Source organism: Lolium rigidum, chromosome 1 (genome assembly GCF_022539505.1).
Source record: "Lolium rigidum isolate FL_2022 chromosome 1, APGP_CSIRO_Lrig_0.1, whole genome shotgun sequence".
Lineage (NCBI taxonomy): Eukaryota > Viridiplantae > Streptophyta > Magnoliopsida > Poales > Poaceae > Lolium > Lolium rigidum.
In genome coordinates this window covers 250,169,000-250,239,989 of record NC_061508.1, presented here as the reverse complement: position 1 = coordinate 250,239,989, position 70,990 = coordinate 250,169,000, and the positions used below count along the sequence as shown (strand labels likewise).

The following is a 70,990-nucleotide window of genomic DNA, read 5'->3' as shown; positions in this document are numbered from 1 at the left end:
ACAAATCTAACACACCATTGGTTTGAAGAACCATTCATTCGCTCTACGATACAAGGGGATCCTGATACAACTCACACCTACTTAAGTGCTGGGGTGATAATACTCTTCCGGGTGGATTCTTCGTCTTCACGGGTGATATGCTTGGCGAGAGGCGAGGGCGTTGTCCAAATCCCTGCGGGTTTTGTACATCCTGAAGTCCTGGTGTGTTACATAGTGGTTCCTCTCCTTGTGCGGGGGCATGGTCATCGGTCTTCCCATGGAGTCATGTCTTGGGTAGTAGATGAAACGAGTGTTCTTGATCTTGTTCTCATTTTGTCCACACAGACGGGAAATTGCTTCTTGCATAGCTCGACTAGTCCTTCCTCCCAAGTGTTTCCCGTTACGAGAAAACCGAGATGGTTTCCCATACCGGGGCTCCAAGCTTTCTTCGTAGATCAGTAGAAACTTCCCACCGAGGTGGTTCTCCGGAGTGGTTGTTGAGGGGTATTCCGAAGAACTCGGGATACGGGTGTCCTAGATATTCCACTAGTTGCTTCAAATCCTTTTCGAACTTTAGGTCGCCTTCGGGACCAAGCTGATAGATCTCCCATTGGTACTTCATCTGTGAGCAATTAGGATAAGTAAGTTAAAGAAGTAGTCAAGTGTGCAAAATTTTATGTAGGCTTGCAAAGAAAGTAGAGTATAGATTTCTCTTTTTTGAAAAAGATCTCAAGGATAAGAGTAAGAACAAGTTTGCACAAATATTCACTTCATTGGTTTTTGAAACTAAGTTTTTCAGACGTCCAATCTAACTAGGGTCTCCTAAGGTCAAACAATGGCTACGATACCAACTTGTCAACACCCGGATTTTTAAGTCCGGATGCCTGTTATGCCATACATCGCAATCCCGGGAATATTGTTGTTGCGAGACATAACAGTTGAATATCATAAGTCATCATTCATTACATATCATAGTCGTCTTACAAATAGATCACATGATCCAATATTACAATAATAGTTGAACTATTGTTTCAACACACATCACAAATACATAGCGGAAGCGTAAAGATAAGGGACTCTCTAGTCCACAGGCCAACGTCTGACGTCAGAAGATTCCCTAGTTGTCGTAGGTGTCCTGCTGGTCGTCCTCTTCATACTGCTGTTCTGCTTCATAGTACGGCCATTTGAATAGCCAGGGACAAAGCCGTGAGTACTTTAAAGTACTCGCAAACTAATACTAATGTAAGTACTAGCAATTCTAGTAAGGGGAATGCTAAGTTCTAGTTTCTTTTGCATAAAGCCAATTTTAGTTCGCAAGTATTTGAAATAAAAACTCTTCATGTGCTAACTAACTCAAGTGGGAACATTAGTGTCATTCCCACAACTCAATTGTATTTCAAAGTCACCAATTCAATTTCAAATCACATGTCACCCTTCACATGTCACACTTTTGAAAAGTTCTGATGACGGAACAGTATGGCCTTTCCAACCGTCCATAACCGTGGACGCGGCTATTCGAATAGTTCTACACTCTGCGAGAGGTCGTACACTTGTGCCACAACATTTGCAATAATCCGTCGGGGTTAAGCGGCCCTGATTTACCACACTCCGTGTGCGGACTACCAACCATAACCTTTCACTTACATACCCTAGTATAGGCATCTCTCCCCATGAGCTTGGCCTCCCGGTGAAGACAAGCTGTCGGCTGAGGAGCTGCACGAGGCTTGGGCCGGACATTCACCTCATATTCACGTCATATCACATCATTTCATATCTCTTGGGAGGCAGCCCTTGGCATAACCCCGATGACGCTTGTTTAGAGGGAACCCATACTAAGATACATAAACTTCCAGTTAAGCCCTTACCCATAATCAGGTATTGTGGGGGTACTTGCAAAATTGGAATGGTATCGCATCCGAACCCAACCATCAGTTTTGGTAAAATTCACCAAGTCATTCACAAGTCATGTTCACCTTCAAAATCTTTCAATAGAATGACTCATCATTCCAAGGTTTTTCAAAGTCATTTCACACACACAAATTCCCATCTAGAATAGCCAATTTCAATTTAGCACTAGCAGCTAGGTATGAGGGGTGCGAAGTAATTTGCTTTGCTTCTAGGCTAACTTTGATACTCTTGTACTAATCCAATACTAACCCAGTGAATCATGAATCAAAAGGTACTTTGATAAAACAAAAGTAAATAAAGCTTGTAAGGTAAAACTGGGACATAGGATCATAAGCATAAATTAAAGGGAGTAATGCCTTGCTCATGATGAGCTTTGCACTCTGCAAGAGTATTATCTTGCAATAATAGAACTTGCACAGGTGTTAGCTTGCAAGAGTATAGCTTGCCTTGGTGGTTGAGGTGATCAAAGTGGTCTTCTTCTCCTTGAAAGTAGACTTCCTCCTCCTCTTGATACTCCTCGGTACTAGCGTCTAAAATACGAAATACGGGGTACAATCACCAAACAATTCATTGGCTATTCTAAAGATCACATGTATTCACACAAACTATTCTATTCACACAATTAATACAATTTGGTGCATTGGTGGTCTTGCTTGAGGAAAAATAATTTCCTCTCATTTCATATGTAAATGATAGTTTCCATATAGTTCTTGAGGAATAATTTCCTCTCATTGAATCTTCGTTAAGATTTAATTTCTCAAACAATCACTCATGAATTCAGGTTGTCCTAAGTCAACCATTCATCATCATCATTTGAGAAAATGATTTAAATGAGGCAGAGATACCTCATACTATTTAACACTTCTACAAATGATTTAAAATCTCCAAATATTTCATATGAGAGCATTTGACCGAGGGTCCAAACTTCATATGAAAGTACATGGGACAAGATTTAAATGAAGTGAAACACTTCATATGCTTTACACAAATTGAACTAGCATCACACATTACTATTAAGTGGGTAGATGTGTTGTTTTTCTTATTTAAGAAAAAATAATTTCCTCTTATACTAATTAAGGTGTTACTTTTAATTGCTTAGAGAAATAATTTCCTCTCATTATCTTATTAAGATTTAATTTCTCTTATGAATAAGATATGACCTAGATTGACCAAAGTCAACCTCTTCATACTTATCATCCGAGAATATGATTTAAATGAGGTTCCATACCTCATGCAATTTAATACTAACATGGTAGTGATTTAATGTCACCAAATAACTCAATATGAGATTTTATAGACCATGGTCACTACCTCATGTTGAATTACTTGAGACCAAGATTTAAATGGGAGGAATACCTCTCATATGATTTAACACATAGTTGTAACTAAGTTAACAACTACTATTGAGGTGAGTTAATATCATCAACAATTCATATGAGACATATATGACCAGAGTCTCTACCTCATATTGAATTGTTCATGACAAGATTTAAATGAGAGAAAAACTCCCAAGTGATTTATTAATAGTTTTGGACAATATCTTTGACTAGAAATAGCCACATAATCCTTTAATTAAGCTAGGCCATGATCATTCAAAGTAAGCATGGCATATTGTTGCAGAAACAATTAGTGTAAGTCAAAAGTGAGCTATGAGAGTTGGAATTACTTAAATAACTATTTTGGTTGATTTTTAATAATTATTTGAATACTGAAAAGTCTATGACTTGTTATTTTTGTCACATTAATTCTACACAAGAATTTGAAGTGGGACCAGTGGGGTTGGATAGATCTTTTTACAAGCTTTACAGCAATGTTAAATTCATTAAATTTGGTTGGGTAGATTTGAAACTATTCAATTTCTAGCACAGGACCAGTTTGTATTTTACAGATTTGAAAATAAATCCAATTCAAATGTTTGGGCTTGCGCGGGAAAGGAAATGGGCCAAAACGAGGGAAACTAACTGGGCTGGCCCAGGTAACGTTTTCAACACGCCACGGGCCAACTGACAAAGGGGCCCGCACGTCAGTGACTTACTCTTACCGAAACGGTACCGGTGATCGTGAGCGGTTGGATTAGATGGTGATCCGACGGTCGCACGTCGTCGTCATCGTCGGGGAGAAGGGAGGTGCTGGAACGGCGGGGTAGGGGGTCGGCGGCGAGCTGAGGCTCCGGCGAGGATCTGCGTTGACGCGAGGCGAGGTTGTCGTCGACGGCGAGTGCGCTGGTACCAACGGCTTCGCTTGAGGTGGCCTGAATCGACGCCGGCGAGATGAGGTACTGGCGGGCTCCGGCGGCTAAATTGGGGAGCTCCGGTGAGGAATCGAGAAGGGGAAATGGTCGAGGAGGTCGAGGGAAGAGTGGGGATGCTGCTTGGTGTGCTTGGATGGCTGAGGGGAGCTCGTATTTATAGAGGGGCGAATGGCCGTGGGGCGCGGGCGAGGTCAACGGCGAGGTCGTCGTTCCAGGGCGACGAAGGAGCGAGGAAGGTGCGCAGGAGGTAGGCGACGTCACGGCGGTCCTTGGGGCATTAATGGCGCGGTACGGCGAGGTGTACGATGGTCGGGTGATGGCGCGTACTGGCGCGGCCGAGGCGGGATTGCGGCGTCATCTCCGGCGGCGGCGGGCAGGGGTTGCGATCTTGCGCGTGTCTGGCGGGATTGTGCTGTCCTGGCGATGCTCCACGCGTCGAGAGAGGGTCCAGGGCGGGCGCGAGGTGGCCGTGCTGCGCGTGTCCAGTGCGCGTCCTTGGGCGTCCTTGGGCGTACCCGCGCGACGTCATCGGCATGGTCTGGGTGATCTGGGCGCGCGATCTCTGGCAGCTGTCGGCGTTCTCCGTGACCATGGCGTGCATAGGCAGGGGTAGGAAGATGAGGTGGAGCTCAGAGACGTGGTGGCCAGGGTTGAGGGGAAGGAGAAGAGAAGAGGGTGCACCATGGTGGTGACATGGCCGGCATGGCCATGGCCATGATGGTTTTGGCCCCCTTCCTAGGGTTACTATGCATGGGCTAGGGTGAGAGAAGTCAAGGGAGCAATGTGGATGGATTTGGGGCAGGTTAGGGTAGTGTAGATCACTTTTTGACATAGTGTCAAATAGTGCCATAATTGGAATTTGCAAGTTTGCCCAATTTTTGAGTGAGTTCAAAAGGTGGCACAATTTAAATTGTGTGTGTTTGGTTAAGTCCTAAATGACCAGAGAAGATGAGGTGTGGTGCTGGAAATTCCAAATTCAAAGTATTGCAAAAATTGTTAAGTGTGAGATTGTTGAATATGTTAAAATGTTCCAACTTTGGATGAGCATAGCATTTGATCTAAAAAGAATTTGGCATGGTGATCTTTACAAAAAGTGTTCACCTTGATGTTTTCTTGGATGAGGTGCAAAGAATTGAGGAAGTTTAGTTTGAAAATCTTGAGATACAAGGGCTCAAAGTAGTGACCAGATTATAAAAGACAGATTTGACCAATATTGTATGTGAGCCAAATTTTGAGTTTGAAATTCATTTGAATTGTGTTTATTTGATTCCAAAAGTTGTAATAAGTGTTTAGTAACATTATTCAACTCTTGGTGAAGGCCAAATTGGTCTAGTTCAAATATTTGGAAAAATGGCATAAACCATATGTGAGGGTTTTTGTGAGTTTCTAACTATTTATTCTTTTATTTTTCTTTGCTTCACTTTGACAAGAGTGAGCTTTGTTTGGTGTTATATTGAGTTGGGTGAAAGGTTCAAACCATTTTAGGACAATGGAGGTGGCTAGGTCAAGATTTGATAGTTTGGCTAGGTGCCACATATGCCTTTATGCATAAGATGGATTTTATTTTGATTCTCACTTAAATTGGTTGGTAAGTACCTGGTTGAGTGTGTTGAGGTATTTCCAATCATCTACACAAGGTAAGCAAACAAAGTTTTAGTTTTTACAAAAGTAGCCATGGGCTTGCATATGTCCCTTTTTCTTATTTAATATCACCTCTTCTTATTTTGGTTTTTCAAAGATTTGTGACAAGAGATTATGAGGTCTAGGGTTTTGTGGGGTTCACAATGGTTCACCACCATTTAGCAAAAATAATAAAGGTAGGGTTCAAGATTTACCTATTAGAGCTTATATGCCTATATATGTCTTTTTCTTTATTTTGGTTTCTCAAAATAGATCCATTTGTATTTGAGAAGATCAAGGTTTAGGGTTTTTCTTATTTGATTTCTTTCTCTTTTAATTCCATTTGGTTTGTGATCTTCACTTGATCACTTTAGGGTTTTAGGGTTTATCACATAAGCATAATAACACTCATCATGGCAAAAACACAAGTAATAGGTAGGAGCACTAAGCATAGCACCCTATATAAGAAAAGTTTTTGTTGGTTCTCATTTTTGAAAAAGGAAATTCATTTTCTCTTTGTTTTGAAATTTGGGGTGTTACAGCAAACAATTGCATTAAGTATGGTGCATAATGTAATCAACACAAATATCATTAGACAAAGCATTGATGTTTTATACCTAGTGGCAACAGCACATCCACAACCTTAGAACTTTCTGTCACTGTCCCAGATTCAATGGAGGCATGAACCCACTATCGAGCATAAATACTCACTCTTGGAGTCACAAGTATCAACTTGGCCAGAGCCTCTACTGGCAACGGAGAGCATGCAAGAACATAAACAACACATATATGATAGATTGATAATCAACTTGACATAGTATTCAATATTCATCGGATCCCAACAAACACAACATGTAGCATTACAAATAGATGATCTTGATCATGATAGGCAGCTCACAAGATCTAACATGATAGCACAATGAGGAGAAGACAACCATCTAGCTACTGCTATGGACCCATAGTCCAAGGATGAACTACTCACGCATCAATCCGGAGGCGGGCATGGTGATGTAGAGCCCTCCGGTGATGATTCCCCTCTCCGGCAGGGTGCCTTAGGCGATCTCCTGAATCCCCCGAGATGGGATTGGCGGCGGCGGCGTCTCTGAAATTTTTCCGTATCGTGGCTCTCGGTAATAGGGTTTTCGCGATGGAGAGTTTAAGTAGGCGGAAGGGCAGAGTCGGTGGAGGCTCGAGGGGCCCATACCATAGAGCGGCGTGGGCCCCTCCTTGGCCGCTCCGCCTTGTGGTGTCGCCACCTCGTGGCCCCACTTCGTATCCCCTTCGGTCTTCTGGAAGCTCCGTGGAAAAATAATACCCTAGGCGTTAATTTTGTCCAATTCCGAGAATATTTCCTGTGTAGGATTTCTAAAACCAAAAACAGCACAAAACAGGAACTGGCGCTTCGGCATCTCGTTAATAGGTTAGTGCCGGAAAATGCATATAAATGATATAAAGTGTGTATAAAACATGTGAGTATTGTCATAAAACTAGCATGGAACATAAGAAATTATGGATACGTTTGAGACGTATCAAGCATCCCCAAGCTTAGTTCATACTCGCCCTCGAGTAGGTAAACGATAACAAGGATAATTTCTGAAGTGACATGCTATCATAATCTTAATCAATACTATTGTAAAGCATATGAGATGAATGAAGTGATTCGAAGCAATGGTAAAGGCAATGATTAAACATCTGAATCATATAGCAAAGACTATTCATGAATAGTACTTTCAAGACAAGCATCAATAAGACTTGCATAGGAGTTAACTCATAAAGCAATAAATTCTTAGTAGAAAGTTTTGAAGCAACACAAAGGAAGATATAAGTTTCAGCAGTTGCTTTCAACTTCAACATGTATATCTCATGGATAATTGTCAACACAAAGTAATATGATGAATGCAAATAAGCAAGTATGTAGGAATCAATGCACACAGTTTTTCTTCTAAGATAGAAAGAAGTAGGTAAACTGACTCAACATAAAGTAGAAGAATGGGCCCTTCGCAGAGGGAAGCATGGATTACTATTTTTGTGCTAGAGCTTTTATTTTGAAAACATAGAAACAATTTTGTCAACGGTAGTAATAATTCATATGTGTTATGTATAAGACATCTTATAAGTTGCAAGCCTCATGCATAGAATACCAATAGTGCTCGCACCTTGTCCTAATTAGCTTGGATTTACATGGATTATCATTGCATAACATATGTTCCAACCAAGTGTCACAAAGGGGTACCTCTATGCTGCCTGTACAAAGGTCCAAGGAGATAGATCGCATTTGATTTCTCGTTTTTGATAGATCTCAACTAAGGACATCCATACCGGGACAACATAGAAAACAGATAATGGACTCCTCTTTATTGCGTAAGCATTCAACAACAGATAATATTCTCATAAGAGATTGAGGATTAATGTCCAAACTGAAACTTCCACCATGATTCATGGCTTTAGTTAGCGGCCCAATTTTCTTCTCTAACAATATGCATACTCAAACCATTGATCATGATAAATCACCCTTACTTCAGACAAGACGAACATGGATAGCAACTCACATGATATTCAACAAAGGTGTAATAGTTGATGACGTCCCCAGAAACATGGTTACCGCTCAACAAGCAACTTATAAGAAATAAGATACATAGCAACATATTCAATACCACAATAGTTTTTAAGGCTATTTTCCCATGAGCTATGTATTGCAAAGACAAGGAATGAAATTTTAAAGGTAGCACTCAAGTAATTTACTTTGGAATGGCAGAGAAATACCACATAGTAGGTAGGTATGATGGACACAAATGGCATAGGTTTTGGCTCAAGGATTTGGATGCACGAGAAGTATTTCCTCTCAGTACAAGGCTTTGGCTAGCAAGGTTGTTTGAAGCAAACACAAGTATGAACCGGTACAGACAAAACTTACATAAGAACATATTGCAAGCATTATAAGACTCTACACTGTCTTCCTTGTTGTTCAAACACTTCACCGAGAAAATATCTAGACTTTAGAGAGACCAATCATGCAAACCAAATTTCAACAAGCTCTATGGTAGTTCTTCATTAATAGGTGCAAAGTACATGATGCAAGAGCTTAAACATGATCTATTTGAGCACAACAATTGCCAAGTATCAAATTATTCAAGACAATATACCAATTACCACATGAAGCATTTTCTGTTTCCAACCAAATAACAATGAACGAAGCAGTTTCAACATTCGCCATGAACATTAAAAGTAACGCTAAGAACACCAGTGTTCATATGAAACAACGGAGCGTGTCTTTCTCCCACACAAAGAATGCTAGGATCCGAGTTTATTCAAACAAAAACAAAAACAAAAATAAAAATAAACAGACGCTCCAAGTAAAGCACATAAGATGTGACTGAATAAAAATATAGTTTCACTAGAGATGACCTGATAAGTTGTCGATGAAGAAGGGGATGCCTTGGGCATCCCCAAGCTTAGATGCTTGAGTCTTCTTGAAATATGCAGGGATGAACCACGGGGGAATCCCCAAGCTTAGACTTTTCACTCTTCTTGATCATATTGTATCATCCTCCTCTCTTGATCCTTGAAAACTTCCTCCACACCAAACTCGAAACAAACTCATTAGAGGGTTAGTGCATAATCAAAAATTCACATATTCAGAGGTGACATAATCATTCTTAACACTTCTGGACATTGCACAAAGCTACTGAAAGTTAATGGAACAAAGAAATCCATTCAACATAGCAAAAGAGGCAATGTGAAATAAAAGGCAGAATCTGTCAAAACAGAACAGCCCGTAAAGACGAATTTTTCAGAGGCACTTAACAGGGTCAGATGAAAAAGCTCAAAACTAATGAAAGTTGCGTACATATCTGGGGATCACGCATGTAAATTGGCAGATTTTTTTGATTCTTCTACAGAGATATCTACTCAAATTCGTGACAGGTAGAAATCTGTTTCTGCGCAGCAATCCAAATCTAGTATCAACTTTACTACTAGAGACTTTACTTGGCACAACAATGCAATAAAGTAAAGATAAGGAGAGGTTGCTACAGTAGTAACAACTTCCAAGACACAACAAAACAGTAATAAAAACATACATGGGTTATCTCCCAAGAAGTGCTTTTCTTTAACGCCTTTCAGCTAGGCGCAGAAAGTGTGAATCAAGTATTATCGAGAGATGAAGCATCAACATCCTTACCAGGGGAGTTGGGAGTTTTCTCAATAATGCATTGTATCTTGTCTATATAAGTAACTCCTCTTTCGTTGCTCCTAGGCTTACTATCCTTATCAAACAAATTTTCAGGAACAAGCCAAGCATAGTTATTTTCTAGAGCTTCATGCATTCCCATGAGTTTATGAGGTATTGGTACTTTAATCTCCCCCTCACCATTGAAGTTATTAGTGTACTTTAATCTATCCATGTCCATTTTTTCAAGTGTTTTTGCAAAATCGGTATAAAAGCCAAGCCTCTTATGCTTAATAAAAACTTTTCTAGCTTCTTTAGCTATATCACCAAATTCTCTAAGAAGGGTTTCTAAAACAAAAAATTCTTCTCTCTTTCTTCCATATCACCGAGTGTCAGAAACATATGTTGCATTATTGGATTAAGATTAACAAATATAGCTTCCAACATGTGTACTAAAGAGGCAGTAGCAATTTCATAATTAGGAGCAAGTTCTACCAAGGATCTATCTTCAAAATCTTCAACCATACTAACATGAGTGAAAAATTCTTCTATATTATCTCTTCCAATGATAGACCTTTCCCTACCGGTATATCTTTCAAAGTGAACTTAGGAGGAAGCATGATGAAATAAACAAAAGGTAAATAAAGTAAATGCAAGTAACTAATTTTTTTGTGTTTTTGATATAGAGAAAGCAAACAAGACAAATGAAATAAAGTAAAGCAACTAATTTTTTTGTGTTTTTGATATAAAGAAAGCAAACAAAGCAGAAATAAAAAAAAGTAAAGCAAGACAATAACAAAGTAAAGAGATTGGATGTGGGAGACTCCCCTTGCAGCGTGTCTTGATCTCCCCGGCAACGGCGCCAGAAAAAGAGCTTGATAACGCGTGAAGCACACATCCGTTGGGAACCCCAAGAGGAAGGTGTGATGCGTACAGCAGCAAGTTTTCCCTCGGTAAGAAACCAAGGTTATCGAACCAGTAGGAGATGAAGGCCACGTGAAGGTTGTTGGCGGAGGAGTGTAGTGCGGCGCAACACCGGGGATTCCGGCGCCAACGTGGAACCTGCACAACACAATCAAAATACTTTGCCCCAACTTAACAGTGAGGTTGTCAATCTCACCGGCTTGCTGTAAACAAAGGATTAAATGTATGGTGTGGAGAATGATGTTTGCTTGTAGAAAACAACAGAGAATAGAGATTGCAGTAGATTGTATTTCAGATGTAAAAGAATGGACTGGGGTCCACGGTTCACTAGTGGTGTCTCTCCCATAAGATAAATAGCATGTTGGGTGAACAAATTACAGTTGGGCAATTGACAAATAGAGATGCACATACATATCATGATGATTACTATGAGATTTAATCAGGGCATTACGACAAAGTACATAGACCGCTATCCAGCATGCATCTATTCCTAAAAAGTCCACCTTCGGGTTAGCATCCGCACCCCTTCTAGTATTAAGTTGCAAACAACAGACAATTGCATTAGGTATGGTGCGTAATGTAATCAACACAAATATCCTTAGACAAAGCATTGATGTTTTATCCCTAGTGGCAACAGCACATCCACAACCTTAGAACTTTACATCACTTGTCCCAGATTCAATGGAGGCATGAACCCACTATCGAGCATAAATACTCCCTCTTGGAGTCACAAGTATCAACTTGGCCAGAGCCTCTACTAGCAACGGAGAGCATGCAAGAACATAAACAACACATATATGATAGATTGATAATCAACTTGACATAGTATTCAATATTCATCGGATCCCAACAAACACAACATGTAGCATTACAAATAGATGATCTTGATCATGATAGGCAGCTCACAAGATCTAACATGATAGCACAATGAGGAGAAGACAACCATCTAGCTACTGCTATGGACCCATAGTCCAAGGATGAACTACTCACGCATCAATCCGGAGGCGGGCATGGTGATGTAGAGCCCTCCGGTGATGATTCCCCTCTCCGGAAGGGTGCCGGAGGCGATCTCCTGAATCCCCCGAGATGGGATTGGCGGCGGCGGTGTCTCTGGAACTTTTTCCGTATCGTGGCTCTCGGTAATAGGGTTTTCGCGACGGAGAGTTTAAGTAGGCGGAAGGGCAGAGTCGGTGGAGGCTCGAGGGGCCCACACCATAGGGCGGCGCGGGCCCCTCCTTGGCCGCGCTGCCTTGTGGTGTTGCCACCTCGTGGCCCCACTTCGTATCCCCTTCGGTCTTCTGGAAGCTCCGTGGAAAAATAAGACCCTGAGTGTTAATTTCGTCCAATTCCGAGAATATTTCATGTGTAGGATTTCTGAAACCAAAAACAGCACAAAACGAGAGCCGGCGCTTCGGCATCTCGTTAATAGGTTAGTGCCGGAAAATGCATATAAATGATATAAAGTGTGTATAAAACATGTGAGTATTGTCATAAAACTAGCATGGAACATAAGAAATTATGGATACGTTTGAGACGTATCATTCTCCAATCACTGCCACCAAGTTACAAGAACTTCGTGATGAACTACAATATGCAGAACATGAACAAGGAGTTACCTGAACTCTTCTCCATGCTAAAATCTGCTGAGATTGAGATACAGAAAGAGCACCAAGTGTTGATGGTCAACAAGACCCCCAGTTTCAAGAAACAAGGCAAACCTAAGAAGGGCAATGTCAAGAAGGGCGGCAAGAAAGCTGTCGCTCCTCCTGAGAAGCCTAAGGGTGGCCCTAAACCTGATACTGAGTGCTATTACTGCAATGGGAAGGGGCACTGGAAGCGTAATTGCCCCAAGTACTTGGCTGATCTGAAGAGCGGCCTTGTCAAGAAGAAGAAAGGTATATCTGATATACATGTTATAGATGTTTATCTTATTGGTTCTCGTACTAGTGCCTGAGTATTTGATACTGGTTCGGTTGCTCACATTTGTAACTCGAAACAGGAACTACGGAATAAACGAAGCCTATCGAGGGATGAAGTGACGATGCACGTTGGAAATGGATCCAAGGTCGATGTGATCGCTGTCGGCACGCTCCCTCTACATCTACCTTCGGGATTAGTTTTAAACCTCAATAATTGTTATTTAGTGCCTGCGTTGAGCATGAACATTATATCTGGATCTTGTTTAATGCAAGACGGTTATTCATTCAAGTCCGAGAATAATGGTTGTTCTATTTTTATGAATAATATCTTTTATGGTCATGCGCCCGAGAAGAATGGTTTATTTCTATTAAGTCTCGATAGTAGTGATACACATGTTCATAACATTGATGCTAAGCGAATTAAATTGAATGATAATTCTACTTATATGTGGCACTGTCGTCTTGGTCATATTGGAGTGAAACGCATGAAGAAACTCCATTCCGATGGACTACTTGAGTCACTTGACTTTGAGTCACTTGACATATGCGAAGCATGTCTAATGGGAAAATGACTAAGACTCCATTCTCTGGTATTATGGAGCGAGCTACAGACTTATTGGAAATCATACATACCAATGAGTGTAGCCTCGTGCGGTGGTTATCGTTATGTTCTAACCTTCACAGATGATCTGAGTAGGTATGGGTATATCTATTTCATGAAACATAAATCCGAAACTTTCCAGAAGTTTAAGGAATTCCAAAGTGAAGTAGAAAATCAACGTAACAAGAAGATCAAGTTTCTGCGTTCGATCGCGGAGGCGAATATCTGAGTTATGAGTTTGGCATGCATTTAAAGAAATGCGGAATACTTTCACAGTGGACACCGCCGGGAACACCACAGCGCAATGGTGTGTGCGAACATCGTAATCGAACTCTCTTGGATATGGTTCGTTCTATGATGTCTCTTACTGATTTGTCGTTATCGTTTTGGGGTTATGCATTAGAGACAACTGCATTCACTTTAAATAGGACACCATCTAAATCCGTTGCAACGACACCGTATGAATTATGGTTTAATAAGAAACCTAAGCTGTCGTTCCTTAAAGTTTGGGGTTGCGAAGCCTATGTAAAAAAGTTACAACCGGACAAGCTAGAACCCAAAGCGGCGAATGCGTCTTCATAGGATACCCTAAGGAAACTATAGGGTATACTTTCTATCACAAATTCAAAGGCAAAATCTTTATTGCTAAGAACGGAACCTTTCTTGAGAAAGAATTTCTTACTAAAGAAGTGACTGGAAGAAAAGTAGAACTCGACGAGGTTACTGAACCTTCTCTCGTTGATCAGAGTAGCACGGTACCGGAAGATGTTCCTATGCCGCCCGCACCGGTAACAGAGGAAGCTAATGATAATGATCATGAAACTTCGAGCGAGGTAGCTACTGAACCTCGCAGATCGACAAGGGAACGTACCACTCTGCATCGGTATGATCCTTGTCTAAATGTCATGATTGTGGACAACAATGATGAGGACCCTGCGACGTATGAAGAAGCGATGATGAGCCCGGATTCCAACAAATGGCAAGAAGCCATGAAATCCGAAATGGGATCCATGTATGATAACAAAGTGTGGACTTTGGTAGACTTACCCGATAGCCGAAAGGTCTGTCGAAAATAAATGGATCTTCAAGAGAAAAACAGATGCTGATGGTAATGTTACTGTCTATAAAGCTCGACTTGTCGCAAAGGGTTTCCGACAAATTCAAGGTGTTGACTACGATGAGACTTTCTCACCTGTAGCGAAGCTAAAATCTGTGAATATTTTGTTAGCAATAGCTGCATTTTCGATTATGAGATTTGGCAGATGGATGTCAAAATAGCGTTCCTTAATGGTGACATTGAGGAAGAGTTGTATATGGTACAACCTAAAGGTTTTGTCGATCCTAAAAATGCTGACAAGGTATGCAAACTTCAGCGTTCCATTTATGGACTGAAGCAAGCATCCAGGAGTTGGAACCGACGCTTTGATAAGGTGATCAAAGACTTCGGGTTTATACAGTACCATGGAGAGGCCTGTATTTACAAGAAAGTGAGTGGGAGCTCTGTAGCATTCCTGATATTATATGTAGATGGCATATTACTGATTGGGAATGATATAGAACTATTAAGCAGTGTAAAAGGTTATTTGAATAAGTGTTTTTTAATGAAGGACCTTGGTGAAGCAGCGTACATTTTAGGCATCAAGATTTATAGAGATAGATCAAGATGCCTAATAGGGCTTTCACAGAGTACATACTTGGACAAGATTCTAAAGAAGTTTAGAATGGATGAAAGTAAGAAAGGATTCTTACCAATGTTGCCAAGTAAGGTCTTGAGTAAGACTCAAGGTCCGGCTACGGCAGAAGAAAGAGAGAGGATGAATCAGATCCCCTATGCCTCGGCAGTAGGCTCTATCATGTATGCCATGCTCTGTACTAGACCGGATATAGCACATGCTGTTAGTTTGACTAGCAGATATCAAAGTGATCCAGGAATGGAACACTGGACAGCGGTCAAGAATATCCTGAAGTACTTGAAAAGAACTAAGGATATGTTTCTTTGTTATGGAGGTGACCAAGAGCTTGTTGTAACCAATTACACCGATGCAATTTGGAACACTAATCCTGATGACTCTAAGTCTCAGTCTGGGTACGTATTTATATTGAATGGTGCTGCAGCCTGCAGTAAGCTGGTGCAGCTCCAAGCAGTGCACGGTGGCGAAGTCTTCAACAGAATCGGAATACATAGCGGCTTCGGAGGCTTCATCGGAAGCGGTATGGATGAAGAGGTTCATTGTTGAGCTTGGTGTGGTTCCTAGTGCATTGGACCCACTAGTCATTTATTGTGACAACATGGGTGCCATCGCCAATGCACAAGAACCAAGGTCACACAAGAAGCTGAAGCATATCAAGATGCGCTTTCATTCGATTCGCGAGTACATCGAAGATGGAGAAGTAAAGATTTGCAAAGTACACACTGATCTGAATGTAGGAGATCCGTTGACTAAAGCTCTCCCTAGGGAAAAGCATGACCAGCACCAGAATGCCATGGGTGTTAGGTACCTTACAATGTAATCTAGATTATTGACTCTAGTGCAAGTGGGAGAGCTGTTGGAGATATGCCCAAGAGGCAATAATAAATTGGTTATTATATATCTTTGTGTTTATGATAAATGTTTATATACCATGCTATAATTGTATTGACCGAAACATTGATACATGTGTGTTATGTAAACAACAAGGAGTCCCTAGTAAGCCTCTTGTATAACTAGCTTGTTGATTAATAGATGATCATAGTTTCGTGATCATGAACATTGGATGTTATTAATAACAAGGTTATGTCATTATGTGAATGATGTAATGGACACACCCAATTAAGCGTAGCATAATATCACGTCATTAAGTTCATTTGCTATAAGCTTTCAATCCATAGTTACCTAGTCCTTTCGATCATGAGATCATGTAAATCACTTATGCCGGAAGGTTACTTTGATTACATCAAACGCCACTGCGTAAATGGGTGGTTATAAAGATGGGATTAGGTATCCGGAAAGTATGAGTTGAGGCATATGGATCAACAGTGGGATTTGTCCATCCCGATGACGGATAGATATACTCTAGGCCCTCTCGGTGGAATGTCGTCTTATTAGTTTGCAAATATATGAATAGTTCATAAGAGACCACATACCACGGTGCGAGTAAAGAGTACTTGTCATGAGACGAGGTTGAACGAGGTATAGAGATACCGATGATCAAACCTCGGACAAGTAAAATATCGCGTGACAAAGGGAATCGGTATCGTATGTAAATGGTTCATTCGATCACTAAGTCATCGTTGAATATGTGGGAGCCATTATGGATCTCCAGATCCCGCTATTGGTTATTGGTCGGAGAGAAGTCTCTACCATGTCCGCATAGTTCGCGAACCGTAGGGTGACACACTTAAGGTTTGATGTCGTTTGAGTAGATATGGAATATGGAATGGAGTTCGAAGTTTTGTTCGGAGTCTCGGATGGGATCGAGGAGACTGAAAACTGTCAGGAAAATGAGAAACTCCGGAGTTATAGCATTGGATTATATCCATACGTCTAGAAACCTGGTAGACCCCTTCACAAAGGGACTATCACGAAATGTGATAGAAAATGCATCGAGGGAGATGGGTATGAGACCCACACTATGAGCTGCCCACGGTGGTAACCCACTCTATGTGATCGGAGATCCCGTGAATTAGAGCTGGGAGACAAGTCGTTGGTCAGCTGAGAGGAGAGTATATATCCCTATAGCAATTTTACCACTCCGTAAGATGCAATACTCTCCTAATCAGCATGGTAGGTTGATAATTATCTTAATGTGTTCTAAGTGGCTTATTTTAGCAGAGATGTTGTCCTGCAGAACATCTTTTGAAGAACACACCTATATGAGTCTGATTGTTAAACGTCGCAATCTATGAGAGTTGGGTGCTCTCTAGAAACTCATGAAAGGCCCTGGAGTATGACGTATAAGCTCCAAACCGCGAGGAAGCCTCGCGGCAGCCTAGTATCGGTCTAGGCTTTGTATGAAGCTAGTACGCAGAAAACTTGTAGTTCAAGGCATAGTCCACTATCCAAGTTGCAATCTAGTGTAATATGAAGCTTTAAGTGGAAGTTCAACTTAACAGTCTCCACGACATACCGGTATATAAAACAATGTTCTGGAAACTTACTGATGAGATGTGCCAATGAGAGTTTGTGGGGGATTGCTGGAATTTTGGGCATTTGGCCATTGGCCCATGGCCCATCATCAAATTCTGAAACTCACATGGCCCATTCCAATAATCAGTGGCAGCACTAGTGGGGGCTAAAATTTAGTCCCACATTGCTAGTTGGGAGAGAGTTGGAGTGGTATATAAGGTGGGCTGTTCTAGTCCTAGTAAGTGAGTGAGAAGAGATAGAGCCCTCGCGCACTCCTCCTCCTCCGCCGCCCGCCTCGCCACGCCTCGTCACGACACGACGCGCCGCGGGTTACGGGAATCTCGTCGAGCCGAGCTTATCTTTTTGCTGTTTGGGAAATTAATTGTGTAATCAATTTCGAGTCATTAACGGACGCGTTACTCAGCCGTTTTGCCTTCCGGTTTTTCTGGATCGTGGCTGTGCCGACTCGGACGTGGCTGCGCCCCACGACCTTCCCGAGCCGCACTATATAAGCATGAACGCCAACCCTAGTCTGTACCAGACGCACATGCGACTACCTGTTTCCAGTTCATTGCGCCGCCGCCTTCGTCTTTCTCATCCCGTCCGTCGGCGTGCACCGACTGCCGGGACAGTAGGCCTCCGGAACCGTGCCTCTCGTGAACCTGTACGGGTGAGGGGCAATCAGGTTTTTGGGGAGCGCTCCGGCGCGACTACTGGCATCACGACGTCGTTCTCGGACGACGAGTTCCTCCACACCGACAACTTCTTCCCGGACCTCAACGACTTCTTCGACAACCTCAACATGGGCAATAACGACGCTGTTGTGAAGTATGTGATCTTGTCGTTTCTCTTTCAGTTTCTATTAGAGTTCCTTCTTCTAATTTTTGTGGTAGATGCGATCGGTTTATCTTGTTTAGATGTAATCTGTTCATCTATCTTACTAGTATGCACGATTAGTTTATTTATTGTTTTCGTAGTCATGATTTATCAATTACTTGTACGGATTATTTCATATGGATATTTGCTCATATATTCAACATAACTTAGTTGTTATGCCTATGTTATTACATGTCATTCTAAATCAATGCAAAGTTATTTGCAAAAGAAAATCAATGCAAAGTTGCATGATACTACTTTAGTGGAATGATATTATTTCTTACTTATTGTAAACACTATAAAAAGTCGTTTTTTAGGCCTGCACAATGTTGGGTACCTACCAAATTGTTAACACTTAGTTCGAAGATACATGGCACACGGCACTTAGTTGTCAAATTATGATAACTTAGTTGTTATGTTATTACATGTCATTCTAAATCAATGCAAACTGCAAAGCTGCATGATACTATTTTAGTACTCCCTTAGTACTTCCTCCGTCTCATGAAGGTTGTATGAATGTTCTTAAATTTGGATGTATCTAGATGCTATTTAGTGTCGAGATATATCCAAATTTTGACAAATCTCTGATAACCTTCATGGGACGGAAAGAGTAGAATGATAGCATTTCTTAGTTATCGTAAACACTATAAAACTCGTTTTCTGGGCCTCCACAATGTTGAGGATTTTTTTTTGGGTTAGTGTTTGGTTTGTATGACGATTAGGGATTAATAGGATAAATTGGCTGATTAATCAGACACTAAATCATTCAATCGGCTTATTGGTCAACCTACCAAGTAGCGATCAATCGGCCTCGCTGAATCAGCCGACTTTTTTTCATTGCACCAGTTGCTATTTTTCATAGTTGCCAAGATAAAAATAAAAGCGTAGCTTTCATAAAAATCGCTGGATCTCTTTAAAATATATGGCCGGCAGCGTGTACGACAGCTTCGTGGAGCTGCTCCGGACGTGTCCTGCACCAACGGACACGGCCAGGTTCGTCGGTCGACAAGGTATATTTTCAGGAGACGCCGACGATGGCAGCTGCCAGTCACCGTGTAATATGACAGGAGGCAAGCAGATACGAGTATACGACTGACTTTTCCTTAATAAAACTAGTAAACGTGCACGTGCAACGCACGTCTGAACTAACACATTATATTAAAATATATAGCTTTTGAAAATCTGAAATTGAACATGAAGTCCAAATATCACCTTTTTATATATGTTTGCACCAATTATACAATATTTTATCCAAACAGCACACTTTCCCATTGTATAGTGCTCCAAACGATTATAATATTCGGTTCAATTTCATCATATTATGAATGTCCCATATAAACTTCATCCTGACCATCAATCAAATATTGACCGCAGATTGCACTATTGAATTAGTTAAATGTTGCACTTGAACAGAAAAATATGGAAGTTTATACATAGAAAGGTGTATTGTTTAACCAATTATAAATTTCTCATACAATAATGTAAAAAATCAATTAGTACCTCTCGTCCCGCTGCTGCAAAATTTATTCCAAGATAATGTAGCCTGAAGTTTCTGTTTTTTTCACATGTACTACTATAATGAAAACAAAAGGATATAACTAAGACAACTGTTTATATAAGTCTAAAAAAATCCTTACCAGGGTTGTACATAGATTAGTGTATACATGTCATATTAAATTACAACGAGAAAGAAAAGAAAACAAAATAACATTAGGATACAACAAGTATTATGACAAGTTCACCTGCAACCCAGGACCATGTGAGCATTACAGACTGTAAGAACAACAACAGCATGCACATAATAGGTACATAGAGAAAATGTGTAAGTATGCAGTACATTCACCAATTATCCTGGCAAGTGGCAGCAAGAGAGAAGTTACGAAATTGTAGAGGCAGATCAAGCTATCTCTATGACCATTGGGTCTAGTATCTACACAACTAATATCAGCTACAGCGTGAGTTAACCTATTTCTTTGCTCAAACTTTTATGCGGCAATCTAATTATATTTTGAGTTACTATCACTTAAAACTCAGATTAGTCCATGCGTACATAAACATAATATATCAAATAGATTGACTTAATCAAGTACAGACATGGCTCACTTCGGAATTCGGATACAAGATGTAGCTTATTGCCTTCTTTTAATTAAATTACTTCTTCTCTGTTTTACAATCTTTCTTGGTCAGGATTTTTAGACCGATACTCTGTAGGTTCTCTTCCCCGACACTGCGGATCAATTCTTACTAACGCTTACCAGCTTATTATGTAGTTGTGCATGAGATATCTAGCAGATAACCCCTATGCCATCATTGCCTTGAGCTTAACATCAGAAAGTCATGTTGACGTTGACATACTATTACTTCACCTGTGCAAAGAGCTCCGTGTTCAGATACCTCTCTACACCACTTGAAACCATTGTCAGTCATCTTGCCCTTGTCCTTTATTTAGGCAGCAGGAGAGACTCCTACTGCATCTTGCTCTTGTTCGTCTCTCTTGATGCAAGCTAACATGAAGTACACAAATCAGAGGTAACACGATAACCAGATTTATATAACCTTCACTGCACTATTTGAAAATGAACAAAAACTAAATCTCTTGTAAAAGAGACCTTGCCTTTAAGTAGGCACATCTGCATTTGCCCCTGAAGATATGCCGACAAGCAATCCTACTTCAGATGTCCATAACTTCTTGAGAAGTATTTTTTATCTATTTGCGACCTGTACAATATTTCTGGGACAAAATCTGGCCCTATTCCTAGTATGTTCTGAAAGGTTGGCTCGATACCTACAAATCATAGGCAAGCAAGATATTACTCATTTACAACCCAAGAGAAGAAGCAAGGTTACTGATGAGTTATCATGCATGCTTAGTATCATTTATTCAATATGTTCTGTTTTTGAACTTGCCGAATATGTTCAATATGATTGATTGTTAGGCATGTAAATGCGCCACACTCATCAGATTGCAATGTAGATGCGATCGGTTCATAGAGGGAAACATTACTGCAGCCCACAATATACTCACCACCTGAACAAAGCAAACATCGGTATAGATTAGCATATAGAGGAATATATATGTAAAGTAAAAAAAAAAACATGGTGCCACATATTATCATACCCGCTAAATGGTTGAGTGATGGTGAAGTAATTTGAGATGCATAGTTTTGTCGAACAACTGGAGCCACATCTACAAATTCATTGCAGCTTAAAATTAGTATTTCATACATATATTTGTATTTAGAAAGCATGGCACCCATATGATGCGAGTTGAGAACACATGACCTCCTGCAGGTGTTCTGTATTGCAGCTGGGTGACTCCCGGTTGTCTAGTAGCTGGTGTATGACATACTATGTTATTGGCAATTGTAGTAGTCGTTGCCTGTTTTTTAAACTCTCGTTCTTGGCGTCTGCGTTTTGAAATCTCCTCTTTATTTTTTTGCATAACATTCTCGCTTCCTCTGCCTCTAGGCATCTTCCGGATCTGCATATTCATATATGGCACATCTTACTTCATATTCACATGATAAAAAGCGAGTTGAGCGTAGCGACTGCCTTCATCCAATACGTTTTTTTTTTTCTTCCATTGGTTATGTCTTGAAACAGAGAGTGCTTGGAGGATGATATGTCCCGAAAAAGTTACTGTTGATGACATCAATTAATACTTCAGCAAGAATGTGCACATGTAACCAGAATTAAAAAAAACTCAGAGATGAGATGGATTGGAAGCAAAGTAATTTGAGGGCACATGGAGATCAAGCTTGTTCTGTTACAAATGAAACTGGTGCATAATGATGGAATAATAACAAAACAGATTTGTTGATACATAACAACTGGAGAATGGGATCTTGTTTTATTTCTTCCAATTGGCTAGCACCTGCTCATAAATCAGAAAATCCAAGGGCATGCTGATAGTACCTTTAAGCATTATCTTCTACTTATATCAAAGCCACCTCTCTACAGAACCCTTCTTCAGAAAACCACCCTTTTTGCAAGAACACCTTCCTACCTGAGTTGTTGTTTGCATTCTCAAGTCAGCACATGCTTGTTCATGTTGTATCATAACATGGAGTCGACATTTGTAAATCCACAAAATTGACAATTCTTCAATCGTTGTGTATTATAACCTACATAATTATTGCAAGATAACTACAATTAGCATAGAAGTTAATAAAATTGAAGATTAATAGCACCTTGTATGGGTTACCGAATTAGCATAGCAGTTAATGAAGTTAAAGATTAATAATCTTGTCGGGGATGTTTGAGTCATCTGACAATATTGATGTGCAAAACATTTTACAGCAGAGCTAATACATGACTGCAGTAGAGCTAACGCCAAGCAGCACACAGCGTTGAAGAAGCCTATCAATCCACACAAACAAAAGGGCTTAGTCTGATCCTCTAAAATAATTGCATGCTCAAGTCCATATATGCATCTATTTCAGTCTATTTTTATTAGTAGTACAACGAAATTACTAAACCAATGTAGTTCAGATGCCGCAGCAAAACAGCTCATGCTAAGACTAACCCAATTATTGGTGAAAAACATTGTTAGGACTTAGGAGTACCTCTTAGTTAACAATGTTCCTCAAGAAATTAGTTCAAATATTGCACAACTGAAAGGTAGCTGTTTACCTAATACAATATGATGATATACAAGTCTGAAGGAGGGCGTCATCATCATCAAAACTAAAACAGATGACCTTAAATGATGTCCCAGATTAGCAAATTTAATGAAAGACTGAATAATGAAAATACATTAAGAGGCCACCACTCTTAGATACATCTGTCATCTTACTGATCTGAGATCGATGTCAATCATTTTGTAGAAACATTTTTTTTACTGCACAAGTGTATCGGATGCTCACTTTGTATAAACAATAGTACATCAGAAGTTGAAGGCGAGCACTACCTAAAAAAAGGGAATCGGCCATCGGCGACGGCAGGTGCAAGCGAGGGCAACGAATTGCAGTTGCCGCGGCGCCACGGCCTGCGTCGGGGGTGCTGCTGCGATGGCCTGCAGTTTTCGGCCGATGGCTTGCGCGTGGGGTGCTGCTGCGATAGCATGCAGTTTTGCGGCGCGACGGCCTGCGCGGGCGGCTGCTGCGACGACATGGAGTTGCGGCGCGACGGCCTTCGTTGGGGGCGGGGGCTGCGTGCGACAGCCTGAGTGGGCGCCGGCGCGCGATAGCCCGCGTGGAGGGCGCCGGCGTGCGCGGCGGCATGCTCGGGGGAGGTGCGGTGCAGCCGTGCAGGTGCCGGGGAAAGGAATGGCCTATGTGTAGCGGTTCTTTCATTTGATGATTAGCGGTTAGTTGGATTAGACGTGGGAGATGCGGACGTCTAACAATGTTTTAGCGCTAATCTGAGTCGTTGGTTTTAGCGATTAGATGGTCAAGATTCTCTGGATCTGCCGCTCTGGCTCTTTTAATAGTAGTAGAGATATGACAGGAGGCGTCGTGTGTTGGTGGAGAGGGTGTTTTATTCCGAGGATTGCCGGGTGCGTCCCACGGCCACGGTTGACGCCGCCACGATCCATCTGCAGTGTTTTACTACTTTCGTCTAGGCCCTCTATAGGGTATCTGATCAAGGTGCTGGGCCTGCCTGCCACAGGATGATTTTTCCTGTGCCTTCTCCAGGTACCTCGGTATGTAATAAGCTGAATTTTCAGTCTAGGCAGCGAAGCCCATGAATGAAATTCATAAGTAGCAGCATACAAGACCACTGAAGCTCTGTGCATTGAGAAATGCAGGATAATAACTACAGGATTTGGGGCATTTTTCAGATGCATTCAGACCACTGAAATTCTCAGCATTCAAGTTACAAGCAAACACAGAATTCGGCACATTACAAATTTACAATCCTGCTTTCTGAACTTTTCCGTAGAATCATTTCCGTTGAGACTTTACAGCAAATGATCGGAAAGTTCTGCAGACCGCAGCACGCCAGTCGGAGTAAATACTAGTACACACTTAGCCTACTGCAAAATGCACACCAATCCTCACAGTTCTAACAGGTGACCAAGAAGATAATACTGTACAATACATTATTCCGCCGCTTTAAGCCTCCTCCTGGCCAGGAACATCATCATGCGGCGTAGGAACGGAGGCTTCTTTGTTCGGCTAGTCTTCCCGTGCAAAGCAGGACTGTTACTGGCAGACGGATCGGATACCGGATGAACCAGGGCACAGCTATCTTCTTTGCATGTGCCCCTGGTATCCCCGTCGCGTTCAAAGATGACCACAGCCGTGTTTGAAGGTTTAGTTTCAGATCTCGAAGCTTCGCCTGCCTTACGACGCTGAGCGTGCTCCTCCCTCCATGTCCTCAGTTCTTGTTCCATGGCCAGCTTGCCTTTGGCGGCAGTATCAGCCCGCTTTGTGGCAGCGAGCAGTGATTGCTTCCGTTCTTCCAGAACCTTGTAGGCTTCGCCGAGTCTTGATAAGACGAGAGACTCAGACTCCTTGGCCATCTTAACCTGTGCGGTCGCACAGGATGTCTTCTCGTGCGCGCGCTCTTCTGCCTGATGGGCCTTCTCGACAAGAGTTGCGTGCTCATGAAAGTCTAGTGTGATCGTTCGAGGAGAGCCTTGTTCAGCGATGTTTGCTGCAAGCTCGCTCTCCTCCAACTCTCTGAGAGCCTCAAGCGACACCCTCTCAGACTCTTTCGCTGCTTCCATCTCTTTCAGAGCTGATTGGAGCCTGAATTCCATGGTACTCAGGCCAGCTCTCACTTGATCCATTTCCTCCTTGTTCATTCTTAGCATCTCATGTGCTTTCATAGCAACAGATTTCGCCTCATCAGCCTCCTGGGCTGCAGCTTGCAGAATCCTGGGAAACTCGCCCGTTCTATCGCGGGATTCCTTTTCCTTGGCCTGAACCGCTTCCAGTTCCTGTTGTGCCAGCTTAATCTCCGCCTCGAGAGAGCTGATGGTAGTTGATGCCGTTGCTTCAAGCTGCTGCATGGCGACAAGTGCTTCTTTCTCTTTTCTTAACTCTGACTGAAGCGATGCAGCAGCAATTTTCAGGGTGCAGACTTCATCTCTCGCCTTATCAATGCTCTTCATGTGCTCCTCGAGCTCATTTCTTGATAAAATGGTTTCTTCTTGCATGGTCTCATGATTTCTGGTTCCTTTTGCTTGTGCTTCTTCAATTAGCTTCGCCTCCACATATACAGTTAGCTCTTCGTTGCACTTGACCAGCAAGTTGGAATATGTCTCAAGCTCTGATTTCAGGTCCTCAACAGAAGAAAGCTTCTTGTTGAGTTGACTCAGCTCCTCTTCTGCTTGACTTATATCTTTTTCCCATTTAAGACGTTCCTCGTCTAGAGATAAGGACATACACACCTTCTGTTCTTCAGCATCATGGCACGTAGCACGAGCCAAATCCAGTACTTCCTTCAGTTTGTTGAGCTCTACAGTGAGCTCCTCTGCTTGCCTCTCAGTCTCTATGGACACTGTGATGGCTGCCCGAGATATTTTGGTGGAAATGTCATGTTCGATCAGTAAAGAATCATAATCCTCCTGAACCCTTTTTAACTCATCATTAACCAAATTCAGTTTGGACACCAGTACTTTGTGACGTTCTTGGATATTTTTCAAAATCTCCTTGCCTGCAAGACTATCATCACTGCTAACTCCCCCTTCCTCCATCTCTGGTACAATAAATTGAAAGAAATCTAGATCCTCCTTGGCATCTGCCTCTTCATGTTGTGCCCTCTCCAGATCACGTTTCAGAACTTCGCTAAGCTTATTTGTTCTCTCAATCTCATTGAACACAGACAGCTTTGCAGCCTCTGCGGCCTCTGCTTGCTCTTTGCACTTTGAAATTTCGTTCTTCAGCATACCAACCTCGAGTTTGACATGGTCATTCTCCTGGATATACCAAGATTATTAATCACACATAGAGAAATTAAGTTCATCTTATGTCCGCAAGTGTAAGTGGTAAAGTAACGCTCAACAAATCTACTAAAATAAGAATGTTACTGATGCAAATGAAAGATAATTTATTAAGGTTGTAGCTGGCAGAATTAATGTAACAAACAAGAGAGGCTATGCTGCGAGTTAGTTACCTGCACCGGTAGTGCTCTACGTTTTTTCCAGTTCATGCTACCACCAAATTTTGAGGCAGCCATCTTCACTGACTCAATGGGGTTCGTTGTATCGACAAAGGTTTCAGCCCTGTTCAATCTCCTCACAGGTGCAGGAACTTTCTGTCGAGTGTCTCGTAGGCTCATTTGGCGCTCAGACCATCTAGGCATTACCCGCGGTTTGTCTTCTTTCACCTTTGTTAAAATAGCAGGTGCCGCCTCACAAGTAGTCTTCTCAGAATCAGAACAGGAAGCACCATTTTGAACCTTACGCAAGGGTGCACACTGGACGTCTTCTCTTGAGCTAACTGAAGTCTGCGACGTTGCATGTGTGTTTTCTCCTGAAGATTGCATTGCCATGAAGTCATTTATGGCTTCCTTTGATTCATCAACTTCATTAGAAGCAGATGGAAAACTATGAGAATCTTCTTTTACTGAGGGCAACCCACTGTAATCTACTTCCAATGAACCAGTTATGAAAGCACCAATGGGAGCTTTTTGTTCAACCAAAATTTCTTGCAGAATACTCTTGTTGTCATTGATGGCTTCCTTTGATTCATCAACTTCATTAGAGGCAGATGAAAAACTACGAGAATCTTCTTTTATTGAGGGTAACCCACTGTCATCTACTTCCGATGAACCAGTTATGTAAGCACCAATGGGAGCTGTTTGTACAACAAAAATTTCTTGCAGATTTCTCTTGTTGTCATTGCTGGATTCTTTTGGCTCACGAAATTCACTAGAGGCAGATGGAAAACTATGAAAATCTTCTTTTATTGATGGCAGCCCACTGCTATCTACTTCCGATGAACCAGTCAAGGAACCACCAATGGGAGCTTTTTGCTCAACCAAAATTTCTTGAAGATTGCTCTCGTTGTCATTGATGGATTCCTTTGATTCACCAACTTCAATAGAGGCAGATGGAAAACTATGAGAATCTTCCTTCATTGATGGCAACCCACTGTTACCAACTTCTGATGAACCAGTTATGGAGCCACCAATGGGTGCTTTTTGTTCAACCAAAATTTCTTGCAGATTGCTTTTGTTGTCATTGATGGCTTCCTTTGATTCATCAACTTCATCAGAAGCAGATGGAAAACTATGAGAATCTTCTTTTATTAATGGCAACCCACTGTTATCTACTTCCGGTGAACCAGTCATGAAAGCACCAACCAGAGCTTTTTGTTTAACCGAAATTTCTTGCAGACTGCTCTTGTTGTCATTGATGGTTTCTTTTGATTCATCAACTTCATGATAGGCAGATGGAAAACTGCGAGATTCTTCTTCTATTGATGGCAACCCACTGTTATCTACTTCCGATGAACCAGTTGTGGAACCACCAGTGGGCGCTTTTTGTTTAAGCAAAAATTCTTGCAGATTGCTCTTGTTGTCACTGATGGCTTCCTTTGATTCATTAACTTCATTAGTGGCAGATGGAAAACTACGAGAATCTTCTTTTATTGATGGCAACCGACTGTTATCTACTTCTGATGAACCAGTTACGGAACCGCCAATGGGAGCTTTTTGTTCAACCAAAATTTCTTGCAGATTGCTCTTGCTGTCTATCAATGTCAAGCTTGCAGGAAGTTCTTGGTGCACTGGTGTCTTAGAAGTGACACGTACTGTTTTCTCAAGAAAATTGCTGTCATTTTCATTAGTGCCTTCAGTTATCTTAGTCAACACAGAATTTCCCACAGATGTTGGTGAAGACAAAGATGAAACTTGAGACGAGTCACCCCCTTCAAGATTCTTCTCTACCATTCTTCCAGTCACAGTTTAATTATATTAACTGTGGAAGAAAACATTCAAGAAGGAATTAGACTGGAACAGCAAATACCAAAGCTCGAGTAATGGTCTACTTGCCAAATAAAATAATAAATGCATGCCCACCCACAGCCTACAGTAAACTCAGCATCAGCAAGGTCAGTCGATCCTGAAATGTCAGATTGTTGATTGAATCAATACTGTTTTCATCGAAAGAGGGGCCCTCTCATATATGACTTTCTCATCCAAGAACATACAATGATCAGAAGTTGATATGATTTTAACCATGGTAATTCAATGGTAATAAGAGCAAACCAAATATTTTTTCAATCAATTAATCTGATAAGCCACAAACATTGACCTGAACGTTTGTCACCCCAAAGCTCATTCTAACTATTTTGGCTAAATCTTCATGGACATAACAAAATCTGCCGCCTGGAAAAGCAAACAAGTTGCAAGACCTTCTAGATTTTGGTTTACTTTCTGATCCACATAAAAGCAATGTTGTTTTATCTATGTCAAGAAGTGAGGTCTTCATATGTAAGTGGATTCTGTAGTTAAACGCAAATTCAGCTTCAAGAAAAACTCAGGAACTCATGAAACTAAAACAAAAGATACAAATCTGAAACGAAAACGTGATTATAACAGAACGACAGATAGGACAGGGTCTGAAGTCATGTACATGATCATAAGTAAATAAACTCTAAAGTAAAAAAGCAAAAACTGAAACTTACTGAATAAATTGAGACTCTCGTGTCTGTATTATCTTCAAAACAAAGGGAGGAGACTAGAGCTAGGGGAGAGAGGGGCAGTTTTCGCAGATATTAGAGAGAAGAGAGTGGAGGAAGGATTGAAAGAGTTGAAGCTGTGCATAGCCACCTGGAAGCAGAGAATAGGAACAATTTGTTAATAATCATATGTGGAGAAGACTTGGACTTATTCCCCTAATGCAATATTTGTTTCGATTTCTTTCTGTAGTTTTTGTATATTATTTTTACTTCTTTATATCGAAGCTACTGGCACAAGCTGGATGATTAATGAAATTGTGTGACAGCATGAGGTAGGAACACCTGTACTGGAAATATTCATTTAGAACCTAGTGATAGGTGGAAATGGTAGAAAAGCCTTGCACTTCAACCTTTGAATTCCTCCTACTGTAATTTGGTTGGCATAGTTGAATCATACTTCACACAGCAGATTTGGCTAAAGTAAGAAAATATGCAAAAGAAAGCATCTTGCCATCTTTATTGTAAGCCACTATTTCTTAACTGGTTGGATCTGTTTTCCTTCATTAGCAAAAGTCAACCAGGAAGCAAATACAGAAACAGTTACCACCAATCGTATATTTCCAGTGGGAACAGACAATGTCAATCACTGTGTCTTGATTTCTATCGTAACAGTTTACTATATGTGTACCTAGTCAATATAAACATGGAAGTTACCATATGCACAGGTATGTCAAGCATCCTGTGAGTGGTTATTAGAGAACAATCTTTACTGCGTATAAATGTGGTGGACCGTCTGGAAGTCAACTCTGCCTGGTAAAAAAAGTCAATTCTGGACGTTCTTATGATTCTACCCCAACTCTTTCAGTGTCCGCGATGACCCAAATGTTCTTTCTTTCTTTGGAAGCAAAAAACGGATAATATAACTGACTCAAGGAACATTAGCCCTTTCTTAATAGATCAGTGCCACAAAATATTTAGTGCAAGGCTTCTTTCATCACATTAAAAGTGAGACACCTTTTCAGGAAGAAAAATGTACATTCCCTGTTTGGTAAAGTGAAGTCTTCACATGGGCATCTGCACCACAAAAACAACTTCTAAGTCGATATATAACTGTAAGAGTAACAAGAAAGTGCAAAGGCACCTACCCTTATACATAGTATAAAATCTGTAATTGGTTGCTCAATTCTCAGGAGATCTTTGTTGTAATCATCTGATACTCGAATTTGTTGGAATACAGATTTCATTGAGATTCTGTTGACCTAGCTTGTCCATAATCTTCTCCAAATCAGACCAAGAAATTCTTTAAGATATCAGCATAACAGCAATGCAACAGCTGTGGAGTGCTTACCATTTCAATGAACACAATCTTCCTTCAAGAATATAATGCACTAAGACGGAAATATTTCAAGCTTTGTGCAATAACTAGCTACTCCAAAAGATTTATCAATGGAAGAATGAATTTGAACATTTTCTTATGTTACAAAAATGATCCCTCCCATTAAACAAGCATCAACTTAGACTTGAGGAGGGTTTTAGCACATTTCCCAAAATTGTAATGCCCAGTGTTTGACCAAATATCAGGGTTACTCAATGGAGCTGATTCCAACATCTTTTCTCAGTCCTTTTGCTTCCATATTTAACCGTAGCCACTCATAGTCATTCCATTTACCAGCTGAAGCATAGATGTTAGAAAGCATGACATAAGATCGTGATTTACTGTGGCAAGAATCAATGAGCAGTTTCCCCACGGCCTCACCAACTTTAGAATTTCCATGGAATCTACAGGCTCCAAGCAATGACTCGAGCAAACTTTCTGATGGCCTAAACGGCATTGACCTAACAATATCATAGGCTTCATCCAGGTGGCCAGTCCGACCCAGTAGATCCACCATGCATGCATAATGTTCCATCCTTGGTGTGATGCAGTAGTCTATCTGTAGTGATTTGAACAATGCTCTTGCTTGATCTACAAGGCCACTATGACTACAAGCTGACAAGATACTAACAAAAGTTATGTCATCTGGCTCTACTCCTGAGCCTATCATCATCGATAAAATTTCAAGGGCAGACTTGCCATCCCCATGTAAAGTGTATGAGTTGATCATTGAGCTCCAAGTGACGGAGTCTTTTGCCACTGAGCTATCAAAGAGCTCTCTTGCAAATGATATGCTTCCGCACCTTGAATGCGTGTCAATGAGAGCATTGACGACCGTAAGGGTTCCACCAAATCCGCTCTGTAGTATGAGAGCTGTAACACATCCTGCCAAATCTGCATTTCCAATCTGCGAACATGCTGATAGGAGTGCCAACATAGTTACTGCATCAGGTTTTACATTAAGGAAGCGCATCTGCCTGAAGAAATCAAATGCATTATCAGCCAGCCTGCACTGAACAAAGGCCGATAAGATGCAATTCCATACTATGATGTTCTTTTCACCAACCGAATTAAAAAGTTTGCAACTGTAATCTACATTGCTGAACCTACTATACATACAAATGGCTGACGTGATGATAGATGTTTCCAACCCAAAAAAATTCCGAATTGCATAGCTGTGAACAGACTTTCCTTGGGACTGGCTCTGACAAGCAGGCAATAAATTCAGTAATGTAATATGATTTGGCTCCTGTTCATTCTTGACCATTTGGTGAAACAAAGGCACTATCTCTTCAGATAGGTTGTTTTTACGGTATCCAGTCATCAGGACATTGTAGGAGATTGTGTTCCTAGAAGACAAGCTGTCAAAGAGTTGCTGACATGCCTCAACAGAACCACAGTTGCTGTACATGGTAATAAGGGTATTTGCAAGAGAAACGTCCGCATTGCATCCGCTTTTAACTGCCAACGAATGAAGTGATTCTCCAATTGCGGCGTCCTCAACCACAGAAATACCGCTGATAAGGCCAATCAGGGTTACTACATCGAATTGCAGGCCTGATTGGCGCATCTGGCGGAACAGTCTTACAGAAGCCTCGGTCTCTCCAATTTCAGCATAACCAGATATTATCGTGTTCCAAGATATTAACATGCGTACTTCCATTTTCTGAAATAACTTACATGAACTTGAGAGCTCTCCACAGTCAGCGTACATAGCAAGGAGTGCATTCATCACGCCCTGGTTCAGTTCAAATCTGTTTCTAACAGCATATGCATGGATAGACTTGGCCATACGTAAATCTTTTATGTGCCTGCATACGGAGATCACCTTAACGACAGTTGTCGCATCGGGTGCAACACCTTCAGTTTGCATCCTGCAGAATGTATCAAGAGCCATGCCCCATTTGCCGTTCACAAGGTACCCAGAAATCATGGAGTTCCACAAGAGACCGCTCTTTTCGGTACAAGTGCAGAAAAGTTGCACAGCTGAATCTAGTTCGCCAAGTTTAGAATACATTGAAACAAGAGCACTGACAACAGAAAGCTGCTCTGCGAGGCCGAACTTGATAACCATGCCATGCACAGAGTCACCGAGGTTTACCCCCAAAAAATCACTGCAAGTTGGAAGCACAGATACCACTGTAACCAAATTAGGCCCAAGCCCTGCGCGGCGCATCAACCTGAAGACCTCAAACGATTCCTCCCACTTGTCATGCTGCATGTACGCTGAGATCATGGAGTTGTAAGATGCCAGATCCTTTCCGGGCTGCAGATCAAAGAGCAACCTAGACGAGGAAAGGTTTTCGAACGCGGCATACATTGAGATGAAGGATGGTCCGAGGGACTCATCGGCGAGCGCCCCGCATTTCATGGCAAGCGCGTGCAGCGAATCCCCGGCTTCCGAATCTCCGACGGCACTGCACACGCCGACGAGAGCAACCAAGGTGCTCGCGTTCGCCCGGATACCGTCCCGCTGCATTTGTTGCGTAGCCTCGACAGCTTCTGGGAAGCAGCCGTTGAGAGAGTACCCCGAGATCATGGCGTTCCAGGAAACCGAGTCTCTGTGAGCCATGCTGTCGAACACCGTCCTGGACGCGCCAATCCGCCCGGCCTTGGCGTACATGTCGAGGAGGGCGGTCTGCACGCCGACGTTGCCGCCGTGGCCGGCGCGCAGGACTCTGCCGTGCACCTCCCGCCCCAGCCGAAGGCAGCCGACGGCCGTGCACGCCTTGACGACCGGCGGGAACGTGAAGTTGTCGGAGCCGCAGAGGGCGCGCGCGCTCCGGTAGAGGTCGAGCAGCTCCCGGTGGAACCCGTGGGCCGAGAAGCAGCGGACGGCGAGGTTCAGCGCGTACACGGTGGGGCGGGCGCGGTGGGCTCCGGCGAACAGCGACGCCGCGGAGCCCGGGATGGCGAAGGAGAGGTAGCGTTCGACGAGGGCCGTGACGGCGGAGGTGTCCCGGGAGACCGCGCCCGCGACGGCCAGCAGCGCGTGCAGCCTGCGGAGGCATTTGGGCGAACGGGTGGCGCGCAGGAGGTCGGTGAGCTCGTTGGGGTGGCGGAGCGAGCTTGACGGCGGGGTTGAGGAGGAGGAGGCGAAGGATTTGGTGAGGGTTTGGTTGGATTTGGAGAGGTGGTTTTGGAGTTTGAAGGATTTGGGGAGGGTTTTGTAGCGCGAGTTCATGCTCTGGACGGAGGGAGCAACTCATATGAATCTGATGACAGTTTTTGGTTGTTTGGATGCTCACGAGGATCCGAGTATCGCTGTCGGCGGAGCTCGGTACCGCACGAGCGATTCCTACCGTGGAGTGGAGTCACTCGGGGCTGAGTCGAGTAGCACTACGGCCCAAAGGCCCAGCTCGGTGAGATTTTTTTTGTCGACGATGTACGCCCGCAGCCATACTCTTTTTTTTTTAGTGATCCGTAGCCATTACATTACTCATATTCATATAGACGTAACAATACAAAGTTGGTAGTATATAAGCAACGTAACAAAAGAAGGATACAAACGATTATATTGATGCAAACTGCCATCGCCGCAACTACCAAACACACACGTCATTCACCGTCGCCGGAGAAGAAGAGCACAACAGTTGGTCCATATTTTAGCACTGCCTAGCCATAAGGCACTAACGAGCCGTGATAAGCACCAGCCCCGTAAAAATGGATCTAGCCGGATAAAAAACATCGGCCGGAGAAACCCTCCAATGCCGGATCAGTGGCCAGCGCCACCCGTGCACCTGAGATGGTTGCCTGCAAAACGAGCGAGTGCGTTTTTTTTTTGCCGGACCGAGACTACGTTTTTTTTGCCGGAACGAAACGTTTCACTTTTTTACAATCAATATCGGTAGAGATACACACGCTAACTCCAACGATTATATATAAAATAAAGTATAAAAGAAAGCAAATCATTGAGATCTTCGTATTCTTCTTTCTTTCACAACATAATCTTGTACTTCTCAGAAAGCAGCCAAAAACAGATATCAAACCATAGATCTTAAAATACCAACGAAGGTTCTTCCTAAATTTTAATTTGAGCCGCAATAGCAAGGCTACGTGCACGCACGCAACCATTGAAGTAGTCAATCAACATCAGCAAAAGTACCAACACTGATATGCCAGGAAAAAAATAACTGAACAACCTGGTCAGCGTTGCTGGAGAGCTGACAGTACGAATCACCATTGACGAGGACGTAGCAGCCGGGATATTGCGATTACTGAGGATAATCGTCATCGCGACAACAATGAAAAAGATTCAAAATCGACCTGCCGAAGCAAGATCTTAAGATCCGTGCCTATAGAATTGTAATCCTCCAACACCATCATTGATGCCACGAATTAGATCTTGCCGTCGGACGAAGGCCGGAAGAACATTTATTGTAGACGATGTCATCTACATGGTGAAGACCAACAAAATGACAACTACCAAACCTTAACCTAATATGTAGAAAACCTTATTTTATTAAAAACTCCACGCATAGATCGGGTTCCACCCCTCCCGACGACGGCAAGGCCGGGCGGAGGAGGGGGAACCGATTTACGGTGGAGGCGAAGGTGGAGGCGGTGCGTGATGATCCTCAAGTATAGGTGATCGCAACAGTCTTCGAGGAAAGTAAAACCCAAATTTATTGATTCGACACAAGGGGAGACGAAGAATACTTATAAGCCTTAAGAGCGGAGTTATCAATTCAGCTGCACCTGAAAAACACTAGTAACGGAGGTGATGTGAAAGCAGCAGTAATACGAGAGCAATGGCAATAGTAACACAGCAGCAGTAGTAGTAACACAGAGGAGATGGCACCAAAAAAATTCCAGTGCGTAGTTGACTGTAGAGCAATGATGATGATAGAAGGACCGGGGTTCCCAGCTATCTACACCAGTGGTAACTCTCCAAATAACATGTGTTGGGTGAACAAATTACAGTTGGACAATTGATAATTGTGAGGGCATGACAATGCATGATATGATGAGATAAAGGTTACTGTAATATTTAATTGGGCATTACAACATAATACATATACCGTAATCCAACTGCATCTATGACCAATAATCCACCTTCAGGTTATCATCCGAACTCCTTCCAGTATTAAGTTGCAAGCAACATATTATCACATTAAGCAATATGTGTAAAGTAAACAATAGAATTATCATTAGACAAAACATTATTATTTTCTCCCTAGTAGCAACAACACATCTACAACAAGTTATTGTCACTCTTCCAGAAAACTAGAAGGATGAACCCACTACCGAGCATAAATACTCCCTCTTCGAGATACAGGCAACTACTTGATCAAAGTAACTAGAAGTACCGGAGAGCATGCAGGATCTTAAATAACAGTAGTATGATAATATGATGAACAATCTTATCACAATTCCATAATTTATCGGATCCCAACAAACACAACACTAATTACATCATATGGATCTCAATCATGTAAGGCAGCTCATGAGATCATTGTATTGAAGTACATGGGAGAGAGAGTACCAACTAGCTATAGCTGAGAACCCGTAGTCCCAGGGGGAACTACTCACGAACCATCATGGAGTTGAAGTGGAGGCGGTGGAGTCGATGGAGATGGTCCGGGGGTCAATCCCCATCCCGGAAGGGTGCCGGAACAGGAACTTCTGACCCCCGAAACTTGTCTGGACGATGGCGGCGGCGATGGAACTTTTCATGGACGGAGGCTGGATGATTTAGGGTTTTTGCGTCGAAGGGAATTTATAGGCGGAAGGGCGAGGTTGGTGGCCACCTGGGTGGCCCACACCATGCCATGGCGCGGGCCCACCCTTGGCCGCGCCATGGGGTGGTGTGGCCGCTCTGTGGCGCCCCTCCGTCTCTCCTCTGGACTCCGTCTTCGTTACGGTAAAATAGGAGGTTTGGCTTTCGTTTCGTCCAATTCCGAGAATATTTCCTGTACAACTTTTCTAAAATACTAAAACAACAAAAAAAACAAGAACTGGCACTGTGGCATCTTGTCAATAGGTTAGTTTCAGAAAATGCATAAAAGTACCACGAAGTGTAGGCGAAACATATAGAAATTGGTGTAAAACAAGCATGGAGCATCAAATATAGATACGTTTGCAACGTATCAGCATCCCCAAGCTTAACTCCTAGTCATCCTCGAGTAGGTAAGTGATAATAAAAATAATTTTTGAGGTGACATGAAGCCAACACAATCTTGATCCAGTTGTTGTGAAAGCATTGTGAGCTGGATCAAAGTACTCTAAACATAGACATGGTAGATATAATTCAATAGAACTTAGAAATTATGTTATAACATGATAAGTAACCCAAACAAAAGATCATGAATAATAATGCACTGAAAGCAACAGTTTATTTATGGGCATAGCGAAAACATAGCAAAATGGTATTCAGCTTGTCCTTTATGAAGTAGCAAAACATAAATGCCAGAACACCTTTAAAGTTTAGAAGGTGACTGGATACAAATAATTTGAGAACAAGCAATAATCATAATCATAATCATGAATCAATCAATAATAGATTTTGGGACTATGCATATTATACTCAGAATGACAACTATGCTCCTTAGTGGTGCATAAAGTAAGAAGGTGAAGACTCCACATAAAAATAAAAGAAAGGTCCTGCGCAGAGGGAAGCAAGATTACTCATCTGCTAGAAGCGGGAGCACGGGTTGATCTAGAAGCTGTACATCCATAACTTGTCTCTGCCAAACATACTCGCGTTGATGTCCTCCACGGCCGCCGCGACACCGTTGGTGGACGAGGATGAGGAGGAGTCCTTCTTCTTCCTTTCTTCCCTGTCGAGTTATTGTTTGGTGCGGCTGCTTGGGCGTTGGTGCTGGTCGAGAGAGAGGAGAGTGGTGGCAGATGTTGAGTAGGAGGCACCGGCTGCGAGGAGGATGCGCGTGGCGGCTCGCATATAGAGGGTTGCGGCTGGCGGCGGCTAGCTAGATGGGAGTGGTGTCGTTGGTGGCGTAGGCGGGCGTAGCACTGGACATCACAAAATCAATGGGAAGAGGTACTTGGTGCTTTGTTATTGGGGAATCCACGTGTCGCTTAACAGAGTTGTGGTGGTATAAGATTTTCTTCCAACCTTTTAGGCCTTGAAAAGACAACCACTCCTCTTTTCAGGTTTTCTGTGTGGGATCCCATACAAGGATTCAGCCCTGAAAAAACAGAGTGTAAGAGCATCTCCAACAGAGGCTCTAAAATAACGCTGCACTAAAATAACCGTCAATATACAGCGCTGGACGCTTTTTTCGTCCTCCAGCAGACACTGCAAAATAAGACGCGTTGCAAATATTTTAGTGCGCGTGGTAGTTTGCGCTATTGAAAGCTGTATATCTGGTGCGCTGGCTAGCTCGCGCTGTAAACTGGCACCGCGATCCTTCCCACCGCGCGAAAAAGAAACCGTTCTGAAATGTCTCTCGCGCTTCGAAGATGAGGAGCTCCGCCGACCGCCGCGCTGCGAGCTCCACTCCGCCGCACGCATGGATTTGATTGTTGTGGCCGTCGCGCTGCGAGCTCCGCTGGCCGCCGCACGCATGGAATTGATTGTTGTGGCCGCCGCGCGCATGAAATTAATTTTTGTGGCCGCCGCGCTGCGAGCTCCGCCGGCCGCCGTGCTGCAAGCTCTGCTGGCCGCCGCACGCATGGAATTGATTGCTGCGCCGTGCTGCGAGTTCTGCCGGCCGCGCACGCACCACGGACTCGATTTCAATTGCTGTGGCCACGCGCGCATGGGAATTTCATTGCTAGCTTGCTAGCTAGATCAATTGCTAGCTAGATGAAGCCACCCTAATTTAGTTGATTTTTTCATATTTATTTGTGGCTGTTTGATATTGTTTGTTGTATGTATGTTGAAATTTTTTATTTGTGGAGCTCTATTTACAGGCTCTGGTGAAGGGTTATTTTTAGCTTCTTGATTGCGCTGTAAAATACAGCCTCTGGTGAAACTTGCGTCAGCGCTGCTTGTAAACAACTTTTGCAGCTCCAAATTTTAGAGCCTCCGTTGAAGATGCTCTAACCACTCCTTCGTACGACACGATAATGCGAGTCGCTTTTCTCAACAACAGTTTACGTGTGGAAGAATTTGCCAGTACAGTACATGTCTTCTTCAGGAGTCATGAAATTGATTGGCACGACGAGCTGACACAAGATCTACTGCTTGACATAATGTCAAAAAAGAAAAAAGATTTACCACTTGACATTGACGGTACGGTGCTAGAGAGATCGATCAGGAGCTAGCCGGATAGTGACGGTAATGTAGTAGGCAGCAACGTAGCAATCGATCAACAGGAGTATGATGATGTACTGTGTGACGAGGCGAGCCACTCGACGGTATCGTCGAAGCAACTCCGGAACGCCGCCATGCCGGCCGGCGGCAGCGACATGCCCACCTCCATGCCTGCTCGGCCTCTGATCTCCGCCACCGCCATAGCCCCCGTCCTGGCAACGGACACGATCTCCACCTTGGCCGGCGGCCCGAACCCGAAGTCGATGCCGTACACGCGGAGCCTCGGCGACCCGGCCACGGAGAGCACGCCGCGCGCCCCCACCTGCTTGATGCGCTCCACCATCGTCTCCCACTCCGGCGACGCCACGGCTCTCCCGATGCCCTCCGCGATCGCCGTGCAGGCCGTGAAGAGGCCGCCAGCGCCGGCCGAGGCGAGGTCCCTCTTGGGCGCGGCGCCGATGGCCGGGCCGATGCAGTTGCCGAAGTACGTCGACGGCACCGGCGGCTTCATCCACGGCCTATGGTCCACTGGGACTATGAAGTACGTTGGTGATTCGGGCTCGCCCGCGCCATCACCGCTCTCTGCTTTCGCTCGGAGGTAGCAGGACCAGACGAAGCCCAAGGCAGCGACGAGCGTGGAGCACCTCGGCGGCGTCTGGGCACCACGCCGCGCGGCCTCGTCGGCGACGGCGTCCTTGACGCGCTGCAGCTGCTCGCCAGACAGCGTGAACGTGGCGAGAATCTGGTCTGGCGACATCTTGACGAACTCCATCTCGTCGGTGCTTGGCAGGCTTCTTGTGTAGTGGTCGTACAGGCCTTGTACGGGCTCGACGACGAGCGTCCGGTCGATGATGGGAGGCGGCGGGAACGACTCCTCCGCGCCGGCGCAGGCGGCCGCCCAGGTGTGTAGGAAGCTGGTGGAGCCGGCGCCGTCGCAGGCGGCGTGGTGCACCGTGACGCCGAGCGCGAGGTCACCGCGCGGCTGCAGCACGGTGGCCTGGACGGCGAGAAGCGCTGCGCCGTCGTTTCCGACGGCAGGGTGCAGGCGCGGGACGAGGAGGGCGAGCTCGGCGACCTGCCTGGGTTGGTGATCGGACGCGAGGTCGGCGCCGTCGTACTCGGCGAGCGTGAAGGCGACGCCGTCCCCGGGTTGGTAGAAGATGTCGTGGCGCGTGGCGGCTGCGGTGCAGCCGGGGGTGACGCGGAGGTGACCGGCGAGCGGGAAGAAGATGCGGAGGGCCGTGGAGAGGGAGCGCTTGAGGTCGGAGATGAGGTGGTCGGTGGCGTCACGAGTGGAGGTGAGGCGGTAGAAGAAGATGCGCTCGACGGGCGGGGAGTGGATCCATTGCAGGTCGAGGAAGGTGAGCGGGACGGAGGACGGCGGCAGCGGCAGGCCGGACGGCGTGATGACGGCGGTGTCGAGGACGCGAAGGTGGGAGGACGAAGGCGAGTCCAGTGCCATTGCCGGTCGGAGCGCTCTTGTGGGTGGATGTTGCTGAGGATGGAGGTGAAAATGAATCATCCAACTTTATGTACTCCCAGTATACTCCCTACGTCGATGAGAACAAGATGGAAACGGAAATCCCATTTGGAGAAATAGCATGATTCATCTTATCGTCATACTACTACATACTGCATATGTGTCGATGTAATAATCTTCGCTTGGCCCTATAACTAGCAAGATTGGATATCGACATGGGAGCAACAATTAATAGCTGACATGAGTGGGGGAAGCAGTACCTCACCGAGTCTAATCACGGTTTGGTCGAATATGCAACCAAAATTGGATAGTTACGCAATATCAACATTGTCCCTTCGTCAAAAATACAATTTCAATATAACGCACAATTTTTTTTTTTGCTGACGTGTCTATTTGTGAAGCTGCACACAGTTTTGTGTCCAACTATAGGTGTCACATTCTGCCACAAGGTCATCTTAGAATAGCAATTTCTCCATCTCGCCAGAAATAGAAGATTATATTTTACAAAATATGATTTTCTAATCTAACCATGAATTTAATTGGGATTTGTTTGTTCTATATCGTTTAATTTGCATCATAGTATGAGTTGTAAGTTGGATTGCAACTAGGTTTTTTCGGTTGCAAATGAAGTTGAACTAAAAAACATTCAGTCGCAAGTGAAAATGCAAAAGAAAAATTATTCGGACCGTTAGATTTGCTTCGTGATTCGTACTAGTCATCACTTGCAACCTAAGTTGCAACTGAGATTTGCTGACATCATCTGATTGAAAATGCAGTCGACTAAGAAATAATCACACCCAATTTAATTTTCCAGCATCCAACATAACTATGTGTAGAGATATTGGTAGTCAAGACTTTGACCGCATCCTTGTTGAAAATGATAGATTTTGTGGGGCAAAGTTTTTCTTTTGCACTGAGTACTTTGTACTTTTTGAATGTATATATATCAAGTCAATCCCCTTTTTGAAAAGAGGATTTTTTTTTCATGCAAGGGAATTTACCCACACCAAACCTAATGCCAAAAGTCAGTTCCGTACCACAAATGCCTGATTTTCAGAAGACCACACCAAACCGTTGAGTCAGTTTGTTCGTGGTGTATGCGATATTTGTCTTGGCCACAGTTTTCTGGGCATTAGCATCACTCTCTAATTTCTACCACGATTTACACATCAAACTGATGTTGAATAATATTATATTTTAACTCTTGGACATCCTTAGGGATTTTGGTTTACATATAATTGACCGTTTTTCCATATGGTACATTCTTTTTGTGCCATCTCGAGCCTAGAAAAGTTTTCTTGTGTTTTTATTCATCTGCTCCAGCACAATCTCAGAAAGAATGTACGTGGATATATTATAAATTGGTGTACTACTGAAAGAGGATTAAATTAAAATCAGTCGGCCACAAATTCAGGATGATAGCAATCCATCCATCTAGTTTCTTGCCCATCTTTTCATTGAAGGGTTTCTACACTTCTATCTACACTATTTAAAAAGGAGGAATATTCTGCCCACTACAACAAATCTTTGGTCGTTCTCGTCGTCCTCCCGTTGTGCAGCTGGGCCGCATCTTTTCTGCCAAACCGGCCTCGCTCAATCGACGCATGCACACCCGCCCATCTCCATGTATACCCCCTTTGGCGCCACCCTTGCCACCGCGTCTCTGCATCAGTCGTCCTCCGCCCGCGCCAGAAGCCTCCATCCTTCGGCTCTCGCAGTTCTGGTAGGATAGCGTGACCTTTGTCGGCGCTCGCCAAACTCGTCGCCATCGACGATAATGTCAACATCCCATGCCCAAGGGGAGTGATGTCTTGGAGAGGATCGATGGATCTAACCGTCATCCCTCGCTTCCTCCGCCCCATCAACCCCTGCGTTGTTGCTACGGCCCCTTGGCCGTCGTCATTCGTCACCGGATCCACCTACGGGATTGGGGGCTCCATTGTCTTTCGCCTCCATGCGGCCGGAGCGAGGCATAGTGGCCGTGGTGCTCGAGGATGGGTGGCTCCCAGGAAGGAGGTTGCGGCTTCGAGCGACTAGGCAGTGTTGAAGCTGTTGTGCACGACGGCATGTGGCGTCGCGGCGAAGCGAAATGGAGGGGTGACCAGAACCAGACAATAGCGAGAGCGCCGCTTCAGTGTCCTAGCCTAGCCGTCATATATGGCGATGGCGAGGAGGCCGCCTCCGTGTGTCCTCACCTCGGCCTGGAAGTTCCACACATGCGATGATGCGCGGCGGGGGACGAAAGATGGATTTGGTCCGCACAATGGAAGGTGATAGCGTATTTGAGTTGGATGTCAATTAAATTGGCTGCAACCTGTAAGATTATTTTCCTTCCCAGCATTTTTAACCCAAAATTTTCTAATTACTTTGTTTGGTGGCATCAACCTGAAATTCTTTTTGTTGAGCATGTATCCAAGATTGATGAGGATATGGGCTGAGAAACGGAGGAGCGGTTGACGACCTGCTATTCCACCAACTACAATCTGCGTTGCCGTCGGCACATTGGAGACGATGAAGCCGCGTGCTGCTGAACTGCTACGGCTTCTTCACTGCTACCTCTCATTTATCTACTCCAGGCTTCGAATCTACATCAACCACTTCCTCTAAAACTACTCTTGGATTTGGTTAAAAATGCCCTTTCTTCCCTTCCTACCACTTCTCTGATATCTCTCTTTTTCTGTAACGTGAGCACTTGCTCTGTAGCTTCAGTTAGTGCACTGCTATTTGGTTTTGCTCTGTTGATAGTCCACTCACAATAGTTTCATCAGATTTGTTACTAGCTGCAGTTGTTTGTCATCATGTTTTTTTTGTTCCAGAATCTTGTTTCCAGAATAAGTATAGATTAAATGTTGCTCATATCCCTACACTAATGGTACAAAAAAAAATTGTGGTTGAAAAATATTTATCTTCCCGATTGGTCTTATTGTTCTTAATTAGCAATAATTCTCTGATAATGAAACGGGCCATATACTAATTTACAATGATCACAATTCAATGTTTTGCTTCTTCACAAAGAAGAGAATGCAAAATGCATTATTGGTTCAGGCTATCGACAGGGAGGAGGGACGGCGTAGAGATGGGGTCCCTGGTGAGAGCACGCCGCCCAAGCTCTCCGGTCAGAGTTCCTCCCCAACTGCGTGCCACCGCAACCTTGCCCACCGCCTGCCGAGCAGGTGCTCCTCTCCGACCGTTTCGTCGACCTCGAGGAGCAATCCATGTGCCGCCCCCGCAGTACCTCCCCCTGTAGTTCCTTGCCAACCGAATCCTCCCCGTGTCCTCGACCTACGATCGAGCTCGTCTCCTCCTTTCGGCCATCACTCCAGCTGCTGCATGAATCAGGCGCCAGGTGCTGTTGCACTCCTCCTCAAGGTAGCTTTCTCTCCGATGATCTCTCCCTCTCTCTGATTATTTATCTCTATATCTCTCTCTATGTGATGCAGCAGGGCGAGATGCAGTTGTATGTATCTGTAATGGAATTGATCTGTCTGGTGCCCATGTAATGGGAATTTCACACCAATGTGTACATAGACATGTATCATTTACTACCAATTGTAGCCCACGAACTCCTGCAGTTCTGGGACTACGAGTCTAGCGACAAGGTAACAGTTGAATCCACACCATTAATTGTCCAAGAACAGTGCCGTGCTTGCCCTGCTTGGGGTTTCAATTCATCTCTATTTGATTAGTGCGGGTGATGTCCAAGATCGACCTGATACGTGTATTTGATGTCCAAGATCGACCTAGACTTTCTGAGTTTGTAGCAGATTGCAGTTCATTTGAGATCACTTGCAGAAAATTACTTTAGATCTATTAGTGTGTCGTAGGAAATTTTGATTGAGAAAGATTTTGTCTTTGTTGATGAGCATACATGCATCGGTTTGTTGCTCTGCATTTATAATACTAGAAAGCTGAAATGGACAACAACCTGGATAGTGAGGTATTTTTGTTGTTCCACAAGAACTCCTCCATATTCTGAAGCTGAAGCCAGTTGTGTCCCAAATAGTTTATCCTAATTCCAGAGTTCAACAGAGTGAAGTGGAGTTTGCAGCTGGAGTGGAGCCCCTCCCGAACACAGCTCATTTGTCCTCATCTCGGTTCTGATGCCATCGATGTAATGTAAATATAAAAGATTGAGGTTGTAGCAATTGAATCCTTAGCTGCCTGTAGTTGGTGCTGGTCATGTATATGGATTTAATTGTGAGCTTTGTGTAGTATGCAGGATGTTAGGGGCTGTTCAAGAGCTTTCGTAGCATGAAACAAGGCACGGCTCTGATCATAAGGTTTTTGTATCATTCTACTTCTCCTTTGCTCAATGCACCATATGGGTTCTTTATGAGAAATTCGAACTAAATCTTAAATTGACTAACAGCATTCTAAATGCAAGTGTGGGTGCTACTTTGTACAAGGATTATCAGTAATAGCAATCTAATTGTCAGTCCACTTGGATATGGTTGAATCGGTAAGCTTTCCTCCTAACATGTTGTATTCAACATCTTTCTACTGTTCTACTTGCTTGTGATGCAACACATTATAGGGCCAGACATTTATACCTTTCATTCAAGCTATCTAGCTTGTGATTAAGGTTCGAACTTTAATGCAACACAGCAGCATAATTTGGTTGTATTTTTCTGTTTGGGTGACACGGATATGAGTTCATGTTCATGTGTTTATAAGTGAAACATATAATTTCTTCATTTCCAGATCTTGCTCATTTGTTTGTTACATGAAACATGCTATTTCTTCTTTCCAGATGGGAAAGGGTAATAAATATGTAGGCGTCGACGCATTGACCGCACCGACCCAGGATGTGCTGGTGACGACGGTGGCCATGCTTTCAGTTTGCCCGAAGAGCTGGCGGCGGTGCTTCCGGCGCACCGGTTTGAGCAGCTCAACGTGGCGCGGAATATCACGTCCATCATGCTAGCATCCCACATCACGCATCCCACATCGGGTGGCTCAAGGCTGAGGCCGCGGGGATGCGCACAGCTCGCCTAGAGCACCACCGTTGTTGGGCACCTCCGCAAGCGCGAACCCGCTCGCCATCGACCGCCTCAGCCGCGCCTACGACGAGAAAGTAAGTTTCCACTGCAATTATGAAGTAACTAATACCCTAATGGTATACATACACCACTGCTTTATTTCTTTCCAAATCTAGATACATGTAATTGCAGACCGGCTTAAGCACCATTCATCTGTATCTGATGTGCTACTTAAAACATGATCAGAAGATATAAGAAATGGCTGCACGAGACACCCTTATGACCTCTGAGGATGACTATATGGTATGCTCTCTTCTGGTTTTATATGGCGGTTTTACTGTCCTAAATTAAACTCCCATGAGTAATCTTTTTTGCACTGCTTTTTTCATCATTACAACCTTACAGAATCACAATCACAAGAAACGGTTTTCAAATAAGAAAGCAACGGTATTTATTTAATATCAGCAACTCACATATTAGGGGTTTAATTAGTGTCCTGACTCCAGAGTTTAACTTAGGGTAGTCAACCACATCTTACAGAGATCAACCGAATATGAATGATTCTGAACAATATGGGTTCTTGGTTTACTTGTTGCTATAATTCCTCACTTCTTTGTTGAACCATATTTGCACTGGTTTGTACACATACGAGAGTGGTTGCGTTGTCTACCAATGCTAGAAGTACACACACCATCTTCAAGAACAGTAATATCTCATTTGTTTTACTGCTTGGAACAAATTCGATTATGTTTTAATTGTTGGGTCAATTCATCTTGATTTATGCTCTTAAACCAGATTTCGGTGGCAATTGGTGTTTTTAAATCAATTGTCCATACCGATCTAAAATCCCAGTGAACGTTCTTGAGTTTTCTGTTGTTATGAGCTATGTTCCTATGTTTTGCAGACTCAATACAAGAAGCAAGCTGTTGCAAATGTTCTTTGTCACTCTTCACAACTGGCTATGGCGTCCATTGGGGAGGGAATTCGCCCCACTGATTTCCGGTTGTGTCTCATGAAGGTATGTTTGATATCTTGTAATGAAATTTTCCACTACAGCTTTGATAATCTTTTCAAAAATCTAAAGCGAAGCTTAGTTAACAGTTCTTTATTGTTTAAATAGGTCTGATACCTAAAAAATTATTAGTGTCAATTGTGAATAAATATTTATTTTTGTCCAAAAGAAGATCGTTTGTCTCCCATTTCTTTCATCACATGGTGAATACACTAACAGGTGGGGTTGGTGGCCTTAGCTGAAGGCTGCCCTGATTTGCAGTACTGGATGTTACATGTGTCGGACATTACAATGTAGCTCTAGAAGCCGATTCAGTTCTGGGCATTGATGATTCCTTGTGTTCTCCCTCTACTCCATGATGATTTTAAAGAGAAATAATGTTTATTTTTCGTGATAAAGTAAGATCTTAAATTTGACAAGACTTGAGTTTGTCTTCTGTGCATGATGTTATCTGGAAGATGATATTTTAGCAAGCAGTAAGCACACGGCAGGGAACACTTTATGTGGTAACTGTAAGCATGTTTGAAGCCATTTGATGTGCTCAGTGCAAACTATCAAGAGAATGAATTTGCAAGGGAATATATTTTTTAAAACAAGCTTTGATTCGTTGTGTGGGTGATGAAAGGATGACAAAAATTTGGCATGGCAAATGGATTGATGGAGCAGTTTTTAGTAGACCTCTAGGAAGAATAGGTGATCCTCTGGTTCAGTTGGTGGATGATTTAATCAATCATGTAGACAATCAGTGGAAGAGGGAGTTGGCACAATCGTGGCGGGGGAGAAATTTGGACTGTTTTCAGTGTTCAACTCACCGAGAATTAGCGAGGAGACATTGTTTTGCACGTTCAGTTGGATCCTTGGAAGGCTTGACACATATTTGGAAAATTCTATGGAAGCTTCAAGTGATGCCCAAAATTCTCAAATTTTGGTTGCGAGTAGTGAACAATATATTGCCTTGCTTTGGTGAATTGAAAAGGAGACACACACATGACCTTTTAGTTTTTGTCCATTGTGTGTTCATGAAGAAGATTTGTACCATGCTTTAATACATTGTGACTTGTGAGCATGCCAAAATCCTCTTGTATGTTTCAAGAAATTATTTTGTTCTAAATGTGCCTAACCTGCACCCTACATGGGTGAGGGTCGTTCTGGACAGCCATCATTGCAGTTTCAGCGCAGAAACTACAAAAAATATCATCATGGGCAGGACATGGAGAAGAGAAGTACCAGCCAAGGAGAACGAATAAACTGACAAAATCTGAGTTTCGTAGCAAAGAGAGAGCTAATACAAATAGAATCGTGGAGAAGTGGAGGAAACCGGATGACAATTGTTTTAAAATTAACACTGATGATGTTTATTGATGAGGAACGTCGTGTTTTTGGATGGACAGTTTGTGGCTGCTTGCTGCATGAAGTATGAACTTACGGAGGCCCCCGATGATTGAATTCTTGCTTTCAGAGATGAATTAATGCTAGCAAAGGAGAAATATTGAGCTGGAGACGGATTATCACGCTATAGTTAATCGATTGCAGTCTGGACAAGGAATGAGGTCAACCAGTGGCCAAGTTTTCAAGGAGATGGAAATTATCATCTCAAATCTTTGGGGATTTAGATTTGTTTTTGTTTGTACGGAGGCTAATAAGGCTGCACATGTGTGCGCCAAATACTCTATCATTATCCTCTTTAGTAGCTTCTTTTGAACTGATCCTCGAATTCCTGATTGGGCATGTCCAATCAAATATGTTATGCTTTCGGCGGCCTTCACTTATTAGGCTCATCATCAAACCCCGACGCCACACCGTCATCGCCGGCGATGGAGAGGCAGGGGATGGACCAGTCTCCGCTTGGTCTTCTCGGGAGAGTGGTGGAGCTCGATAAAGTGGGTGAGCTCGAGAGAGTGAGGAGGCGGTTGGCTTCACATTTTTCACATTCCTTTTCTACATAGGGTATCTAGAAAAAAGTGTTAGGATTTCCTTTTATGCAAAGAGTGAGGAGCCCCTTTTGTATGTTTGACACAAAAGGATACGATCTAGGGTTGCCTCCGGATAGTTATGAATATCAAAGTGTTGTTTGGACTAATCAGAAAAGAAGTATTCCTTGAATTATACATGTGTTTGCAACACCCACGTTTTGTGAGACAATAATACATTCAAAAGGAGAGGTTGTTGAGTTGACAGTTATGACGGTCCAGAACACATGTGCAAGACTTACCGTGGAAGAGTAACAAGAAGACCTAGAACATAGAACCACACATATGCACAACAGTGTTGTTTGTTATTGCGTTCGGTATTATTATGATGTAGTACATTATAATATCCCTGATTTATTTTGAATTTTCATAGTAATTTGTGAAATATATATGTGCATCGAGAAATGGAATTTGAGAACCCGTGGCAACGCACGAGTATTTGTACTAGTCTAGTTAGATACATGGAGTCTGGATCCACAAACCGGGCCCCCAAAATACGTAACTGGTGAGCTTTTTGTATGACAACGATAAACATGAGTAAGCATGCAATACCATAATCACTTCAGTGTTAAATCATATTGTATCATCAACATATTAAAATACAGCACCACCATATGGAATACAGATGAGTAATCAGTCCAGCACATTGAGCCTCTTGAATCATCTTAGCTAGTTAAAAGTGCATATTGCTCTTAAATGTGTTTTTGGGAATTAATAAAAAAATCTATAGACTAATGATTTCATTGAGCTTTATATAAAGAAATTTCCATAGGTTGTTCTTGAAAACGATGTGTTGGATTCAAGGTTTTTTCTAGTTGGGATGTGAAACTATCTCTCGCTCTCTTCCTAACTTATTTCATTTATCTTTAATTTTTTTGTGTGAAATGATAATTGTTGGTATTACCATGACCGTATTTTCATTTTATTGAGCTATTAAAATAATATATAGTCCCATAAGCCTTGCATGAAAGTAATTTACATATAACAAGTATAAAATAACTTATGGGAATTTATTTTACTTGATATATGTATATAAAGAACAACAAAGGAACAAACCAGTGCAGTGAAACACGCCTTTCCTGCTAGTACCTATAGCAAAGTGCAAGAAAGAGATTCCCGTAAATTCCCTCAAGAATGACACTTCACTCATTCCATTTTTTTATGAACAACATTCCAATTTAGTTGGTACATTATACCATAAAACATGTGTGTAACATCCATGGAACTGTGGGAAAAAGTAATAATCTAGGACCACTCATCTTCGTGCAAACAAACATGAACACTTCATTCACATTGAAAGAAGCAATCGTCAGACACACAGCAACAACAAATGCATTACACTTATATCTAATAAAATAAACCATATTACCTAACTACAGTAGTGAACGAGTTGCCTAACAGGATAGTGACACTAGAGTGGACTACCCAAGCTCAAGGAAACTGCAAAATAGACAGATACTTAACCAGAAGAATCTAATCTGTTAAAACGCCAACACTTTAACTCCTCGGTACTCACTGGTTGCACATCTACTGAGAAATACTCTGTCATGTTTTACTTCAGAGCATCCTTGCTCCAATTTCCCAATAGATTTTGAGGTAGCAAGCAAGCTCTTTTGGGTAACTGAGTTTGTTGCTTTTCATAACGTTTGCAACTGACTAATATAGTTAATCATGTGAATTCACTTGATCATTCAGTCGCAGTACGTGTAAGTATTGCTTAATCTCCTTTTCTTGCATGCCTTACTTGATTCTGCATCAACTACCCCCTCATCATCAGCAAAGTTCTGATCAGAGACCTCTGCAGAGAGAAAATTGGCATCAGAAATTTAGTTCATGGCAGGACGCTGCTTCAGAACATGTTAGCAGCATTCCATTGCGTCCATATCTAACTGTTGTAACATATAGGTACATTCAGACAGAAAGAACCACACGGTACTATATGTTGGAGCTTAAGCACAATGAGTTTTTTCATTGTTCATGCATATCTTCCAAAAAAATCAGTTAGTGCTAAAAAAACATAAGTGTGTACTGTAAATTTGTAATGCACCAAACACCAAATGAGGCAATTGAGTTAAGCTAGCTACCTGCATTTTCAGCGAGAAGGTTTTCTGCCTTGCAAGTTCCCAATTCCCTTCCATGCAACAGCGAAGTCCTCCCATGGACAGTTCGGACACCCGATTCCTGATCACCCACTGAAATTTCTTCGCCACCACCTCCTGTATTACTGCTGCATTCACGTGGTCTGAAATGTCGAATCCACGGGCTCGCAGGCAGGTGGCATTTGCCACGGTCTGGAGCACAAGCATTGGTCTGCTGAAATGTCGAATCCTTGTAGTTCGCTTTGCGTCCATGATTGTAGAGTTGATCCATGAAAGAAGCTTCCATGGACCTTATGTAAAGCGTGTGCGTCTCATCTGTCCAGCCTGCTGACACCAAGTCTGAAATCTGATTACCCTGTCAAAGAACAGCAGGGCACCAATAAATCAGCATATTTCCAGGGTATAGGTATTTGCTACCAACATAAAGCAAAGGTGGGATTCCATATTCATGTTCAAAGACACACTTGTTCTAGTATTAAAAAGATTGCGAGAGTAGTACTATATTCATTACTTACTCGTACAACTGTATGCACATAACGAGCAGAAGCACACTGCATTCTTTTGTTTTCCCCTTTGAAAATACCTCGTTCTAAACAATGGCATGCCGATTCAGATAAACACAATTAATAGTCCATGAAATTGGGCAGTTGTTTGAACTAGTCTCGTGTGGGTAGGAGGTGGAGCGATGCGTACCGTTTCACCGGTCCGTACGGGGGTTGGCGATTCAAACGGCGATGGCGGGGACGGCGGCCCCAGCGGCGGACCTGCGGGCGCTCCGGCGAGGCGTCAGGGCGCGGAGGCCGCGGAGGACTGGGTCGCCGGGGGGCGGACGCCGGAGACCGGGGGGAAGGAACCGCAGGGCAGGTTCTGGACCTCGTTTTCAGATCTGGAGAGTGAGGATGAGGTTGAGGTGGTGGCGAGCGCTGGTGCCTCCGGGGAGGAGTTCACCGGCCTGAGCTCGCCGTCGCCTTCGCTGCCGGAACGAGTGACGCTAGGGAGCTTCATCGCTCGGGCGGAGGAGCTGGGGGGTTCTCTTCGTCACCGGCGGAGGGCGGCCTTCGCGCCTGGCGGAAAGGGCTCCCTTTTCCGTGGAGCTGGGCGTTTCTGGCGTCTGGGTGACGCTCCTGGTCGGCGGCAGGGGCCGGTGCGGCGGCCGGTGCTGGGGACGAACCAGGGGACGGCGCGGCCGTCGGCTACGGTGACCGGGGAGGGCCGCCAGCGGGCGGAGGCTGGTCGCTGCCCGGAGCGGCCGAGGGAGGCGGCGGCGGCTGGTGGACGGGCCCCCTCGGTGGAGTTTCCTCCGGAGGCCGCCTGGTTGGGCCCTGAGTCGGCCTGTCCGGCCCACCCACTGCTGCTCCTGGTGCCCTCCGCGCGTGGGCCGGTGGGGGAGACCTCTGGTCCGTTTCGGCCCGTGGTGCAGGAGGCTGAAGGGGAGGCCCATTCTGGGCCTGGCTCGATCCAGTTGGCCCGGCCCGGGGGGGTTAAGTGGCTTTGGCTGGTCAAAGGCAGCACTTCACCTGAGCTAGGTTTTCCTGCGCGTCCTTCTGAGGTGCGGAGGCGGCGGAAGTGGGCGAGGAAGCTTCGCAAGATCCCTGAGCCACCTCCGTTCTCGCGCTCGTTTGCGGAGGTGGTGCGCATGGAGAGACGGGGTGGAGGCCGTGGAGGCGAGCGGGGAGGCGACCGGAGCGACGCGCGAGGTGGGCCCGGCGGCGACCGCGGCGCCGAGCGCGGGGCGGATCGCGGTGGCGGTGGCGGGGACGGCCGCCAGTCCTACAACAACTACTACCCCAACAACGGCGGTCAGCGGCAGTCCAGCGACAATAGCAACCACGGCAACGCCGGCCAGGGAGGGCACAAGCGGCGCTTCGACGAGGGGGACCGGAGGAGGCCGCTGTCCGAGGGGCGCCAAGATGGTGGTCGCTGGGGAGAAGAGGAACAACGTGGCAGGGCGATGGCGAGGGAGGGGGTCGCAGGAGCTCCCAAGAGGCACCTCGCGACAGGGGTCAGCAGCATCGTGGCGGGGCTGGGGGTGGGCAGGGAGCCAACCCCGGTAATCCGGCGGCCGCGGTGAACAAACCTCCGGCGCAGGGAGCGGCCGGACAGCATAAGGGGAAGAACAAGGCCAAAGGGGGCGGTGGGCAGCAGTCGGGCCAGGGCAACGGCGGTGAATGCTTCCGGTGCGGGCGTGCCGAGCATTTCCAATCCGAGTGCGAGTTCGACCCCTCTCGCGTGCTGTGTAGCAAAGAGGGGCACATCTCGGCGAACTGCCCAACCCGTGGGAAGGCTTTACGGCTGCAAGCGATGGGCTTCGCCATCACGGGCGGCGGCTTTTACAACATTGAGGTGGAACCGATTCGCGATGAGGAGAAGAATGACCAGTTCATGGCGGTCATCAAGTTCGACAAGCAACAGCCACTCTCGGCGATCCAACTTTCTGACGAGCTGAAGAACCTGGTGGATGATCTGTGGGATTGGCAAGTGTCCAAGGTGTCGGAGTCCGAGTTCACGGTGTGCTTCCCCTCTCGGGCCACCCTCAAGATGAGCACCGGCAGCGGCAAGCTATACCTCCCGCTGAGCAAGGCCGAGGTTAGCATCAGGGAGGCTTTCCTCGCGCCGCGGCCAGGGAAGGCCTTTCCCTCCACTTGGGTTCAGCTGACGGGCCTGCCAAGGGATATGATAGAAAAGGATAGGCTGATGGCCGGCATGGTGATGATTGGGAGGCCCTTGGAGGTTGACGAGCTCTCCCTTCGAAAGTGGACGACGGAGCCTATGAGAATGAGGTTCCAATGCCGGTTCCCGGAGCGTGTCAAGGGGACGGTGCAGCTCACAGTCAACGGGGAGCCGTACACCATTGGGGTGCAGGCGGAGCTGGGACGCCGTGGCCCGGGTGGGGCCGGGGATGGCGGGCCTCCTATGCCGCCGGCGCTCCCAGGGATGATGACGGTGACGACGAGTCAGAGGAACACAGCCATGAGGCGTGGAATCGCCATGGGTGGAAGAAGAATGGCGACAAGGACCAGGGCCAGGGAGGCGAGGTCGATTCGCAGAAAGGGGGGACGCTGATTCGACCAGGCTGGCGGCGGTGCTGGGCTCTTTCAGCGCGCCGCAGCTGGGCAGGGAGGTGGCCGGCCAGTTCGATCAATACGGCTCGAATTTGCGTGCTTTCCCTGCGCTGGTGGCCGGGGAGGCTTCCAAGGCTGTGGCCACGGTGGTGGATGCTGAGGGTGTCGCGACGAAGAGGTGCTGCACCCTCGACGTGGCTACGGATTCCGACATGCTCTCTGGGGAGACGGCGTCGCAGGTGCTGGACCCGGCGTCGGACTGGGTGATGTCCAGCCCGTCTGGGGACGGCCGGCCGGGGGCCCAAGCTGCGCCGAACCCCACTACCCCCACGGCCGGCACACAGGTGATGATGACGTCCGCTGGCGGCCCGACAGTGGCCAACGAGGTGGACTTGGTGCAGGTGGGGGTGATTCCTTCGGCGGCGCGTGGAAGGCGCACCAAGACGATCCTGGTGGACGACGGTGGGAGCAAGCCCGGGGCCAAGTCGGTGCGCAAGAGCTCCAGGCACAAAGGGACGACGGCGAACAAGACGGTCATGGAGACGGCGCAGAGGCGCGCAGCCGAGAAGAACCTTGAGACAGGTAACTTTACCACCCTTGATACCCTCTCGGATGATCATTTGCTTTCGGTTGCGGCGGACAGTTGTGTGGTTTTCACACCGGCGGCCGGGACGCCGGTGGAGGCCATCTCTCTCATTAGGGCGAAGGAACGTGTTCAGGCGGCCCTTGCGGCGGTGGCTTCCCGCAAGGAGCAGGAGCTGGCTGCGTGTGCGGCCAGGGAGGCTGCACAGCCCAACTCGACGGGAGGGGAGGGGCCCCTTGCCGCCGGTTCGGCGGTGACACCGGTTGGGGAGGCGCGCACAGCTGGGGAGGCTGTCGCCCATCTGCCAGCTGAGGTGACAGCCCACGGACAAGGGGCTGGTCCGGGGAAGGTCTCGCGCACCACTCGCCCAAGGCGTGCGACCTTAGCTGTCAGGAAGGGGCAAGGGAAGAGGAAGGCGCCCAAATGAAAGCACTGGCGTATAATCTGAGGGGTTTTGGCCGCGAGGGGCGCCGAACCCAGCTCAGAGATTACATGCGGAGCAACCGGCTTGACATCCTCGGCCTGCAAGAGACTATCAGGCAGGATTTTACGGCGGCCGAGCTCCGGAGCCTCGAGTGCGGGGGACAGTTTGCTTGGAATTGGCTTCCAGCAAACGGCCACTCGGGGGGCCTACTTCTGGGGTTTCGGGATGAAACCTTCGAGGTGGGGGAATGGAGAAAAGGGGTCTTCTTCATCTCCGCTAAGATTCTTCAACGCAATATCAACATGATTTGGTGCTTCATGTTGGTGTATGGCCCGGCCGACCATGGGAGGACGGAAGAGTTTCTGGGAGAACTGGAGCGGGCGGTTGCCGAATGTCAAGTTCCCTTGGTAATCGCCGGAGATTTCAATCTCATTCGCTCCGCGGGAGACAAGAGCACCGACAACATTGATTGGCCTAGGGTGCGCCGCTTCAATGACTCCATCGCCTCCATGGCGCTGCGGGAGATCAACCGGGCTGGGGCCCGGTACACGTGGACCAACCGACAGATTAACCCGATCAGGTGCGTCCTGGATCGGGTCTTCGTGTCCACGGCCTGGGAGGCTCGCTTTCCCCTTTGCTCGGTCACAGCGGTTACGAGAATTGGTTCAGACCACAACCCGCTCCTGCTGGACAATGGGGAGGCGACAAGATGTCCACCGCCACGGTTTTTCTTCCAAACCTGGTGGTTCAGTGTCCACGGCTTCGGGGAGCTTGTGAGATCCAAACTCAACCACTTTCTGCTGGACTTGGGTCCGCATCGGGACTGCATTGACCTCTGGCAGTGTGTGGCTCGCAACCTGCGGCAGTTCCTCAAGGGCTGGGGAGCCAACCTGGGCAAGGAGAAGCGACTCTTCAAAGAGAACCTACTCGGCCAGGTCGAGGAACTTGACCGGCAGGCGGACGGGACGGGTTTGGACGAAGAGGGATGGGCCCTCAGGTATCATTTGGAAGATCAGTTGGTCATGATCGACCGGATGGAGGAGGAATATTGGAAGCAGCGGAGTAGGGTACGCTGGACTCTGGAGGGGGATTCCTGCACCAAATACTTCCACGCCATCGCCAACGGCCGCCGGAGGAAATGCTCTATCCCACGGCTGATTACACCACATGGGGAGGTGGAAGACCAACGAGACCTGATGGAGCATGTCTATGACTTCTATCGGGGGCTCATGGGGGCGCCTGGGGAGGACAGGGTATTCTCCCTGGCTCCCGACCTCTGGGAGAGGGACATGAGAATCGCGGAGGGGGAAAACCGGGCCCTGGAGCTCACCTTCACGCCAGAAGAACTAGACGAGGTTCTCCTGAGCATGAAGCCGGACTCGGCTCCGGGGCCAGACGGCCTACCAGTTCTGTTCTTCAAGAGATTTTGGGGAATCTTGCGAGGACATATCCTCACGCTTCTGAACGACTTTGTCCTTGGTAGGGTGGATGTGGCGCGTCTCAATTTTGGGATTATTACGCTGATCCCCAAGGTCAAAGGAGCGGACACCATCAAGCAATTCAAGCCCATAGCTCTTATTAATGTTGTTTTCAAATTTGTGGCTAAGGCTTTTGCTATCCGTCTAGCGCCGCTTGCTCATAGGATGATCGACCGTAGTCAAACTGCGTTTATCCGTGGTAGATGTCTACATGAGGGGGTGCTGGCCTTACATGAGATTATGCACGAGCTTCGAGTTAAGAGGCTTGGGGGCCTCCTTCTCAATCTTGACTTTGAGAAAGCTTACGACGAGTCAACCGGGACTTTCTCCAGGAGGTGTTGCCGAGAAAGGGATTCTCGGCCATGGTGGTTCATCGCTTGATGTAGTTGGTCGGGGGTGGCCAAACTGCCATCAATGTTAATGGAGAGGTGGGACCTTTCTTCCGAACGCGCGGGGCGTTAGACGGGGAGATCCCTCTCCCCGATCCTCTTTGATTTCCTTGTCGACGCGTTGGCGGCCATGCTCACCAAGGCTAACTCGGCAGGCCACATCAAGGGGGTGGTGTCGCATCTGATCCCAGGGGGGTCACCCATCTTCAGTATGCAGACGACACGATGATCCTGATCGAACCCACAGATCTTGGAATTGCCAACCTCAAGTTCCTCCTCCTGTGTTTCGAGAACATGTCGGGTCTCAAGATTAATTTTGACAAGAGCGAGGTGCTGGTGACAGGGGTCCCAGACGAGGAGAAGCGCAGGCTGGCTAACCTGCTTAACTGCAAGATGGGGACTTGCCCTTTACGGTACCTTGGTCTCCCGGTGAGCGGAGGTTCGCTTAGGGTTGCGGATTGGGGGTTCCTCCCGGAGAAGGTGGGACACCGGGTGGAGCCGTGGCAAGGCCTTTTCTTGGCCTCTGCTGGGAGGTTGGAGCTTACCAACTCCTGTCTCTCGAGCCTGCCTATGTTCGCTATGGGCGTGTATCTTCTGCATGACTCGACCCATTATGCGATGGATAGGTCTAGGTCCCGATTCTTTTGGGAAGGAGTCGGGAGTTCTAGGAAGTACCACATGGTGGACTGGGCGATCGTGTGCAAACCTAGAGAGGTGGGGGGTTTGGGGATCCTCAACACCAAACTCATGAACGTTGCGCTCATGCTTCGGTGGATATGGAAGATCTACCAAGGGGAGGAGGGTCTATGGGCAGACCTCCTACGCGCCAAGTATCTTGGAGAACATGATTTCTTTTCCAAGGAAGTGCCTGTGCGGGGGTCACAATTCTGGAATGCCATCCAGAAAATTAAGTGGCACTTCAAGCTTGGGGCGAAACATTCGGTTCACAACGGGAAGTGGACCTACTTCTGGAAGGACTGGTGGGTGGGGCCGGGGCCCATGCGCGCCCATTACCCCCGCCTGTTCAGCTGATGCACCCACCCGGATATTACGGTGCATGCGACCAGGGTGCTAGGTGGGATACCTGGTGAATGGCGCATCCAGTTCAGACGTCAGTTCAGTCTTGCGGAAACCGTGGAGTGGGATAACCTCTGTCGGGAAGTACAGGCCCTTCCGGTTGACGAGCAGAACGACAGGGTGTCATGGGCTCTCGACAACTCTGGGACCTTCTCGACCAAGTCCGTTTACCACGGCCTGATGCAGGGTGCGGCGGTCACTCACTTCAAGGAGGTCTGGCGGACTAGGGTGCCTCCTAAGATTAAGATCTTCATGTGGCAGATGATCAGAGGGAAGCTCCCGTCTTGCGAGCAAGTGGCCAAGAGGATGGGACCCTCCGACGGTCACTGTGCTCTGTGTGGAGAGATTGAGGATTGTAACCACATCTTCTTCACCTGCCACATGGCGAGATTCATGTGGGCTGGGGTTAGGGAACTCCTACATTGCGATTGGAACCCGGTGGGGGCTGGGGATTTCATTGCGCTTGCTCAGGGTTTGGCAGGCCCCCTTCTTAGATTAGTTTGGTTCACCTTTGCGACTCTTACCTGGTCGCTTTGGAATATTAGGAATAAACTAACTATTGAAGGGAAATTGATCGGCAACCCGGCTGATGCTTTCTATCATATGCTTATTCACATGCAGTCATGGAGGGTTCTGGTCAGACGGAGGGATAGGGCGCTGCTGGACGTGGCGCGGGACGAGCTCAGGAGGCTACATGCGAGGGCTAGGGCGGCAGTCTAGTCTATCATTCGACCCGCTTGAGGGCGTTGTATCGATACCTTTATGCTAGGACCTTCTCTTGTGGTGTTTGCCAGGGGGCGATGTGCTCCTGGTCTCGAAATGGGTCGTGTGTTATGGTTATCGGACTTGTATCGTGACTCTGTATGGTGTTGGTAGCTTTATCTATAAAGCTGGGCCAAGTGGCCTTCTATTTAAAAATAGTCCATGAAATTTACCGAACAGTTCTGACAAATCGACAGGCAGGCACCGTATAGCCATAGACTGCATAGCTACCATGATAAACCAAGCACATGGAACTAATGACCGGTATGGAAAATTGAGAATGAACATAATTCAGAGTAAACAGGATGTGCCAATAAGAACAAAGAACAGTTCGTCGATTATTACCTGGGCCACCCGCTGTGACTTAATCGGTCGCTCCAGAGACATACCACCCATCTGATCCTTCCGGAGAGAAGAAGGAACCAATGAGGGGGGGGCAGAAACTCCAAAAGGGAATTTGTACTGAAACTATACGAATACGAGATCTTCTCCTCGTAGATATATTCTGGCTAATTCTCTGCGCAGCGGTAGGAGATCAAGGGAGAACCAATTTGTGGGAGAAGGCCAAAAATCGCTCGAGGTCGGATGATTTCCGAGGAGATCAGAAACGGGGAAAAGATTTTGGACCTCCAGCAACCCGGAAAAACAAGAAAACACCACCAAGCCAAGGAAGACCCCAGCAAACTTCGCAGGAAGAACAGATATTCATGGGATTTCGTCGGGCCGTGGGGCTATTAGAGGAGAGAGGCGGCACGGAGAGAATGACCATGCTGACGAAGGAAGGAAGCCACGAAGATATGAAGGCAAAGCGGAGGCGCCTCCTGTTCTTTTACGCCTACGTGCCGGCGCTTTCCCATGTGGCGCGGCGGAGGAAAATATCTCGCCTGCTCGACGGTCGACGCCCGATATTTAAGGCCAGCAACGGCAAGTGGCAACGCGAGCACAGTCTAGCCGTTTCCTTTCTCGTTAACGAAGTAAGGCGCATGCATCATGCATGTGCACTAAGCCGGAATGTGCACCGGCGACGAAGGTGGCAATGTTTTTGACGCGCACCGGTTAGCTTTTCAAAACGAAAATGCTTTGTTTCCTTCGGAGGCACGGCGCGTCGTGGCCTCCGGATCGCGCGTCGTCCATCGTCTGGAGATGCGTGGTTCTCGTTGTGCCACGTAGCCCTTTGCTTCGGACCGGATTGCTTTTGGTTTTAATGCTGCAACGCCCCGTGCCCGCACCGACCTGTGTCCATTTCGCACGAGCCGAGAAGCAGGTGTTGTTGGAGGAGGCGACGGCGGGGCGATTTCCGCCCGCCGCCGGCGAGCTGCTGCCGCAAAAGGAGGGCGCCGTCGATCCTCGTCATCGGCGTGAGTTTTCGCACCTTCATCCCTCTCTACTTTTGCTTCCTTAGTCTCTGGTTTGAGCTCTCCCTGAAAACCTAGTTGTAGCGCCGCCGTCTAATCCACCGCGATTCTCGTTGTAGCGCCGCCGTCTAATCCGCCGCCAATGAGAAATTTTCCACCGCGATTTGACGGAGATCTAGCTCATCTGGTGCTGCTCGACTCGTGGTGAGTTCCTCCCTGGTAGTTTTGGTACTAGCGTGTTCTCATGTTTGGTCACCCTTCTGATGAAACTCGTTTGGTAGGCTAATAATGTCTGTTGTTTGGTGTCCTGTATATTTGTTTTTTTTTGCTGCAATGTAGCTTCATAATTGGCATGTTTCTATCTATGTTAGGGTCAGCATATTCTCCAGTGTTATGTAGCAACCATTTGCTTGGTATGATGCATTTTCTAGTTTGGCAGTGATGGATGTTACTATTAGGTTCCATTCTCATGTATCTAGGTGGTTGCTACTGTATATAACTTCAGGTTTTAATGATGGAGGTGGATCCCGTATATAACTTGAAGGATCGTTTTGGAGCAAAGCGTTTGCGCCAGTTCATTGATAAGAAACTTCCGCAGAATAAGCTGGATGTTATTCCAAAGAGGAGTGCATTTAAGAGCATGCTTAGTGTTGCTCCATTCACTGTGCCAAATCGCCTTCTTGATTTTTGTTGACTGCCAAAACCCACCGGCGGGCAGCGGCCTTGTCAACACCGTAGAGCCGGGAAGAGCCTAGAGCTGCGGCTGGCTGAGACCCCTCCGAGCGACGGCCCGCAATGCTCTTCTGGTCACACGCGGCGATGCGAAGTGCAAGGGCGTGCCACCCGACCTATACCGGCCGGGAAGGTGATGGGGATGCCTCGCTTAGTTTCTCGCGGGGCATACATGTAAACGTTAAATACGAGCCTCGATCGGCTCTCGGGTTATCTGTGAATCGGCTCAAAGAGCCGATCCACCCATGATTCGTACGGGGTGCACGAATACTTGGTGGTCCTGCTTGATCAAGATAGAGCTAATTAGATCTACGACGATTTAGGGTTTTCACCGCATAATCGGATCATCCTACTCCGAGGTTGGGCCTCGCGGCCACGCACGGTGCTCGTAAGCCGATCCTAAACAAGGCCTAAAAACCAACATGAAGTTGATCCTCGGAACATCCTGTTTAGGACTTGCGAACGCCACCCTACGTGCCATTGGATCCTCCCCCTTTGTAAGGCCTAACTATTGCAGATATTAAACTAATCCTTGTAGAACAAGGAGCAATCGTAACGGATCAGATCTACTAAATAATGATCAAGCGGGGTGCCGCCCCAGCACCTGAGATAGGCGTGAGGGCGGCTAGATATGCAAGGTTTGCACTACGTAAGCATGCTTAAACGAAGAACAATGCTAACCCTAACACATCTAATGATAACTACGTTGCTCGCCATCAAAAGCGCTTCAGTACGAGCAACGCATGAACAACGTGGGGCTTGTCTTGCCTAGATCGCAAGATGCGATCTAGGCAGCATGTCGCTTACCCGATAGAAACCCTCGAGACGAAGGAGTTGGCGATGCGCCGAGATTGGTTTGTTTGGGGTTGAACGTGAGTTGTTGTTTATTCCATAAACCCTAGGTACATATTTATAGTCCAGGGGACTTTCTAATGTGGGCGTGCACCAAACCGTGCACGAGTAAGATTCTACTTTCTAAACTAAGATGCGATCTAATATTTTACAGATACAAGGGCAATTAAACCCAACTTGGTATAACAGGCCGATTCACGTAATCCTCCATGTATACTTCCTTTAAGCCCATCTTGATTGCGGCCCACCTCTGACTCGGTTAAATTCTGGTGATAACACATGCCCCCCTGGTTTTGGAATTGGTAATTCCAAAATCACTCGCTTTCCTTCGTCGGGTCATGTCGTGGCGGAACCGTCGCAGTATCCCTCATGATGATGCCTTGCCTTCTCAACTTCTCCGCGTGACCTGGCAGTTTTTTTTTCTTTTTAGGCACCACTTCCTCGGAAACTGCTGTGGCATTGAATTTCCACTATATCCTCCTTCGATTTAACCGCTCTGAACAGTTCTCCTCTGTATCTCCTTCGCATTAGTACTCCAAAAGCCCTCCCAGCCACCATGTCTTCTTCCTCCTCTGCCCCATCGGATCTTGCCAGCCAATCCTCCACGTCCCGTGAGCCGACGCCGGAGTACAACGCGGCGGCGGTCCACGCGGCCAACACCCGCCGCGCCATTGCGGCCGGGGAGGAGTCAGACCACGACTTCTCCATCTGGTCCGAGGACGACCAGTCCTCGACGGACGAGGAGAGCGACCTCCGCTGCCTCGCCGTTGGGGAAACGGAGGAGGAGAGTGACGACGACAGCTTCTCCTGCGACTTCACCTCTTCCGAGGAGGAGGAGGAGCGAGGAAGAAGGAGGAGGAGGCCGACGACGAGAGCTCCTCCGACGAGCCGCCGGCCAAGCGGTTCTGCCCTTGGCCGGGCAATCTTAGCGACTTCGACAGTGACGAGGACGACGCTGACGAAGAAGATGAAGACAACGAGGGCCCGGTCGGCGGCCATTGGAGCGACGACGAGCCCGCCGGGAGCAGCGCCGATAGTAGCGACGACGGCGACGACGAGGGCAGTGATGTCCCATAGATAGGACCTCTAGAATAGGGCCGGTAGTAGCGAGATGGGGCAATGGATCCCCTAGTATTTCCCTTTTGAGAGCAATTAGCTCTTTATGTAAGAAATCTCATCTTAATCAATGAAGAACTTTTCCCCAATTTTGATTTTGCCGATTCCTTCGAGTTTAATTGAGCCGATTCTCTCTCCCTACCGACCTTGCGTACGTCGAGCCGATCGCACCGCATCGGTCCTCTGAAATTCACCCTTCTCTTCTTCGAGTGATGATTTTCTAAATGCTGGTGGAAAATGCAGGATCTTCAAGAAAACCTTCGAACTTTTCCGACCAAACCCAATAATTCTTTTCAGTACCCATCATTGTGAAGAAGGTTGCAATGAAGGATCAGCCGATGGTATCCCCATCGGTTCTTTAAACAGAGTATCCACTAGGCCTGCTGCCCCCCGAGCCTCACTCGAGCCTGCTGCCCCCCGAGCCTTACTCGAGGCGAGAATGTCAGAGAGAATGTGCCACAGCCGATCCTCTTTCTTCCTCCGACAGCCGATAATCTTCCGTTTCAGCTGAACTAGCCCCAAAGATTGGAAATCCTTGACAAAAAGGTTCAGGAACCCGGATCGGCTTGAAGCAGCTGGAGAAGTTTCCATGGTTTTACTCCCTCGAGGCAACAGAAGGCACCACCGTTGGTTTAGATCTGATGGAGACTCGATAAACATTGCATAATTCCACTAAAGTCGATGGCTACGCATCGGCTGCTGGCTGCGCATCGGCTGCCTCTCAATTCTAAAGTCGATGCCCTCGCATCGGCTGTAAAAAATTTGTCTCCTTTTTTTTTATTTGGCCGATTTTTCTTAATCGGCCCCCAATGTTTCATTGCACGTATGTTCTCACATGTCTTATCTGCACATGTTCATCTGATTATATGCCCCCCGAGCCGATACCTGCTGGATGGCTGCAGATATCGGCTTGTATGGATAGCCGGGAGCCTTGCACTTGCACGTCGGCTTCACAAAAATCTACGTCGACTCTCGTCCGCCGACGTGGCCACTTGCTCAGTAGACCGGTCGCTGAACGCAAGCAGAACATGTGGTGGAAGTAATTTTGGCCGATTGCTGGAATCGGCCTCCATATTCATTGGAGAGCTGACTGAAGGTCCTGTAATGTCCCTTCATAAATTTTTTGGGGCCGATCACAAGGATCAGCCTCGCCTGGTTTGCTCATTGGTTTAATCTTGCTATTCGGTTAGGCTGGATAAAACCAACCCAACCTCTGACTTGATGCGCTTGCTGTCGTCCACCTTGAGTGCACCGTAGAGTCGTGGAGCACTAAGCTCCGTCGGCAAGACGAGTACCATGTTTGTGCCGGCCGATGTCTCATCATCGGCTTTCCTCTGTTTAGGGCGCCACTCCATTTTCCGTGGACGACCCTCTTCATCCAGGGCTCGCTGAACTTTTGCAGCCGGATCAGGTCGTGCCTTCCTCGGCGTATGCGGGTATAACCTTTCGGCTTCCTCCGGGCCGCGCAATCGCCGAACCCTGCGCTTTTGGGAACGGCTGAGTCCGTCAGGGCACCACCTTGGCCGGTGGTACCTGTCTTCTTCTACTTCTCCCTCGTCTTCTGAATCCTCAAGATTTGCCCAACGAGGTGACTCAGCGCGTTTGCTTTGTGGTGGGAGAGGCCCTAGGCGCTCGAACACAGATACGTTGGCTGCCTCCTTCTTCTTCTTGTTGCATTCTGGGCAATTGTCGATTGTGGGCAATCGGCTCATTCCTGAATCCCAGCAGTGTACGAAGAAGGGGCGGTCCCGATGTACTGGCGTTGTCATCTTGCTCCCTTGATGTTTCCGTGGCACGGCGCTCGTGCTCCTCCTCATCGCGATCCTGCCGACGATATCTTCGGCTTCTCTAGCCGGACGATCTCCTCTATCATCATAATTGGACCGTCGGCATTGGTCATACTTGACTCACATATTTGTTGAGGAGGTGATCGAGAGAGGGTCGCTGATATCTTATATTCTTCACCTCTCCCTCCGTGACATAGCGCTTGCCATCATGACGGAGCCGATCGCGTGGAGCGGCCTCCTCTGTATCCTTGCTATGAGAGCAGCTGCCCTCATCTCCATCTTTGCCGAGTGGTCCCCGGGTCCTACCATGTTGATGCTTGAACGAGGGACTCGGCTGGCAACCCTCGGGGTAGGTGACTTCCACCATGTTAACGGCGGGGAAGGGTTGGGTGTCGACCTTCATGGCGTACTGGTTGAAAATTAGCCGCCCCTTCTCTATCGCCGCTTGGATGTGCCGACGCCACACCGGCGGTCGTTGGTGGCATGGGAAAGCGAGTTGTGGAATTTGCGGTACGGCTTTCCGTTTAGCTCCTTCGCCGTGGGGAATTTGAGACCTTCGGGAATCGTCAACTTGTTTCTCCTTGAGCAGGAGGTCGAAGATTTGCTCGATCTTGGTCACGTCGAAATCAAATCCCCTGGGCGGCCCTGGTGGCTTTACCCATTTGCAAGACACGGGGGTTCCTCCCCGAGTCCACTCAGCCACTGCTATTTCTTGGTCTCCCGCAGGCACTTCATCTTCCTCTGTATCAACCATGACTACTGCACGCTTGAACTTGTCTTGGTACAGGTCCGGGTGGCGCTGTTCATATGCTGATAGTTTCTGAACCATGTGCGCCAGCGAGGGATAATCTGCTTGGGAGGCCATGTCCTTGAGCTGTGTTGCAAGGCCTGCTACTACCAACTCGACTGCTTCCTTTTCAGTTATACGAACCGAATAACATCGGTTCCTAAGATTCCTGAAGCGCTGGATGTACTCTGTCACCGTTTCCCCGCGCTTCTGACGTAGTTGTGCTAGATCGGCAATGCCAGACTCGGAAGCTTACGAATGGTATTGCATATGGAACTCGTTCTTCCAATTGCTTCCAAGGCTCGGATGGAGTTTGCCGGCAAAGAGGTGTACCACCCAAAAGCCGATCCCGTGAGGGACTGTGAAAAGAACCTCACGCGAAGCTGATCCGACACCGAAGCCGGTCCTAGTTGAGCCAAATATCGGCCGACGTGCTCGATGGAGCTGGAGCCATCTGATCCACTGAATTTGGAGAAGTCAGGGAGCCGATATTTAGGTGGCAGCGGGATCATCTCGTAATCGTCGGGGTACGGCTTGGAGTAGCCGACTGCCCTTCTCTTCGGCACCATGCCGAACTGGTCTCTCAGTATGGTACTGATCTGATCCGCTGTGCTGGCTGTAGGAGTTGCACTACGAAGATTCGCCGGGGTGGCGTACTTAGCCAGCCATGTCTGCTTTTCCGGCTACGAGCCAAGCTGCGGGAGCTGGGCTCGGGAGTTTCGTCGGTGTGGCGTACTTAGTTAGCCACGTACGCTTCTCAAGCTCGTCGGCGACGTTCCTCCTGTCTTCGCCGGAGTCCCCGATGTTGTGGCCTGGTTTGTGAGTGCCCGATCACCACAATCCGGCACATACGTGCACGCGTATCCTTGAGGGATCTCCTTAGGCGCCTCCATTAAGAACTCGGTAGTCACTAGGGTCACCACCAATCTTGTAGACGAGTAATGCCGGTGTAGTCGGCACTTCGGCGAGGTGCTGCCAACGCATATGGCAGCGGTGGACGGGACTCGGAGTGGCAACTCTCCTTGATGAGTCCCGAGAGCTGGTCCCGACGGCGAGTGCGGTGGCTCATGATCTCCTGGATTACGCGCGAGCGACACGCTCCAACACGTTGACCAAGTTTTCGAGTGGCGATGTAGCGAGTGAGCCACCAAGTAGTTGATCTCCTGCCGCGAGTCCCCAGGTGCGTTCCTCCGACGGGGCGGAGAGGTCTATCCCATCGAGAGCACCTTGCGGTGAGAATCCCTTCCACCGATGCCATGGGAACGGGTTCTCTGAAAAGAGCCGATGAGGTCGGCTTCGAGGGTGGCCTTGATCTCGTTGTATTGCTTCTTGAGCTCGTCAGGCGGCTCCTCGTAGGTGACTGGCGTGCCGTCCGCCATCTCAGATGTAGATGGCGATGTGGTTGATGTAGACGATTGTCCCACCGGGCGTGCCGAGAATGTGTTGACTGCCAAAACCCACCGGCGGGCAGCGGCCTTGTCAACACCGTAGAGCCGGGAAGAGCCTAGAGCTGCGGCTGGCTGAGACCCCTCCGAGCGACGGCCCGCAATGCTCTTCCGGTCACACGCGGCGATGCGAAGTGCAAGGGCGTGCCACCTGACCTATACCGGCCGGGGAAGGTGATGGGGATGCCTCGCTTAGTTTCTGCGGGGCATACATGTAAACGTTAAATACGAGCCTCGATCGGCTCTCGGGTTATCCTGTGAATCGGCTCAAAGAGCCGATCCACCCATGATTCGTACGGGGTGCACGAATACTTGGTGGTCCTGCTTGATCAAGATAGAGCTAATTAGATCTACGACGATTTAGGGTTTTCACCGCATAATCGGATCATCCTACTCCGAGGTTGGGCCTCGCGGCCACGCACGGTGCTCGTAAGCCGATCCTAAACAAGGCCTAAAAACCAACATGAAGTTGATCCTCGGAACATCCTGTTTAGGACTTGCGAACGCCACCCTACGTGCCACTGGATCCCCCCCCTTTGTAAGGCCTAACTATTGCAGATATTAAACTAATCCTTGTAGAACAAGGAGCAATCGTAACGGATCAGATCTACTAAATAATGATCAAGCGGGGTGCCGCCCCCACACCTGAGATAGGCGTGAGGGCGGCTAGATATGCAAGGTTTGCACTACGTAAGCATGCTTAAACGAAGAACAATGCTAACCCTAACACATCTAATGATAACTACGTTGCTCGCCATCAAAAGCGCTTCGATACGAGCAACGCATGAACAACGTGGGGCTTGTGCTTGCCTAGATCGCAAGATGCGATCTAGGCGGCATATCGCTTACCCGATAGAAACCCTCGAGACGAAGGAGTTGGCGATGCGCCGAGATTGGTTTGTTTGGGGTTGAACGTGAGTTGTTGTTTATTCCATAAACCCTAGGTACATATTTATAGTCCAGGGGACTTTCTAATGTGGGCGTGCACCAAACCGTGCACGAGTAAGATTCTACTTTCTAAACTAAGATGCGATCTAATATTTTACGAGATACAAGGGCAATTAAACCCAACTTGGTATAACAGGCCGATTCACGTAATCCTCCATGTATACTTCCTTTAAGCCCATCTTGATTGCGGCCCACCTCTGACTCGGTTAAATTCTGGTGATAACAATTTTATTGTGACACATACAAGTTATCAGCTGCGTGAGTTCTGTTATCATGGGAAGAGAATTGTGTTCACTAGAGACATGGTCAGGAAGGTGTTTAATGTACCATCAGGTAACAAGGCTGTTGACTTGATTAACAGGAGTGTTTCATGCCAGCCGCGTGATGTTTATAAGCAGAATAACCCAAGGCCGCCCATAAAAAATGCTGAGAAGGTACAACTTTTTGTGTTGATGCATGTATGGTTTTTAGCTTTTTGATGCTTCATTGTTATTGTTCTGCTTCAAATACTTGTGTTTGTCTACTCCTGATTTCATCATGTTTTTTTGGGTGCTTTTGTACTCATGCTTTTTTAATTTGGGATTTATATTTTCGTGCCCTCGGATCCTTAGTTGTACTCAGTTTTCCCCAGCTCCTTAGTTTTTCCTCAGTTTTCCCCAAGACCTTGTCTGAAACCCGCAGAAGGAGCTCGGACGGAGGATTCCCGTTTAGTTGACGTTGGTTGGTGCTGGCAAGTGGGGCCGCTGTTGGTGCCCCGCAGTGGACACGTCTTCACTTATCCAGATCATCGTGGGACCCACAAGTTGTCTACGTTAGTGCGCCGGACCCACAGGTTACCCAGGTGACCGTTGCAAAATGGGAGCCCGAGCCAGCCCCGCGCCCGTGCCCGTGCCATTGCTTCCCCTTTCTTTCCCCGCGCCCCATTGTTCTTCTTCTCCGCCAGTGGCAGCCCTTCTCCGGCAGGCGGGTGATGTCTAGTTTCTCTTCGACCTCCCGTTCTTCATGGCCGCAGTATGGACCCGTGCCTTTGACAAGATGCCCTGACTGCCCACGCCAGGAGCCTCTGAAGTGGTTGATCTGTAAGACGGACGAGAACGGCAACCGTGGAGGTGAGTTCCTTGCATGCGAGAGCTTGCCATATAGAGAGGGGGATAAGGTTAGATCTCGCTCCAATTTCTCTGTTTTCTCTCGATTTTCTTGTTATTCCCTCGAATTTGGGATTTAGGGTTCACGTTGTTGTTTTCGGATCCTGAAGAAATGCAGGCATTTCTAGTGGATCGATGTGTACGTTCAGAGGCTTCAATTGCAGGAATCAATTGGCGCTATTGGGAGCGCAATTTGGGAGGGGGGGGGACTTGCTGTAGAGAATGCGGCGGAGAGAGGAGCCGTTCCGATTATGCCTAATGCTCCAAATGCAGGACTGGTGGAAGTGAAGGGAGAACTGAAGAAAATGAACAAGCAGTTAAGGCAGCTGATAGAGTTGAAGAAGCAAGCTAATCTGATGGCTGGTTATTTTTTCTGTTGTATAATTGCGATCAGATTCTTATCATTGCTCACCAGGCGCTAGAAGTTGTTACAGGGATACCTTGTTACAAATCCATTATTCAGTTACATGTACTTGTAGTTGTATTCCTAGTTAGTGTGTGCATTCACCGAAATTACCAACTATATTGGAATGCTAAAGAAAGTTGATAATTGTTAGAGGGGTGACAATAATGCATTCACCGAAATCCGCAAATATGTATGCCTCATGTTTATACCAAAATTATACCACTTTTGGACCGTTTCAAATTACCAAAACTATATCCCAGACTATATCCCCTAAAAGAAAAGGAAAGCGAAAGAAAGTTGATAATTGTTAGAGGGGTGACGATAATGCATTCACCGAAATCCGCAAATATGTATGCCTCATGTTTATACCAAAATTATACCACTTTTGGGCCGTTTCAAATTACCAAAACTGTATCCCAAACTATATCCCTTAAAAGAAAAGGAAAGCGAAAGAAAGTTGATAATTGTTAGAGGGGTGACAATAATGCATTCACCGAAATCCGAAATATGTATGCCTCATGTTTATACCAAAATTATACCACTTTTGGGCCTTTACAAATTACCAAAACTATATCCCAAACTATATCCCCTAAAAGAAAAGGAAAGCGAAAGAAAGTTGGTAATTGTTAGAGGGGTGACAATAATGCATTCACCGAAATCCGCAAATATGTATGCCTCATGTTTATACCAAAATCATACCACTTTTGAGCCGTTTCAAATTACCAAAACTATATCCCAAACTATATCCCCTAAAAGAAAAGGAAAGCGAAAGAAAGTTGATAATTGTTAGAGGGGTGACAATAATGCATTCACCGAAATCCGCAAATATGTATGCCTCATGTTTATACCAAAATTATACCACTTTTGGGCCGTTTCAAATTACCAAAACTATATCCAAAACTATATCCCCTAAAAGAAAAGGAAAACGAAAGATAGTTGATAATTGTTAGATGGGTGACAATAATGCATCCACCGACAGAGAGAGAGAGGGGTGGCCACGAGGAGAGAGAGAGGGGTGGCCACGAAGAGACAGGGAGGGGTATACTGCCCGTTACATCAGTTGATCAACGGTTCGTGGAGTCGATCCGTGTGACAACGGCTCAACCAATTAGGATAAGTTTGGGCTTCTGAGAGTATTTCTGACAGAACTTGAGGGCAAAACTGAGTAGTACTAAGAATCCAAGGGCACATAAATAGTAAATAGACTAAGGGATTCAAACAAAAAAATTACAAAATGAAAAATGCGTGTTTTGTACTATATAATTCATATTGGGCTACATCAAATTATTTGCAATTCAAATATACATGAGTGTGACAATTATGACATCATTGAGACAAACTATGTTTTTGGGGAAGATGTTTTGCAATGGGGTTTGAGTGGAAAACCATGCATCTTCATAGGTACACTGTTGATTCTGAGAAGTGGCAATTTGTGGTAAAACTTGATTTATATATGTTTGTTAAGGTTTTCTAGGTGGCAGGTTGGGTAGGAAGACTCCATGAGTAGGTGCCACTATGTTTTTATTTTTTGGATTTTTTTGCGCATGAAATGACTCAATTAGATATGTTAATCTCATTTTTTGACTCTCTGTTGACCAGCTACTTGAGGGTAAAACTGAGTATATTGCACTTGCCAGTTTAAGTACTCGAGGGGAAAACTGAGTACAAATAAAATTTCTGTATAAGGCCCGAAGTTATAACTGAGTACACCAAACGTCCCAGGGTTAGACTCGTGTCGCGGTGCACGCTGCAGCCGTGCATAGCAGACGCGTGTTGCGGTACACGCCACCTTTATCTTTATAGTGCCCTTTTTCTCTCCCTCGACGCACGTTCTCACTGCAACCGCCTCTCCTGTCCCATCATCTTCTCCACAACCGAAGAAAAAACCCCGAAGAAAACCGCTGACGATGGACAAGAATGAGATGCCCATTGTCGGCGCATCAGCCGCCGGCGCATCGGCCGCTGCCCCCGTCCAGTCCCCTGTCGCTGCTTCCAACGTAGCAGCCGACACATCAGCCGCCGGCGCATCGGCCGCTGCCCCCGTCCAGGCCCCTGTCGCTGCTTCCAACGTAGCAGCCGACGCATCAGCCGCCGGCGCATCGGCCGCCGCCACCGTCCAGGCCCCCGTCGCTTGGAACCCGTACGAACCAGTGTCGTACGTCGCGCCGGAGAGCCCCTACGACACCAGCATCGTCGACGACGAGCCGGAGGTAACCCTTTGCTCCCTTGTTCTTATCCCATTTCAATCCTTTTTGTGTTAGATCTAGCGTTATTAGGGTAAGTATGTTCCTAGTTCAATCCATTTGTGTTAGATCTTGCGTTATTAGGGTGCGTCTGTTCCTAGTTCAATCCTTTTGTGTTAGATCTTGCGTTATTAGTGTTTGTGATTTGCTTTTGTTTAAGATTTGTGCCAATGATGATGAATATTTGGGCACAAATTGATTCGAGGTTTGGTCGATTAAACAATTGGTGTGTACAAATTTGTTGTGCATGATCTTTGGTTTACTCACTCAAAGCCTGGATATAAGTGTGTCCAATGTAACTGAGGCTACCTCTTTTTTTCGAGCCCATATTATCATGCAT

At 46.1% G+C, this 70,990-nt stretch overlaps 4 protein-coding genes and 2 long non-coding RNA genes across 8 annotated transcripts; all 6 read right to left on the bottom strand.

Annotated features, from left to right (window-relative positions):
- Positions 1 to 20,399: 20,399 nt before the first annotated feature.
- On the bottom strand, positions 20,400 to 21,132 carry LOC124683494. The gene is made up of 2 exons (XR_006996711.1): positions 20,962 to 21,132; positions 20,400 to 20,856 (listed from the first exon to the last, which is right to left on the bottom strand). It is a non-coding gene; the product is annotated as an uncharacterized LOC124683494 (long non-coding RNA).
- A 132-nt stretch (positions 21,133 to 21,264) lies between these two features.
- LOC124683493 lies at positions 21,265 to 22,469 on the bottom strand. Of its 2 annotated transcripts, none has more exons than XR_006996709.1 (3): positions 22,268 to 22,469; positions 21,471 to 21,991; positions 21,265 to 21,380 (listed from the first exon to the last, which is right to left on the bottom strand). It is a non-coding gene; the product is annotated as an uncharacterized LOC124683493 (long non-coding RNA). The 2 variants fall into 2 exon arrangements; XR_006996710.1 differs by having other exon boundaries at positions 21,471 to 21,833.
- A 1,926-nt stretch (positions 22,470 to 24,395) lies between these two features.
- On the bottom strand, positions 24,396 to 28,981 carry LOC124657370 (protein WEAK CHLOROPLAST MOVEMENT UNDER BLUE LIGHT 1-like). Its single transcript, XM_047195938.1, has 3 exons — positions 28,933 to 28,981; positions 26,417 to 28,223; positions 24,396 to 26,219 (listed from the first exon to the last, which is right to left on the bottom strand). The coding sequence occupies exons 2-3, from the start codon at positions 28,193 to 28,195 to the stop codon at positions 24,396 to 24,398; spliced, it is 3,603 nt and encodes a 1,200-aa protein (XP_047051894.1). The 5' UTR covers positions 28,196 to 28,223; positions 28,933 to 28,981.
- LOC124692533 (pentatricopeptide repeat-containing protein At3g09040, mitochondrial-like) lies at positions 28,965 to 32,709 on the bottom strand. Its single transcript, XM_047225933.1, has 3 exons — positions 30,072 to 32,709; positions 29,641 to 30,000; positions 28,965 to 29,077 (listed from the first exon to the last, which is right to left on the bottom strand). The coding sequence occupies exon 1, from the start codon at positions 32,670 to 32,672 to the stop codon at positions 30,510 to 30,512; it is 2,163 nt and encodes a 720-aa protein (XP_047081889.1). The 5' UTR covers positions 32,673 to 32,709; the 3' UTR covers positions 28,965 to 29,077; positions 29,641 to 30,000; positions 30,072 to 30,509.
- A 5,865-nt stretch (positions 32,710 to 38,574) lies between these two features.
- Positions 38,575 to 39,981, bottom strand: LOC124657360 (phenolic glucoside malonyltransferase 2-like). Its single transcript, XM_047195930.1, has one exon. The coding sequence runs from the start codon at positions 39,979 to 39,981 to the stop codon at positions 38,575 to 38,577; it is 1,407 nt and encodes a 468-aa protein (XP_047051886.1).
- A 9,243-nt stretch (positions 39,982 to 49,224) lies between these two features.
- LOC124683492 (cold-regulated protein 27-like) lies at positions 49,225 to 50,807 on the bottom strand. Of its 2 annotated transcripts, XM_047217993.1 has the most exons (4): positions 50,753 to 50,807; positions 50,575 to 50,648; positions 50,045 to 50,414; positions 49,225 to 49,758 (listed from the first exon to the last, which is right to left on the bottom strand). In XM_047217993.1, the coding sequence occupies exons 2-4, from the start codon at positions 50,614 to 50,616 to the stop codon at positions 49,652 to 49,654; spliced, it is 519 nt and encodes a 172-aa protein (XP_047073949.1). In that variant the 5' UTR covers positions 50,617 to 50,648; positions 50,753 to 50,807; the 3' UTR covers positions 49,225 to 49,651. The 2 variants fall into 2 exon arrangements, with proteins under 2 accessions (XP_047073949.1, XP_047073950.1); XM_047217994.1 differs by lacking the exon at positions 50,753 to 50,807 and having other exon boundaries at positions 50,575 to 50,680.
- Between the last annotated feature and the right edge of the window lie 20,183 nt (positions 50,808 to 70,990).

Coding starts and splice junctions, on each gene's coding strand:
- LOC124657370 (XM_047195938.1), bottom strand. CDS start 28,195: ATGGTAGAGAAGAATCTTGAAGGGGGTGACTCGTCTCAAGTTTCATCT. Junction 26,220..26,416: donor GTAGAGCACTACCGGTGCAG/GTAACTAACTCG, acceptor TGGTATATCCAG/GAGAATGACCATGTCAAACT.
- LOC124692533 (XM_047225933.1), bottom strand. CDS start 32,672: ATGAAATGCGGGGCGCTCGCCGATGAGTCCCTCGGACCATCCTTCATC.
- LOC124657360 (XM_047195930.1), bottom strand. CDS start 39,981: ATGGCACTGGACTCGCCTTCGTCCTCCCACCTTCGCGTCCTCGACACC.
- LOC124683492 (XM_047217993.1), bottom strand. CDS start 50,616: ATGCAGTGTGCTTCTGCTCGTTATGTGCATACAGTTGTACGA. Junction 50,415..50,574: donor ATGTGCATACAGTTGTACGA/GTAAGTAATGAA, acceptor GTTCTTTGACAG/GGTAATCAGATTTCAGACTT. Junction 49,759..50,044: donor CCTTCTCGCTGAAAATGCAG/GTAGCTAGCTTA, acceptor TTCTCTCTGCAG/AGGTCTCTGATCAGAACTTT.